We start from the raw sequence: 60948 nt of genomic DNA on the forward strand, positions 1-60948 counted from the left end.
CTAGAAACAAAGCCCTATGAAGAGAGACTGAAAGAACTGGGCATGTTTAGCCTGGAGAAGAGAAGATTGAGGGGAGACATGATAGCACTCTTCAAATACTTAAAAGGTTGTCACACAGAGGAGGGCCAGGATCTCTTCTCGATTCTCCCAGAGTGCAGGACACGGAATAACGGGCTCAAGTTAAAGGAAGCCAGATTCCGGCTGGACATCAGGAAAAACTTCCTGACTGTTAGAGCAGTGCGACAGTGGAATCAGCTACCTAGGGAAGTTGTGGGCTCTCCCACACTAGAGGCATTCAAGAGGCAGCTGGACAACCATCTGTCAGGGATGCTTTAGGGTGGATTCCTGCATTGAGCAGGGGGTTGGACTCGATGGCCTTGTAGGCCCCTTCCAACTCTGCTATTCTATGATCTATGAAGCTTTCAAATGATGTTCAGGGGCAGCCCCACATATAAAGCATTACACTAATCCAGCTGTGAGAACGTCAGAACATGTCCAGGAACTGCCAGAGCTTGTGAACCAGCCAAAGCTGATAAAGGGTACCGCAGGCCACCGAAGCCCAATGGGGCTCCTGTTGGAACAAGGAGTACCCACAAGCTATACACCTTTGCTTTCAGGGGGGAATGCAACCCCACTCAAAACAGGTTGTACACCAGCTTCTGGACCCAAGAACTACCTCCCACTGTGCCTCCATTTTGTAAGGATTCAGTTTTAATTTATTGACCCTCATCCAAACAGAAACCCAAACCCAAACAGAATATCAATAAAAATGTAGCCGTTCAATCAGGGAAGACTTATTGAAATAAGAATGTCTTCAGCAGGGACCAGAGAAAAACCCAAGGTTGGTGCCTGCCTGATATCCACATGCAGGGAGTTGTACAGAGAGGGAGCTACTGGGTGAATTCCAACTGGGCCGTAGGGCCATGTGGAACCACCCAAAGCACCTCATCTGATGACCTTAGTGACCAGGCAGGTTGGTAAGGGAGAAGGCGCTCAACTGCAAACCCTTGGATAACCCCACCCTGCAGCTTCATACACATCAGGGGTAAGTAGGCAATTTGTGGCCCTCCAGATGTTGCAACTCCCTAGCTAGCATAGCCAATAGTGAGAATGATGGGAATTGCAGTTCGACAATGTCTGGAATGGAAGGCCACAAGTTGCCCGAATATGGACGTGAAAGAAAATGAGGGGTAAGATGGAACCCAGCGAAACCCCACAGCTCAAATGCCATGGGGCCAAGGAGAACCTCCCCACTGCTACTTTCTGGAAACAGGTGCTATTTCTTATTAAAGGTGGGGGGGCACTAGTCTCCCACCTGCCAGTGTCCCTCACCAACAACATGTCACCTCTGTTGTTATGCAGCTCAGAATTTCTTCAGCTTGCTGAAACACGGAGTCTCCTCTCTCTCTCTCTCTCTCTCTCTCTCTCTCTCTCTCTCTCTCTCTCTCTCTCTCTCTCTCTCTCCTCTACTGGGGGGCTTCTTTACCTGCCTCACAATCCTGGGCTCTTTTACACTCTGCATGTTCAGGTTTCCATCCCCATATCCATGTAAGCCAGGCAGAACATCCTGGAGGATTGCTCTGCCTGATTCCCCCAGTTATGCCACAGCTTACGTCTACAGGAGTCCTATACTGAGCATTCCCAGTTTGTATCAGAGCCCAGTGTCATGAGGCATCGGAGGCAGGCAAGGACATTTTAGCCACCCCATGGAGAGAAAGCACTGAAGTGGGTTGATGCTGGAACAGAAAAAAATGTGGGTTCAAAGGAGTGCTTTTGTGTTGTTGTATGGGTCAGATCCCCCCAACCCTCTGCTTTACACTCATCATAATGAAGTTACTTGTCTGTTGAAGTTACTCTACCTATTGTGACCTTGGCTTTGCCTACACATGGCTCCACCTACAGTAAATTGACCTGCCAGTCCCAATGGGCACCAGCCGTCACTATCTAGAACCAACTCTGCGGGTCAGTTCTCCTCTTGCAATTTCTCAGGGCTCATGTGCTCACAGATACAAGTGCCAGTCTGAAACGCTCTCATCTTCCATGCTACCTGCATTGTAAAATAATTCCCATTGCATCACCATCATATTATCTAGCAGAGACATTTCTCAGTAACGTCTCCCACTGAGTTCCTCTCCGCTCATCCATAGCAATCAGTGTCTATTGAAGCAGAAAGGTGGCATTTCGAGAAGCCAAATTCTGTGCTCCAGAAATACAATGCAGCATGGGTAGATAAGTGAAATATTTGGACTTATTTCCGGAGGCAATAGGTTCTGGCTGGCTGGCTGCACTTGGGTACAGACTAGTAGACTACCTGGATAGATGTTGGGCTGATACAGCCATTCAATTCTTACCTTCTTATTTCAGGGATTATGACAAAATGGCATGGGGTTGAGGACCCACCGGCTTTGTGAAAGGGTTGCATGACAGATGATTTGCAAGGATACTGGTGCAGAGAGGAAGAATTTGGTCATCTGAAAAACTTGCCCAAAGTAAAATCCTTTTAAGCCCTTCTTTAAAAGGATGGGAACTACTGGTTTTTCTCTTGCATCTTTGTAGATATCTTGGACTAATAAACTAGCATAGAGATGGATTCATTTTGCAATGCTTCATTTCTTAATGTTTTATCTCATTTGATCTCCCTCTCGAACCCCTGATTTATATTCTTTGGAATCAATGTGCTTTCTCTGTTCCATACACAGAAGTCCAGATGTAGCCAGAATTTTTTAAAAAGAAGATAAACAGTGGCACAAATGTCATTCCTTTTAATTCAAAGTGTGTGAGAAGAATGTTACAGTTGCTCAGCGGTGAGAGCTCTAATTACTGCTCAGAGAGGATTTCCCAGCTCAGCATGGAAAGGCAGGCTGTTTAGTCCTCTTCTTCAAACAAGTGCACAGCATTTTTTTTAAAGAAGTGGTTGATTAGTGATGAATACTGTTATCAATGCTCTTTTTTCATAGATAAAGAAATGGAGCCATGATTGACTTCTTGGAGCCGGATCTAGACCATAAATGGGCATGAGACAGAGCCGTCTCCTCCGAAGCTCTGCCTCACTGTCTGCGCATATTAGGATTATGGGGAAACATTTTGAGCATGTGCACCCACCGTGAACACTCAGAATGTTCTCCATTGTGCAATTGGAAGGACATGGAGAGAAGAGAACACACAGCTGGCCTGTCTGGGAGTGGGGCAGGGCATAGAAGGGCAGAATCCTCCATGTCCTGTGCAGCCTCTTGCAGCTATTTCTCTGGCTCATCTGTAAAATGGGGTCAATATCCTCTAGACAGTATTAGAACACGTGTGCTCATGCATACGCCTTGTAAGTATTTGTCTTATAGTGAAGTCTATAACTTGCTGTGCTGCTTCCCACCCACCACATCCATGCACAGGAATCTCTCTATTGTCACCTGTGTAATGTAGGAAGTTATGTAGTCCCCACTCGGCCATGGAAACTCACTGGGTGACTTTGGGCCAGTGACAGACTCTCAGCTCAACCTACCTCACAGGGTTGTTGTTGTGAGGAAAAAATGGAGAGTAGGAGAGTTATTTACACCGTCTTGGGCTCCTTGCAGGAAAAAAGGTGGGATATAAATGCAATAATAAAAAATATTTAGCCTATATAGGGGAGCATTTCAAGTGTTTAAGACACTTCATGAAGATTGCCTCAGTAATCTTTCCTTCAGCCCTGCAGTATTATTGTCCTCCATTGCAGATGAGGGCTTGGGGGAGGGAGGCTGTCTAATTTGCCAATTTGAGTTAATTGCTGAGATGAGACAGAACCAAGGTCTGTCCTAATCAGAGGGTCACAGTCTTAGCCACAGCACTTAATAGTGCCCTGTTGGCATTAAAAAGGGAATTGCAGAAGTATTACACAATAGCTATACTTGTGGAAAACAGCTGCTGACCACTTTGGCTAACTCTCCAAAGGTCTAACTGTAATGATAATGATAATAGATTTCTAGAAATCCTTTGCAGGGTGCTGTTTGCGACATCTAATTAATACAGATGCATATTTTCTATGTACTTTCAGATCCTCAGAGAGCAATCCTATGGTGTCCCAGGGACCATAGGATGGCTCGGGGCCCACTCTGAGGTCAGAGACAGCACTCCATTCTTGGAAGGGGGCATCAGAGATCCAACCCCAGATCCCTCCCCTTTGCAGCCATTGTGGAAAAACTGCATTGGCTGCTTCTCCAAGGTCTGAAAAGCGACTTTGGAGGTGGTGCAGGGAGGGGATGAGATTGGCGAGGTCAGGATATGAGTTATCCTGAGCTTCCTCCAGCCTCTTTCCCTCCCTCCCTGAAGTGCCCTTGCTAGATGGGCTAAAAAGCCCATCTAGCAAAAATACAGGAGATCAGAGGATGGGGAGGCAAAGATTATCTCTGCCTCTTATCCCTCCAGCGCGGCATGGGCCAATGCCATTTCTCCTGCCAGCAGGGCATTATTTATTTTATATTTATTTATTTAAAATATTTTTTTGGGCTGTGTTTCAGGACAGAAGCCTTCCCAGGGCAGCTTACAGCAATAAAATATATAAAAACAGGTATAATGTTAAAAGCGATAAAAACATGAACACATTAAAATGGCAACAAAAACAACCTCTTTCACCAGCCCAGTGTGGCATAGGAATCTTTTAAGCCCTCCAGCTTGGGGGCTTCCATTTGGATCAGGATGACGTGGTACAAGTAACATCGGCCCACTCTGTTGATCTCCATTTGTGGGCAGTGCTGTTTAAAAGTTAATATTTTCTTCTTATTCCCAACGGAAATGGGCTCCGTTATTTTCCCTTTTTAATTTTGTATCCAACTCAAAACTAATCATATGTCCCAACAGATCTATGTGTCTGTAGTATGAAGTGTTCTGACCAAGTATTGGAAGGTGTTAAGTGTGAATAATTGAAAGCTGCTCTTTTTAAAGGTTGACAACCAATCTATGCAATGTAATAAGAGACTAAGGTCTTTGTTAGGCTGTCAGCTAAGCTATTTCTATGCTCTGACTCACAAAGGGGTAAGAGAAGCAGCACTTTGCACACATTGTTCAAGACCCAACCCTGTAGGGGGGAAATGCAACCAGTGTCTTTGCAAATCAGATTAAGCACTTAAAGAGGGTTCTGTGATGGCAAGTCAAGAACCTTTTCTCATTAGGAAGTCCTGGGATACCTTAACTGTATTGCTTTGAAGAACTGAAGGAACACCCCTAACCTTCTTCCATCATTTCTGATTGGCTTAGAAATTGAGAAAGTCATACAGGATTTATACAGTGATAGCTGCTTGAAAATTTAACCACGTGATTGTTGCCCAGTATAGGAATCTGTGCAGACTGTTAAATAAAGGAAACAGGCCCATCTAGGAGGAGTAGCAATGTCAAAACCTACCAATAATTGAAGAGATATAGCCAGTATTGGCTACATCTAGCTTAGTTTGTATGGATTTTTTTTAAAAAAATCAGAGCATCCCAGTATGATATTCTGGCAGGTGTTGGATCAATGGGAAATATCTGTGGCCCATCATGAACTCTTGTTGTCCCTTGAAAATCCAGGGGAGAGGATGTAAATCTCATACCTGGCTATACCATATTCACAGCAGGTCTCCAAGGAAACTGCTTCAGGCATGCTAGAACAATTTAAGTAAGGGAAGTCAGCAAATTGGATTCATCAGGATGGGGTGACACACAACACGATTTTGTCCCTAACATTACCTAATATCTATATAAAGCTGTTGGGAGTAGCCATTAGAATATTTGGGGCAAGGGATCACTGGTATGCCGATAACAACTAGTTTTATTTCTCTGTGACTTTCCAAATTGGAGAGGCCATGCAACCAGTGCCTGGATGCAGTTATGGGTTAGATAAAGGCTAAAAAACTGAAGCCGATTCTCAGTAAGACAGAGACCCTATGGGTGGGCAGTCCCAGGTCAGGGAATTGGGCTATTTGTCTATTCTGGACAGGGTTGCACTCTTCTGAAGAAGCAGGTATGTAGTATGGGGGTGCTCCTGGATCCATCCTTGTCACTGGAGGTCATGGTGATTCATGTACTCGTAATCTCACAATTAGACTACTATAATGCACTCTATGTAGGGCTACTTTTGTGCCTAGTTCAGAAGCTGCAGTTACTACAGATCACAGCAGCTAGAATGCTCAGTGGGGCACCCAGCTTACAAACATCACACCCATATAGAAAAGGACTGCACTGGCTGCCTATTAGCTACCAAGTCATGTTTAATGTTTTGTTGGTGATATTCAAAGCCCTAAACAACTCGGGACCAGGATACCGAGTCGACTGTCTTCCTCTATTTACATCAAATCAACCATGAGATCCTCCAGGGAGTCCTTGGTTGTCCCACAGGAACAGCATCATAACGGCATATTTATTTTTACCTATTTATTTATTGCATTTATATACTGCGCCATAGCTGAAGCTCTCTGGGTGGCTTACAAAGATTATAAATGGCTTACAGAGATTATGGATTGGTCTCCTACATGTGGTTCGAGAGGCCGAAACTATGGCAAGCTTCAACACCTTTTGAAGATGTATCAGTTTACTCAGGCTTTTCCTGACGTGTACTCACACTGCTCTGTTCTACTGTTCTTGTAACTTTTAAAAATGTTTTTTTTAATATTGATTTCACATTGGTTTTTACGTTGTATTTTATTTAATTTTTATGCAAACTGCTTGAAGATCTTAAGATATCAAGCAGTACACATGTAGTTTAAATAAATAAATAAGGGATAACGATTGCCACTGGGGCTGTCACTCTGGGCCATGAACTGGAGCTAAGGTGCGAAGTAGGGCTGATGAAGAAACTTGCTGCCCTGTCAAGCTTGGCTCAAGGTGCCCAGGGAAACCAATCTGAAGCAGTGGCACTTACTAGAATGACAGTGCACATCTGATGAAGCTGTCAAGTCAAATCCAGCTATGCAGGCCAAGTACTGCCTGTCAGGACCCTGGACAGCTCTGTACTAGGTGAAACTCAGTCAGGAAGAGCTGTTGTCTCAGCAACATGTAGAGGTGTGCATGCATGGAGAACTTCCCTGAAATTGAATTTGGCCCTTGGGCTGAAAGAGGATTGACACTCTGTTCTAATGGATCAATGCAGCTATCTGCAATTTTTGTCTACATGTTAAATTAATATATGCACAACATAGTATAAGTCCTCTCCATATTTAGTGATGGAGCAGCTAATTTGGACTTTCTAGAATGTGGGAAAAGTATTTGCAGTATTTGTGCAGCATTTTAGATTAAATGGCCTCTAGTGACACTGTAAAATACTATTTCCATCCATTTCTTAATTTTAATATTCAGCCCTCTCAATACAATTTAGCCAAATTTCAGTCTCTTTTGTATTTCATTCACTGCTAATTCTACAGAGATAAGGTTCTGGAATCAAGAACTTTCCCCAGTGAAATAATTGTGAGAATATAAAATAATACTTAATTTATGGCCTCCTCAGGTGAGGGACTGGAGAATAAAAAAAAATGGTGAGGCTTGTTATCAAGGCAGCTTATTATGTCATGCACATATCTTGGCAATCAGCAATGATGGAAAATGAAATTTAGAGACAGTAGATAGGTGACCTTATGAAGAATAACATTTATCACATCTAGATTAGGTTGCTGGAAGGCAGACAGCTGTGCCTCTGCTTTTATGAGGAAGGTGATTGGTTCATACCCTCTTGATCTGTCTCCATGGTTGCTGCCTGTTGAAATGGGATAAAACAAGGAATAATGACAGGGGTGCAGAAGAAGATGGTGGGGAGGGAAAAGTGGAATACGGGAGTTTGGTGATTGGTAAAGAAGTAGAGATGAATGAGATGTGGAATGATAAAGGAAGGCAGCTCAGGCAGTGCTTGGATTTGCAAAGAAGGATGAAAACATGTAAATTATTCTTTAAAAAATTGGAACACAAAAGGGAAAATAAAATGTACACATTTTAAACTCTGACTTCGTTCTTGTGCAATGTATTGCCATTTCTCCAGCATCTGTCTTGAATACTGAGCAACACTGATGGGAGTGATTCATACCCTGTCAAAGCTCTGCCTTTAAAGGCGGCCTAGAAATAATTTCAGATAGATAGAAGGCTGGCAAAGAGCAATTGACTCAGGGGTTATGACCAGCAGGCAGGCATGGGCTTCTCTTACCACTTCCACACTAGCTCAGTTATTGCTCCAGAAAAGAAAATGAGGGTGTAATGACTAGACCCTAAGCAATCAGAAAGAATTGTTCACAGGCACAACATGAATCTCCTTCCTCATGGGCACCTGGTAAAAATGCTGAAGAAATATAATTCCTAGGTGAAAAGTGAGAATAGGACATTCAGTAGTATAGACACCCTAAATTTTCATACAAAGAAAAGTCTGGCATTCATGTCTTTCTGTTGGAGCAATATTTTCACAAGGGTGGTGTCATACAAACAAACTACTACTTGGCTTTAGTGGTGTCCTGTAAAAACAAAACCTGTTGAAATGCCGTGCTTATGTTTTAGATGAGATATTTTTACAATGAAATTCAGATCTACAGTTTGTTATGAATCACTCCCAAATGCATGATCCAAATACTAAAAAAACAAACAAAAAACACCTCAAGCATTGGAACCTATCAATAATAAGAAGCTGGTTCTTCATATGCATGTTATATACAGCATTGATTCATAGGAAAGGGGAAAGCATTAAGAGGTGCGCCAACGTTTTTCTCAGACCTCTCGCTTTCCCATGTGGAAACACTTTTAGAACATATGAACCTTGCCTAGGAAAATAGGAAAAAAGATAAAGCAGAGTAAAAAAAGAAGAGAGAGAGAGGGAGAGAAATGAATAATAACAGATCAAATGGCAGCAATTAAAATATTAATAAACAGTCAAAAACTGTAAAAACAGCAGATAGCATGAACAGTTTTAAAATAGCAGACCACACAGTAAAAGCTAACTGGAATTACTACCTAAAGACAAGAAAAGAAGGCAGATCTCACCTGGGAGGGATTTCCTCAGTCTCAGACAACACTTATTGAATCCCTTATTGACGACCATATTTCCTAGGTGACCCTCATTGTTAAGGAGATCCTGTTTGAACCTAGTTTAAAACTATTCCTCTTTTCTCTCACTACACTTGCAAGTTCTGATTCTCTGCCTATGCATTCTTGTTTTCCGGATTTACCTGTTACTGCATCTATTTATCATTAGAGACAAGGACATCTTAACTTTTTGAGGCCCTAGTTGCGAATAAAGCATCCTGGCTCATTTTCTTTCCCCTTCCATTATAGCCTAGGGACCAGCATTGAACAGTAGTAACAGCCAATGTGGTAGCGTAGTCAAGGCAATATCAGACAATAAGTACTGGGACTCTGGCTTTAACCAGGCATTTCCTCTCCTCTTCTTTAAGGAGGAACTACAAGCTTCATGCAGACAAAGCCCTGATTTATTATTTGTGGGAGGTAAAGCAGCTTTAAGAGACATATTCAATGGAGGAATGATATGTGTGTCAAATCCCTGTGATGTTAAAGAGGTGTGTGTGTGTTTAGGAACATATGAAGCTGCCTTATATACTGAGCCTGGCCATTGGTCCATCTAGCCCAATATTGTCTACACTGATTGGCAGCAGCTCTACAGGATTACAGGCAGGAATTTTACCTGCCCTACCTGCAGATGCTGGAGATTGAACCTGGGGCCTATTGATTGCAAAGCAGGTGCTCCACCACTGAGCTATAGTCCCATGTGCTCTACCACTGAGCTACGGAGTGTGTGTGTGCAAGCGCATGTGCATTTGAAGTTGGAAAATGGCCAGCAGAGAAGGTGTTAAGCACTCCTTGGCCCCATTCAGACAACACGCTAAACCATGCTGCTTAACCACAAAATGATTCACGGAATTCATTAACCTTAATTTGTCCCAGTAACCATTTTGTGATTAAGCAGCATGGTTTAGCATGTTGTCTGTGTCTCTTTGCTCAAAATGGCCTTCTCCCAAAACTGCTTTTTGGTTTTGTCTTAAATGGCCCTAGAAACTCAAAACAAACACACAGGATGCAAGAGACCTAACAGAATTGCACTAGACTAATAAGATAATTGAATACCATGTTTATAAATAAAGCACTTGATGGTATCCATCAAATTATAAAAGGAGTTATAATTTCCAGTGCCTGTATCCCATTTCTAACTGTCATATCAATGTCATAAAAACCATATCAGTCATAATCATATAACAAATATAAAAATGAATTTCAATTGGTGGTACACATCAAAATGTAAGAGAAATGAATATTTGTATTTATAAACAATCATATCAATGCCATAACAACCATATCAGCATCAGTCATATTCTATGGAACCCAGTTATATTCCAGGTTCAACTGTACATAGTCTTTATCAGGAACTCCTATAGACAATTCTTAACATACAAAACACTCTAATAACAAACTGTAATAACTGATATTGTTGAAAAACTGTTTCACTTCCTAAATAAATCTGAGACTTTATTACACAAATTGGACAACCCATAGAACACTGGGTGGTCCAGTAGAACAGAGTCCACATGGCCAAACCAGCCCTGTTCCATTCACAGAATTCTATAGGGGGTCCAGATGTTGTTGACTTCCATTTGTAAAAAAGTCCCGTGTTTTCCCACTGCTTCTTCCATCTTTTTCTTACAACCCGCCCCCCCCTTCCACCACCCACAGTGTGTTAAGGAAGGAAAGACAGAATAACCACACAGTGCCATTCGATTGGCAGTGCTTGGAGCCATCCATCTAGAAGCACACTAGGTATAATTCATGAGTCTGTTGTTTTTAGAAATCAATAAAAAGAATCTTAGTTATATTTCATTCATTCATTCTTTATACTGCACAATAGCCAAAGCGCTCTGGGAAGTTCTCAGTGTGATAATATTCCATATTAAACTGAGGACTCAGTGTAATGGGTATATTTGATCCCTTGGGAATCAGGAAAAAGGGGACATTGGCAAAGTCTTTAAAATTCCTACATTGCCCGGTCTGCTAGGATGCACCATAAAGATGATTCCAATGGACTCTTAATGGGTGACTCCCTAGTCTGCAAAGGCACAGATTATTGCTCTCTGAAATCTTAACCTTTTTGGCTCTGGGTGGCCTAACAATATAAAAATAGCTATAGCTTTGGAAGGAAATTCACATGTGAATTCCCTTCCCAGCTAATGTCTCTTGGGGGGTATCTTCACGGCACCGAGTTGGTACCACATTCCCCCCAAACCCCGTGCTTTCACTCCTGTGGGGTTGCATCCTATTATCCTCATGCAAAGGACCAAGTGTGGGGTTTTTATGGCTCATGGGATGGGGAAGGCGTTGCTGCCACTGCCGCTGCCACCCCTGCTGCCGCCCCTCCCTGGCTTCCCCCCTTACCTTGGGATTGAAGCAAAAGGGAGACTCTTCTCCCCATGGAGGCAGTGCAGGGGTGTTCCAGCAGCCATTTGACTTCACCTCCTCCTCCCTGCCTGGGCCCCAATCAGGGGTCATCATCTGCCTGGTCACGCCTTCGACAAGACCCTGGAGGAGTGGCAACAGACGTCCTCACTGCACCCCAGACAAAAAAGTTGGGATAAATCTTCAACTTTTTTTGCTTCAGAGCTTTGGGAGAAGCCCCAGGATGTCTCCGCAGTGACTTCTGTGTCATATAATTGACCACACGCCATCGCGCACCCACCCTGGGGCTTTCATCATGTACAGGCAGTTCCTTGGTTGGTGTTATAATAGAGATTTAGAGGTATTCTCTGGTTTCAACCAAGAACAGACTGTGCAGCTTCTTATGAAAGACCTTAAAACTATTGATTTTATCATAAAAACACAAACGAGGCCCAGAGTCTGCAATTATAGTTAGGCATCTTAAACAGAAGTAACAACTAGAGCTTTTCTTCCATGCAACCTGGGAGACAAATGGATCTTCCTCAAAATATTCATTCTCCACTCAACTCAGTACTGTTCACATGCACGTTGAGCTTTATCACACCAGCGTTATACTGTGCAATCACTGCAAATTGCATGCAAAGGACTCTGAAGTTTTCCAGCTTATAATCTGCTTTTATTGTGAAGTACTCCCATGCATCCTGCTTTAATTGTGCTATAAAAGCAAAAGACTTGCCGTATTTTGATGCTAGTTTTCGAGTGTATCATCCCAGCGGCCACTGGGGTGCAGGAGCAGGATTTGAAGAAAAAATAGACAAATGCTTATATCTGCGTAAGCTTTAAAGATAAAGACATCAAAATTGGCAAAGTAGTAGATATTAAGGAGAGCTTTAAGCATACCATATTTGAATTGGATTGGGTCATCTGTTGATATTTTATGATTTTTTTACATTCCTCCCCTTAAACCCACTTCCTGGTATGCAAAGGATCTTGCCGCCCGGTAGCAACAACAACAACGTCGACAGCTTAGCACTGTAGGGATAGTTCAAGGTAAACAGGTACGTGGGATGAAGCTAGTTATCTCAGTTGGTTCCAAGTGTCTATGAGCCGCCCAGAGAGGTTAGGCTATGTGGCGATATATAAATGTAATAAAATAAATAAATAAACCAGGGTATGCCCTACCATTAGGTAAAGTGATGCAGCCAGCTCAGCCAGGTGATTGTAAATATCATGAAAGAGCAGCACTTTGGTAGTTATTTAATTTATATGGTCAGGAAGGAGGAGAGATGCTTGTGGGATTTTCTGCCTGGAGTGCTAAAATACTTTGACCGGCCTTTTATGTGTGACGGGTTTCTTCATCACGCCAGGTAACACTATTGGTGTTGTGCTACAGGTCACTTACACTTACGCAATGTAATTTATGTTAGCGCAAGTGTTGACTTGTATGCTGCCCTATGTGCGTTGACTTGTGGGGGAGGAGTGTTATTTGCCTGAGGCAGCAAAATATCTTGGGCTGGCCTTGCTGTGGATGTCAGGACTTGAGAAGTAGGAGGATTGTGCACATGTATGGGTTATTTTTACACAGTGGAGGCTAGTGTCTCCAATGTCAGTGGGGAGGTAAATCTGCTCCAGGTTTCAGCCAGAACTCTAAAGGAGCTCTCCATGGTGCTTCATCCCTTGAATGACTCCTTTAATATTCTGCCTGGTTCTGACTGATTCACCGACCCATTGACATTGGAGACACCAGCCTCCACTGGGTTTAGCGCCCCATCTCATGTATATGACCCCAGCCCATCCTAAGGGATGTCAAATTGCTATAAAATTTTGAAAGCACTTTGGCACTGGCAATCTGTTTTGCTCAATGAAGACTCGTCTCTGCTTCGAAGCCCTTCACTGCGCAAGCAAAGCAGACAGCACCTAAAGGCATCTGAATAATTCTTTTAATCAGTTCCCAGCTGTAGAAGGTGATAAGGTAACTCAGCTTTGATGTCCAATGTAGCCGGCAGCAGTGCAAACAGAGAATACAAGTGAGGGAAGGTTAAGGCGAGTGTTGTGAAGTGGTCTGGCCATCCCGGTCTGTCGCTTTCTTTTCCAAAATGAAACGAGAAGAGGCACGCTTCACTTCAGCATTTGCTAGCTCAGAATCGGAGGGGTGTGTGTGTGTGTTTAATGGAGCTCTTTTATTGCTGGGGCTTGATTCCCTTATTCAAGAGCAAATCCCATTGATTTCAACTGCCTTTACATCCAAGTCATACTAAAATCCGATGCATGTTTACATTTGAGTAAACCCCATTGAACAGAGAGAGACTTACTTTTGAGTAAACACATATAGAATGGGCTTTTTAAAGTGTGGTTACTCAGAAGTAAGACCTCAGAAGTAAGCACAAGGTTGCAGAGCACTTCTTTCCAGTTTGCTGTTTTAGACGTTAAAAAAAGTTGTTTGTATTAGATTCTCTCACTGTATATTTTTAGATCGTTGTTTACATAGGATCTTGATGATAATTTGCTCCCTGATTGGGAGGCCCTAATATTTAAGTGTCTCTCTCTGTTTGTATAAACATAAGTCTGAATGTTTGTCAACTATCTCACACCTCTCTGATTCTGCCTTAATCCACTCTTGCACAGAATCGGAGGGGTGTGTGTGTGTGTGTGTTAATAGGAAGGAATGGCTTCAGGGGGGGATTAAAAATTCCTTAAAAAATCAAGGGATGAACCGATCTGATTCAAACTTGGCATGCCTAAAGCCCTACTTAAGAGCTCTCACGGTCCCAAGTTTCATCACTTTATCTTTAAAAATGAGGGAGCTGCGGGAAAGGAGGGTGGGGTTGGAGCAGCAAAAGTATGTTAGACCGGCTCAGTACAAGCCTGTTTGTTCAGCACAGTGTGGAGGAGAACTGCTGCACCCTCCTCTTTTTCCAGCAAGCTCTCCCTTCAAAGCACAAGCCCCCAACAAAGGAAATAGCGAGACAACAGCACTACATGGGGGCTGAAGGGCGCTTTAATTCTGCTAAGGGGAAATAATCCAGACGTTCTGTGCTCTAGGAAAATACGAAAAAGGTAGGGGAAGAGGCGGGGTGACTGCAGGACAGGCACAACATCATCTGAGTGCCATGCTGCAAAACCACAAACCAGGCATGACAAAAGTGTGATAAAATACTGGTGTGATGGAGCCCACAGACTCACAAGCCAATATTAGGATACGGAAAAGAACCTTGTGCCAAAGGCTGATCTATGTACTGCAAGTATGGACATAACTCGGCCGGGCATAAATTCAAGAGAAGAAAGGACAGTGAGAGAAAAGTTTGCTATTGCTAGTACTAGTATATCCCCTGTTTTGAAGACAGGACTCTCTCTCTCTCTCTCTCTCTCTCTCTCTCTCTCTCTCTCTCTCTCTCTCTTCTCATAGGGAGCACCCCCTCCCATTTTACCCCATTAGAGCAAATGGTCAGGGAACAGATCTTTATTTTTACAAACTGCAGCAAATCTCTATTTTTATAAATGGAAGGAGATCTCTATTTTTATAAACGGAAGATGCAAAACTGTGCATCAGCAAAGTAAAGGATAAAACTGCCCAGAGAGCTTCGGCTATGGGGCGGTATATTAAATAAATAAATAAATAAATAAATAAATGGTCCTGCGCAGTTTTGGGTGGATGTGTGTATGGGGGTGGGTGTTGAGGTTTTTTTTTAAAAAAAATCCTAAAAATCAAGGGATCTGTTTTAAACTAGGCCCTACTTAAGAGCTATCAGGGTGCCAAGTTCCATCTCTTTATCTTTAAAAAATGATGGAGATGTATGCATTTTTGACGCTAATAGAGCCGTTCTCTGAAAATGGAGTGGTTTTCCTCTGGGTAATCCGGTGGTGCAGGGAGATAGAGCTGCCCTGAAAATTGGGGTGGGGAATCGCTTCATCGGAGCACTGCACCAAATTTTCGGGAGGAGCAAACCCGTTCTGCACATCCCTACCATTTATTGATTGATTTGATCGATGCCCCAACTTTCTACTGAGAGAAATGGCATTCAGGACAGCTCTAGGTAAGGAATAAGCCACATTAGGCGCAGTAAGTTGTAGGAAACTTTTACTTATAGCCTCCCATGTTTTCCCACCACTTCTTCCATCTTGTTTCCTTACTGCAGAAAACAACAACACAATCGCTGCACAATGGCTTCCAATTGGTAGTGCTAGATCTCTAACTTTAATATGTTCATTGAAGAAAGAATGTATAGAGTCTCGGCTGTTTCTAGGGAGGAAATAAAGTACCCCACACTATTTAACAAAGATCTTTTGAACCTCTTTCAGCACAAGGGCCAGATTCCATTTCAGAGAGGTCATCATGGCTGTATTCCAATGGTGGATGGGGGCCAAAGGCAAAAAGGACAGGAGCAAAACTACTAGCATATTTTAGTTTAAAGCTCTTTATGTCTTATGCAATCCACAATTAACCTAGATAATCTAGTATCAGATTCATGGCCAACATTACGGTTGGAACAATGGGATTATGGTGGATATATATTACAGGATTCCTGACAAGGGGGACACACCTAGTTTTGTGGGATCCTTGTCAATGGAGACAGATTCTGCTCCTGCCTCCACTACAAGAATGCTCTCAAGTGTACTGATTCCCCTTTTTCCCCATAGGAGTGAAGAGTGCCAACATTTTGCTGATTGAAGTGGAGCCTAAATGCCCACCACTGTGGCTAGGGGCAATGCTGTAAAAGGTCTTGCTGCACTAACCTGGATCCAGCTCTTCATCTGGAAGCACCCTTAGGCTCTAGCATTTGCTTTATCTGCACTGGCTGCAAATCCTCAAAAGAAGTGGAGGGACAGTTTTTCTCCAATTTTCTCTTATTTTCTCCAAGCATAAAAGGCTACACAGATGGTGCCACTTATAGTCCTCAGAAATCATTGCAGTGAACTTTCTGAATCTTTGCTTGCTTATAAAACTGGCAAAGCTCTCATTTTAGTTTCCAGTGACTCCATTCTAACAAAATGGTAGTCATTAATACTATTCTAACAATAAAGGTAAATTGCCTATTTTTTCTATGCAGATATCTAGAAAGACTGAGCCCCCAAGTATATAAATTTAAATTCTATCTAATATTTTTGGATGATTTTATTTATTTACATGACTGCTGTGTACCTTATCACATAGGGAGTAACTATGATAAATTATGACGTTGTGCTTAAAGAACATTATTTTCTCATGTATGACTTGGTTTTCATTTGGTTTTATTGTGTCCTTTGTTTTTCTATGAAAAAGTATTTTAGGCCGCAATCCTTTGCATGTTTAGACAGATAGAAGTCCTACAATGCCCAGCATCCCACAGATGATCAGTTCATAGCACAATGAACAGGTAGTTGTTACTGATTTTGTTGTGCAAGACCTATATATCTATCCCTCAGGTAGCATCTCACTCTCTCTTTCTCGATATTGCATTTTACAGGTACTCAATAGGCAATACTTTGTCACTGGGAGATTCACTCAAATAGTATATTTACTATATTTTCAAGTGCTGTGAGGAATATTGCAATACGCATCTAGTGAAATAAGCTTTATTACATTATTGCAATTCACACCATCTGCACACATTCTAGAACATGGCTGAAAAACCCTTTTCAGAACAGAAAATTGTAACACAGAGAACATTAATTAAACATCCCTGAAACAATGTGGTACCATCTGTTGGTTGGAGGTGCTATCAGTACAGAAAAAATAGAGCCCTCAGAGCTATAGGCACAACTAGACATGAGAGTGGGAGAGCCATTGGCCTTGGGCTCAATGGCCTTGTAGGCCCCTTCCAACTCTACTGTTCTATGTTTCTATGTCTGGATCTTCTGTGGTCAAATAAACCTCCTGAATAGCAGCTGGGGAAGGTGGGGGTGGATTCAGGTTGGGATCACAGCATTGTGAGAGAGGTTTTGTAGATCTTTCCTGGGCAGGATCTACACTACTGCTTTAAAGCGCTTTATAACAGTTTTGACAACTGTTGGGGCCCAGGACACACTCCATATACAGTTTTCAAAACGTTTTCAAAGTGCTTTAAAGCAGTGGTGTAGATCCCCTCCTTCATATTGTTTTCCCAGTGAAAATCAGCTCAAGTTGCTATTTTCCCTGTGGGAGAAAACCTACAGGCAACATACAGAATATTCCATTTCTTGTAACTATCTGTAAAAGCCCTCAGATTCTGTACTTGACCTCAGCTGTGTATTCCATTATTGTGCATAAGTGTTTCATGAATTGTCTAGATCTGTTTAATCCTTTTGCATATGAAATTCTATTTCCTCTCATAATTTTCCACATTTGAAATAAGGCTATTCCTAACTGGCAGGAATGTAAGAGCAGAAGAAATATTCAGTACTGAAGGGAAGAAATATGAAGGTGTCTCCTTATCTGAATGCATAAAGAAATTTGAACAATGCTTTTACTAAAATTTCTTGAAACAAATTATGCTAGCTTATTATGAAATATGTCTGTGCCTGCCTACTACTGGCCATACTGAGTATGCTAGGGAAAGACATTTGAAGATAATAGACAGGCTGTTGTTTTATTTTCAAAATTTATGATATCCTGGATAGGCAATATAAAAGAAGCTATAACCTCTAGTTGATAAATGGAAATGTTTATGACCCTCTAAGGTTATGAGGGAAGTCAATCCAAGAGTTCTTTAAGTGTATATTATTATTATTATTATTATTATTATTATTAATGAAATGCATAAAGCTTTTGCTGTCTTGGTAAAAAGTTCCTTTTTTGACATAAAAAAGTTCCTCACCTGTTTCACTTACAACAGTAACTCAAATTTTGCATCGGCTTAAAAATAATTTTAATAACATTTATATCAAGCCATTGAAGATTTCATAATTTATATGAAGAGGGAAAATAAGTTCACAATGAGATTTTGAAAGGCAGAATGATTTTTTTAAAAATTGCCTCTTCTCTCTTATATCAGGGCTCATACCTTGGCACCACCAGGTGCAGTGGGGAAAAGGCACATTTAAGTGACTAAGGGCATGTCTACCTGAAGGGTTTGCCTCAGGGTGGCTTTGCAGTAGCAGCACGTCATCTACATGATGCAGCCGTCATTGCAAAGCCACCCGGGGGCAAACCCTGGAAACTCTTCTCCAAAAAAGTTGGGCTCTTAACACGACTTCTTTGGCAGCAGAGCCCATGCACCACCTGATTGGTCGCCATAGGCCACTCTGTGCCTGTAAAAGCAAAATAAAAATAAAAATAGGGGAGGAGAAGAGGAACGGGGCTGTTCCTCCCTCTCTTTTTAAAAAATAAAATAATCAGCTGCGCAGATACAGATAATAAAAATAAAAATAAATGGAGTGGGGAGGAATAGGCAGCCAGAGGGAGCAGAGGTGGTTTGGCCGAAGTCCCTGCTCCCTCTCCTCACATCCTTCTCTGGCAGCCTCATTCCTTCCCCCCAATTTTTATTTTTATTATCTGTATCTGTGCAGGTGCAGAGATACAGATAATAAAAAAGGGGGAAGGAACAACCCTGTTTGTTTCCTCCCTCCCCCATTTTTTTAACTTTTAAAGAGTGGAAAAGTTTGCACTTGTGTTCCTTCCCATGCAGATGCAAAAGGAATGCAAGTGCAGGAGCAAGGCTCCTTGTGGTGCCAAAGTGCCACCGTAAAGACGGGGGCTAAGGAGGCAATGCTTTGCATGTTTAGACAGAAAAAAGTCTGGCAATTCCCAACTTTCCCCACTGTGAGGCTTTTTTTTCTGTCTAAACATGCATAGGATTGTGCCCTAAGGGAAAACCAGAATATTAAAGCGACAAAAGTTGAAGATCAGGACCTAAAGATCAGTTTATATGCTGATGTGATGTTATCATTACAAGACCCTGAAGAATCGCTCGCTCATGTATTACAAATAACAGATCAATACGGCCATGATCATGGATATAAATTAAATAACTTCAAGACAGAACTGATGGGAATAAATGTTCAAGAACAAGGAAAAGAAGAAATAGCCCAACAGTATAACTTAAAATGGCCAAGTAAACCCATCCATTATTTGGGTATTTCTTTATTGACTGATTTGTCAAAACTGAAGGAGATAAATTATTTCACATTATGAGAGAATATAAAAAGGGATATTAACAGATGGAATAACTTAAAGCTTTGTTGGTTTGGTAGGGTTGCCCTGATTAAAATGACAGTACTACCTAGGTTGCTGCTTATTCTGGAAAATGTCTCAAAGAACAAAGATAAAGAACAAAAAACTAGCTTCAGGGGGAAAAAAACATAGTGCAAGATCAGAACCATAGAAAGCCTTTATATGTTAAAGGCCTGTCTCTATATCTACAATTGTATCTATAATAATATTAACTAAAATTAATATATATTTACAGTGTTTGAAATATTGGGGGCAGAGAAAGAGGGGATCGTCTCCTTGCCTTTTTTTTTTACAGCCTCCTTAACTATTGTTTTTAGAAAGCTATGGTAATTGCATGATTTGGCAAAAATTGAGGGGATTCAGGAGGTGGGGCTTGTGGATTTCATTACAGGTCCTCCTACCTTTCTTCCCATAATATGAGCACTGTGCATTTATCTACTCTGAAGATTTTACTGTAATAACTGGATAGGCCAGGGATGGGCATAATGGACATCTCCACATGTTTTGGACTTCAACTTCCAGCATTCCTGACCATTGGCCATGCTGGCAGGGGCTTCTGGGACTTGAAGTCCCAAGCATCTGGAGATCTACCCTCTCCTCATCTGGGGTAGGCTTTTTAGAGCTTACTTTATTACAATGGAAACATTCAGGCATACAAACGGTCAGCACCATGTTGCACATAGGGATTTGCTTGGTTCAAGCATTCAGGTTCTCCACATTATAATGCAAAATGATTTGTGCCAACATGCTAGACTTACCTAATAGCTACTCAGTTCTTGCAATGTACAGCTATTATAAAAACATATCAGATTAGGGTTTAGTTTGAATCTAGTTATGCTTATCCCCTTGATAGTATTCTAGTTTTAAACCAGCATCCAACATTGTTTTGATATTTTGAGGTTCATCAGACGAGCGTTTTATCGCATGCTCGCTACTCCCCCACTTATGGATGTGCTTACATCTTTTAGATGTCATCGTCCACTTCCTGTGCGCCTCCCACTCCTTCTGCTCATTTTTCCATTGCAAAATAGACCTCTTTTAATCCAACTGGTTTTTTTTAACGGAATGTGCCGCTATCTCCTGCTGTGTGCAAGAAAAGAGGCATGATACAAACGCCCCCCTGAATGCACCACATGGTCTTTGTTCACTTCTTCTTTCCCCCTCTAGGCAGAAAGAGGAAGTAATGAGGGACAAAAGCGGGCATGGAGAAGTGAAGGTAAGGAAATGTGATTCCCCCTGTGTAATGACGCTCTTTGTCAACACTGACTTCTTGTATGCACAATCAGTGTACACACTTACCTAGCAGTTCCGGTACCATAGTGGGATTTGCTTCTCAATAAACATGTATGGCATAGAAATATAGGCCTAATAACAAAATTAGTTTGTTGGACAGTCTATTGAAAGCTATGAAAGAATTAGATTCAGCTTGTTTCTGTTCAAATATACACTCTCACTTTGACTAAGAGTGCGGAAATAGCCTGAGTCAGAGTAAATTGACATGACCTCTTTGCAAAGATGTGGTAATAGGATATCAAAATGGGTATAGCTTCCATTAGCTTTTAATGTTACAAATGGCTTTGGTTTATTAGAGTTAATGGGACTACGTCTCTGATCCTAAATACTTTTACTTGGAAGTGAGACCCATGGAAATGAATAGGAGTTCCAAGTAAATGATTGGAATGTTACTCTTTTTGCAGCTGCTCACAGGATGTGACTGCATAAAACTTTGAATGAATACACATACAGTATAAATAATGTGGAACTCTCATAGTTCCACTGAAGAGACATCTTAATCCCAGTTGTCTTGAGCCTTTCCTTCTGGAGACAAGCAGGCTTCTAGAAAAAACACAAGGAACGTTACACAAGGTAACAGTGTTTCCAAATAAGCGCTTTAAAGAAAGGGAGATTCTGACAGATTTTTATCTGAATGCTTTATTTTACCAAACTCTCTACTGCAACAGCTATTCTTCCTCCCCTAAATCTTATGTCATGTATTTCACTAAAATATTGAAAATGTTAGCATTCCTGAAGATACTAATGCTTGTCTTTTGTTAATGCTTCCTAAACACAACAGAATCTGGCAGGAAATAATAACCACCCTGTTTTCACCTATTAATCTGGTGCCATTTTCGAAATAGCCACATCTTGTTATCAGTGCTATTCATTTATCAGACATCATTTTCAGTGCAGCATTGATTACAATTATGAAGAGCTTTTCACAGTGCTACAAAGAAAAGAAATACATACTTTCTGGAGACATTAGAACAGGAAATTGCAAAACTGTATTTGAGGAAATTAAGATTTGGAACTAATTATATCATAGCTACTAAAAGGGAAGCATAAGTCAGGTTGGTCACGAGAGATGTTACCATGCTTCGTAATTCTTTGGCTTCGAATATGAACCTTGGTGACTTATGATACATGCCTCAAATACAATATTGGAGGCTTGCAAGTAGGAGGGAGGACGAGGTTTTCTTTGACATGAATTAAAACCAGAGAAGGAGTGGGGAAGGAAGGGAAAGGACATAGTGAAAGGAATTGGACACACTCCAGGTTGGGGTCCAACACAGTCTGAGTTCACTTGAATAATAAGCAAAGCTATTCCCCCTCAAACTGGGAAATATCTTTGATTTTTCTGAACTAATGATTTTATGAAATAAACGCCTCAAGTCTCCAGTGTGCTCCTTTCTCAGGAAACTGACATCTGAGTAAGTGCTGGAACCCCTGCAACTTCTCACCTCTCAGAAGTGTGGAACAATATTCAGCTTCAAGCTTTTAAGTATCGCTTTAGCAAATATTTTTCTTTCAGTAAAGGCAGCTGGTGCTGCCATCTTTGCTCTAAGCTGTTGGGGCAGTCAGTCTTTAAATAGTAGTACATTCCCGCCTCCTGTTAATTCTGCCATTACAGTAGAAAAGTAATATATCTACTGCTGTGATTATTACACCATGATACTGCTGCATACACGCAGGAGATTCAGGAACTACACACCATTTAGTTGAAGAAACACTATTTCATATGCAACTCAGAATATACAGTATATGTACTCTGGCTATAAAGAAGGGCTGCACTTTCAAGGAGGCGATCAAAAGTGATGTTTTTGCATTCGGTTTCTTTCCTAATTTACAGGTCAACTGGATGAGCTCAATTAGTTTTGTTTGTGAAGCACATGAATACAGGCTACTGTGGATTGGCTATCAGAACTCCCACAGGTGCTATTAAAAACTGCATGGCAAGTAAGTAAGTGGCATAATGCTTGAACACAGAACAGACAGCTTGTCACTAGTTATGGTACATACAGGCTACCTGCTGTGGAACTTTGGCAGACAAAATAACTGACCTCAGATTGAACACTGTCATTTACACTTCATGTTAGAATTCCTGTCGTTCAAGAGTGGCACTTCTTATTTATAGAGACCATGAGAGGAAATTATTTTTGTTATGGTTCTTTTAGTTTTCAAAGTCAACATGAATGATGAGATAGGGTCTGTTTCTCTGACCTGGCACCCTGCAGATGTGCTGGACTACAGTTCCCATCACTCCTAATGGTGATAGGAACTGTAGCACAGCACATCTACAGGGCACCAGGTTGAGGAAAGCTGAAGATATGGAGTTCCAGTATTACAAATAATGCACATAAAGGAATTAATGTGATAATTCCTTTATCCCAAGTCAGAAGTGACATTGATAGCAACTCTGATCATTCTTCCTTATATTTTTTTAATCGACCCAATAACAGACTATCTCTAAACTGGGGGTTTCCATTGATTTCAGTAGGCTATTGTTATGTCCATTCCATCTTTCTGAGCAGTGAGGAGTTCCAGGGATGCAGCGCTTACCTGAATTTGGTTTCCTTTGCAAGATGACTGGAATATTTTGTAGGGTTGAGTAACACCAGAGAAGCAGCTGCCCCCAAATTGCTTGCTCTCACCCTGCCTCTGTGCCTCTCCCTCATAAACTGCTTAGTTACAGCTAGGTGGGGGTAGGGGGAGTAATGAGGATTCCCCAACCATTTCCTAGCCTCCTTGGGTCATTTACGTGTAGTTTCCCTAACAAAACATGGGTCTGGCAACTTTGCCACTGACTGTTAAATGAAATCTCCAGCAGTACTTCTGGCTCTCCTGTCCAGATATCCAATATTATAACACTAACCCTATTCAGCTGCTTGTTAAGAACTTATGGAAGGAGGAATCGTCCTCATCCTTTCTGCTGCAGACTCAAACCATCATGCATTCACCACAAAGACCTGGGGCTTGTCTATACACTTGTTTACACCGATCTAAATGTAGCCGTCCATTCACGCAGCGCTGGGTTTTAGCCGCAATAATGCACATCTTCACATTCGCAATTTACCGCGGCTTTTAGATCACGTCAGAGTTTGCACCGCGTTATGGCTATGTGTCTTTGGGGGGGTTAAATCGGATTTTGACATGTGGGTGGAGCTTTGAGGGTAGGACAACATCATTGGCCGATTTCCCTATTTCGCACCAATCGGCTGCCTCGTTCGTTCCCGCCGATTTTAGTTTGAAGTCTCTCTGCAGAGCTCCGCAGAGAAAGCTTCTTAAAATAAATTTATTTATGTATTTATATATTTAGTGCATTTCTGTACCACCCAATATGTGAAGCTCTCTGGGCAGTTCACAAAAACAAAGAAGGGGAAATGGGCAGCCAGATGAAGGAGACGTGTTCTGCTGCCTTGTTCCTCTAGCCTCGTTCCTTTCCCTGTGCTGCCTCTTTCCTTCCCCCTCCCCACTCTCAGTTTGTCTGTTCTATGAATCTGTGGAGCTCTGCATATAAAATTTATAGCTTTGCTACTCTCTCCTCCGTAGCTTCGTATGTGCAATAATGCTCATGTGTACATTTATAACTCACGATTAAAAAAATTCAGGAAATAAATCACTGTTGCTGCTGTAGTGTGATGCTGTTTACCTACATTTGAATCAATGAAAATTCGGGTTTATATTTAATGAGGAGCAACCCCATTGTCGTACAGATGGGGGCCTGAAGGGGGAATCTTTGCATGTTCAGGGGAAAGTGTTTAGAATCCTCCATGTGATCAGGAACTCTGATCATGCAGGGTTCCATACAATGGATTGTCTATATGAGGGGAAAGCCCGGGGTGGTTCCGAATTAAAGAAGTTGGGGAATTACCCCTACTTTTATCTGTGGAGCAAGGTGACAACGGTGCATCCATGTCTGTCACCTTGCTCCGGTGTTGCAGTGGAGGCGTGGCCAAACGATGGCAACCCCTGATTGGTCGCCATTGTCCAGACAGGAAGGAGGGGGCGGGCCAGCGAGCTGAATGCCCACATCAGCGCCTCCTCTGGTGTGGGGGGAAGGGCTTGGAAAGCCCCACGAGGTAGGAGGGTCGCGCTGAGGCTCAGGGGCGCTCGTGCAACGGAGCAGCCATGGCTCTTCTTCCCCCTCCAATTAATGGCTACAAACCCCCGCGCACACTCCTTAGTGTGGGGACAATCCCCAAGGAGGTCAAGCACGGGGTTGGGGGGGCTCATTGCACCAATGAACCCTCATTAAGACACCCCCAAAGTAGAGAATTCTAAGAGAGCTTAGCTGAATGTGCCAAAACTCCACTTTCAGATTCTATATGTGAAGATCTGAGGCTGCAGCCAGATGTTTGGGATAGGGCTAGTACATGGGCCCCACTCCTCCCTGCATGCAATCTGAGAATGTGTAGAGGTAAACACTAGAGCACAAACTTGCTCTAGAGATGGTAGATGATAAACAAGGTGCACGAGGGCCATTCAGTCCCTCGTTGTGAGCACGCTGCTTCTCCCACACACAGCAGGAGAGAGCAGCAACTTTGGCTTAAAAAATATTTCATAGTTTTTCTGGTTTTTCTTGCGGCGCAAGGAAGACCAGAAGGGGCTGAAGGCACACGAGAGGCAGACGATGTTATGTGAGCTACCTCCAAAGAATCCATGAGTGCCCAGTAATGAGCGTGCAGTAAAACGCTCGTCAGATGGAGCTTTCAGTAGCAGTGCCCATTTATTTATTTTGTACTGGCTCCACTCAGCCTTGCCTCTGCTGCGACTCTAGAGCATGCCTTTGGGGCTCCAGAGAAAAAAGCCAGGGTAAGTCCCCGACTTTTTTTCTCTGCAGCTTTGGTAGAAAGCTGGGTGACTGGTGGGTTGGTGATTGCAGCTGCATTGTACAATCAACATCATGCCTACGTGCACCCACCCCGGGGTTTTCCAAGCATTTTGAAGGCACAGGGGCTGAATGTGGCCATCAGAGACTGCTTGAAGCCTCCCTCTCTCCTTACACTGCAACTGCTTTAAAATCAGCTAAATGTTTTCCAGCTAATGAATGCTTGCTCCCCAGTCAGTGTGTGCTACATAGTGCATTTTAATATGATGAAATGTATGCATTTTGGAATGCAGTGAGTGATGATGACTTTAGAGGAATTGTTATAGTGAGGTATTGGAGTCCGATGGTAATACTGAGGGGGAGTAGTCTCTGAGTGATGTCTTGAATGAGCATGAGAAACAAACAAGTTTTTCCTATTATATTAAAAAAGAATCTGCAACAATAATCCAATTCATTGCATTCCCCCCTGCCCCATTAAACATTTACTACATTTTCAAATTCTCCCTCATCAGTTTCCATATCACTGATCCAAAGCATTGTGTGTAGACAGGCATTTTAAAAACGTGGAACTCTCTCCACAAGCTTACTTGTTTTTGTGCTATTCCTTTATTCCCAGTGTCTTCCAGTCAACAGAGCAGTAGAATCAAGTAGTTCCTGTCAAAAACAGGAACTGTGAGCAAAACTAATATAACCAGTTCATAGAAAAGAAAGCTTTGAGGAAACTGGTCCTTCACAACTTACAGCAGATTTATCATTGGCCCAAAGTGTTATGTAAAACAGGCATTTTGGAAATGTGAAGCTTCCTCCCTTAGTTTACTTGTTTTTAAGGACTTTTGTGCTATTTTGCTTCATTCAATGGACTCCAGTCAACTAGCATTATCTTGTACAGTGTAATAGTATCAAGTGGGTCTTGCCAAAACAGAAACTCTGAAAAAAAAAATTCCACAATGAGCTTTTAGAAAATAATGGATTAAGGGTAAAATTCAATAATGATGTGCTTTTGATTGCGGTTTTATCCTTTCCTAAACGTTACATACTCTGGCCAGAGGTGGTATGGACTAGTTCAGAAGTTTAAACGAAAATATTTAGGTGGTTTACCACAGGATTTCTGGATTCCAGTCATGGGGGCATGTTGTGTTTTAAAAGAAGAATCCCAGTGATGCAAAGACCCTGCAAAGAGAGAGTTTTCATATTACCTCTATGCCAGGGAAGGGCAAGTTGCAGCCCTCCCAATGTTTTGGCAGACAACTCCCATGATCCCTCAACATTGGCTATACTGGCTAGGGATAATGTAAGCTGCAGGTCAAAACATCTGAAGGGCCATAAGTTCCCACCCCTGCCCTATGCCCTCATCAGGAAAGGAACCTCTCATGCAAGCACTGAATCATTACTGACTCTTGGAGGGATGCCAGCTTTTGCTGATATTTTCTTGGCAGGCCTTATAGCGGAGTGGTTTGCCATTGCCTTCCCCGGCCGTGATTGCCTTTCCCCCAGCTAACTGGGTACTCATTTTTAGGGGTGTGCACGGACCCCCCGCTCCGCTTCACTTGCAGATCAGCGATTTTCAGAGCGGGCCGCTTCGCCCCGCCCCCGCTCCGCCCACTTCCGCTCCGCTCCGCTCGGAGCTCCGGATCCGGATCGGAGCTCCGTTTCCCCCCCCCATAGGCTTGCATTGAAAGCTAAAAAATTATACAACTTTTTTTCTGTTCAAGTTAGAAACCTCACGTTTGGCACCATGACACCTCATGGGGGTATACAAACGCACGCCAAGTCTCAAAGCAATCCCATCATCCCCTGATTTTTGGGGAATTTTTGAAAATCGGGCACCCCATTCACACCCCTTTCCATAGCTCCGTCAATTTGCACGTTAGAAACCTCAAACTCGCCACCATGATAGCTAATCCATGTGTCCACATGGACACCCACACTCAAGGCAATCCCATCATCCCCTGATTTTTGGGGAATTTATGAAAATCCAACACCCCTTTCCATAGCTCCGTCAATTTTGCACGTTAAAAAAACCCCTCAAACTCACCACTATGACAGCTTATCCAGGGATACATACGCCGCACGCCGAGACTCAAGGCAGTCCCATCATCCCATGTTTTTTGGCGGGGCTTAAACCTGCAAAATTTGGAACTTCCAAAACTCCAAGTGAGCACAGGAAGGACTTCTCCCCTGAGTCAAAGCCACACACACACAACATCCCTGCGAGGTGGGCAGGGGAGGAGGGAGGGAAGGCAGGCAGGCATGCAGCTGGCATTTCTGGGGGCATAAGGAAGTGAGCCAAGGATAAGCCAGTAATGCATATAAAATGGAATAAATAAACAAATAAACGAAGGAGGGGTGGAATTAAAAGCAGCAGTGTTGCTGAATAAACAAGAAGAACTTTTTAAAAAAGGCTATATCTGTCTTTTACCAGTAATAGGGGGACGTGCCCGGGGGAGAGGGAAGCAGCTGCCAGTTCAACTCAAGACAGCCATTGCTTCACCAAGAGCTCTGAGAAGTAAACGCTCACTTCAACTCATAATAGGCATCGCTCCACCACTAAGAAGTAAACGCTCACTTTGACTCATGATAGGCATTGCTCCACCGGGTTACTCTCTTTGGAAGGCTCTGATGGCCTTCCAGTACAGGAGAGAGTGGGGGCACATCCACAATGAGATGCCCTAGGGGAGCTCATCCCCTTGCACCACATCTTTTCAGTTGTTCCCTAAAGTTAGGGTGGGTAGCAGTGCTGTGTTTCTATCTCTTATTCTTGGCTTAGTATATGATTTCAGGTTGTGTTTGTGCATTTGGTGGGGCTACTGTGTTAAAAAACACGGGGAAAAGTCCGTTCAGATGAAGAAAGAGAAGTTTCCCAGAATCCCAAGTTACCCGTTTTGCCTATGCCCTCCTCTAACTTTGGGATCATGTGATCATGACCGGGAGCTGACTCTGCCCCTCAGCCCTTTGAAAAAGGTATTTTTCCCGCCGATTTTTTAAAAAATTCTAGCGCGCGACCCGCACCACGCAGAGAGGTGATAGTAGTCTCAAAATGACCCCGATCCACGACTCTCTGTGCACAAGAATTTTCAGAACGATAGCTTAAAAATCAACCCAGTTGTCCCTGATTGTTTTCCGCAATGCAATCCTATGGGCGAAAACCTCCGTTTGACCTGTGCTGTCCCTGTTTGTAATGTTTGTTTACCCGATTTTTTAAAAAATATAGCATGCGAACCACATGACACAGAGAGGTGAGAGTAGTCTCAAAATGACCCCCATCCACGACTCTCTGTGCACAAGAATTTTCAGAACGATAGCTTAAAAATCAACCCAGTTATCCCCGATTGTTTTCCGCAATGCAATCCTATGGGCGAAATGTTTTCAAGATGGCGACCGGAGCGCTCCGCCTGAACTAGGAGCTCCGAAAAATGGGCGCTTCTCTTTGCCTTGCTTCTAGGGGTCCGCGGTCCGCTCCTACTCCGCCTCTGAGTAAAGCGGAGCAGGCCAATCCGCTACTGCTTCTACGCTCCTAATCGGAGCGGAGCACATGCCTACTCATTTTACCGACGTCGGGAGGATGGAAGGCTGAGTTGACCCAAGCCGATCGAACTCAGGCCGTGGGGAGAGTTTCAGCTGCAGAAACTGTTGCTTTACCGCTCTGCGCCACACGAGGCTATATATGCCCTCATCAATGAGTATAAATAAGAGGTACAAGATTCACCCAATCTTTGTGTTACTGATTAGGGTGTGGTACTTTAGGGAAACATTCATGCCTCCACCTCACTGCAGCTATCCACTTCCTCACAGTTATTGAAATATTGTACTTCAGAAGAAACTTACAAGGATAGAATCTGGAGTCAGTTGTGCTCACTTTTTATTTATTTATTTATTTATTTATTTATTTATTGCACTTATATACCACTCCCATAGCCAGGGATCTCTGGGTGGTTTACAGAAATTCTAAAATTAGCATTAAAAAGAGTATACAAAATTTAAAATTCTAAAACACAGAACGTACACCCATAAAGCATTAAAAACCGTTAAAAAACTAAACATGTGGGTGATTAAGATGTGCCGCCATATGCCTGGGCAAAGAGGAAAGTCTTAACCTGGCACCGGAAAGTTAGCAGCGTTGCGTTGGCGCCAGGCGAGCCTCGTCAGGGAGATCATTCCATAGTCTGGAGGCCACCACCGAAAAGGCCCTGTCCCTCGTTGAAACTGAGTGTCCATGGAGAAGAGACGGTAGCCAGTGTTAGACAGCGTTTTTTTCCAAGATGTGATGGCATTTTAAAACTCAGTTTTCATAAGCTGATGTATAAAAAGAAAAGAAAAGGCCTCCTCACTTGTACTCTCTTATGCCATTTCCCCAATATTCAGTCCCTGACCTCTTTTGCGTCATAAACACAACATAATACAATGGTACTTTAACATCCATTAGTGTTGACCATCTTGATCTTTGGTGCCATTTTGCAATTGGCTCAAATGTCCCTCTGTTGCCTCACTCTGAGGGCTAAACCACACATGACATTACAAAGACACTTTCATTTTGAATGAAAAGCAGCCAACTAGGTGAGGAGAGATAATGAAATAGGTGACGAGTAACAGTAACTAGCAGCCTCTCTTCCTTTCCTCTGCCCCTTCAGCATCTCCATTGCAATGCTTCCTCTTCTGAGCTCTGCCACATTTGGAGCAGGCAGGGGAATGTGCAAGAAGAGAAGGCAGTGGATGCTCAAACCTCTTCTTTCTTGCTCACCTACCCTGGGCATTGCAGCAGGGAAGATTGGGCCCACAATGCTGCTGAGAGAGAAAGAGGCCCACCTTTGCCCACTTGCTCTCCCTCTCATTCTGGAGACTGTAGCACTGAAGATTGGTCATTGAAGGAGCAACCATCTTATCCTCCCCCTCAGCTGTGCTCACTCTTTGGTTGGGCAAGTGAAGAGGCAGAACTAGAGGGCAAGTGAGCAGGCCACCGGCTCCTTTTGCTATTTTTGGAAGTCCCTGCTAAGCCCAATCCTTTGTGCTGCATTGCCCCCAAAGATGGGATATGCAAGCAGGTAGTGTTGCAGAGGGGCAGGGGAGAAATCAGAGACAGTGGCAACCATCAGTTGCCCACTCCTTGATGCAGAGAGAAAAACAGAGATCATGGCCAGATCTACACCACGCAGGATATGAAACTTCGAAAACTGTGCATGGAGTGTGTCCTGGCCCCCAACAGTTGTCACTACTGTTATAAACTGTTTTAAAGCAGCAGTGTAGATCCTGCTCATGTGATGGCACTGGCTGCTCCAGCCCCTCACTCACCTTCCTCTCTCTCAGGATGGCACAGTGGAGAGGTTTTGGCTCAAGAGGAAGAATCGCTATGCTGCCCAGAGGGTTAATCCAGAGCAGTGACAGGATGAGGTGGCTGCTCCGCCCATGACCAATCCTCTATCCTGCACCACCCAGAGGGTGATTGAGCGGTCAGCAGAGGCAGCACCTTCTCCCTCCCTAGGCAGCGCCATGGGGCCAATCCACCCTGCCATGGGCCCCAGAAAAGCTGAGCAACAGCCAGGATATAGGAGCTGCTGGTGCCTTTTCTTCGCCCACTTGCCCAGAAGTGGCACAACTTAGAGAAGACAGCACTGTGGAAGAACTTCCATGGGGCTTCCTGGCTGGGGGCATCTCCCCCACCCATAAAAACATAGGGACCACTTCTCTTTTCATGCCTCTGTTAGAGAGCAGGGGGAAAGAGAAGGGGTTTACATTGATAAGTCATTCGCTTTTCCTTCAAAATAATAGTGGCAGCGTTAACCACCTTTTCAAAGACGTGTATTCTAACAGCAGGCTCTCATCTAGTTACACTAAAACCACGGAACTCGCTTCTCCCCGCCCCACAGAACTCCATACGACTCTATAGCTCTCCCTCCCTCCTAGATGGGCTCTTGGCTCTCTCTCTCTCCCTCACAGTTATCTTAACTCTATGGTTTTCACTTACGATGGGATCTTCTCTCTCGGCGCTATCACCCGAACGTTCGTAGATGGCGTGACCTAAGGCCACCGGAAGAAGAACTTGTCGAAGCAGAACTTCCGGCACGGTGCCTGGTTTAAGGTACACACTCCCGGCGCAATTACTGGGGCGCCTTCTGTTCTCGGTCGCTATAATTTCCTTGCAAGGCGAGAGCGGGGTGACCTGGCCTTGCTCTTAGGCATGCTCGGGCAGAGGAATTCCTCTCTGCTGGGATATGAGCGTCTCGTCCCGCATCCTCAAGTGAGTCCCGTTCATAGAAACCCGTACAGGGCAAGTCTGGTCTCTTCGGTTCAGTATTGGTTTTAGCAACAGCACCAGGTATTGGGGGTGGTGGGGGTGGGCAGGGGCTAGGTGTTGCACTAACTTAGGAGACGAAGGCGTCAGATATGGGGGGTGGGATAGAAGATAGGGACTCTGGAAGACTCATGCCTCTTTGAAAAATAGTAGGGAGGCTTAAAAAACAAACACCCATGCCCCGAATAAATATGAAGTTTTCCTCTACTTGTACAAAATTTCAGGTTTTTTTTGGGGGGGGGGGTTGTTGCACTGGGCAAACCCCTCTTGATTTAGTGTGGAAGTCCTTTATGTTTAACTCCTATCCATACCTTGGTGCCATTCCCCCCTATATTAATTATTCTTTGACATTAACACTCAGTTATTCATTACATTATGAACAGCTGGCTTAAAGATGTTGTGGTGCAGAAATAAAAACAGAAACTATCAGGGAAGCAGAATAATAGAAGAATTTTGCTTAGCCTTCAAAGCTGTGGTGTGCTGCAGACCATAGGCTTCATGGCAAGTCCCTCTCATTTTGCTGTTGTGTTAATGAATGAGCCACTGTAGTTTTTGTAATGAACATTTCACCATAGCAAACCAATTCAGATCTCTAAGGGCTGCTTCACATGCAGCAATCTTATCTATAGATGTATGTTGTCATGTGAATTGTGTCGTCATATGATGTTTACATCTGTGCCTGTGCTGCTAATCTGCAGCCTAGTGTAGCTTCACAGAATGTGAATGGAATAAGATAGGTGTGTTTGTCATACATTCAGTGTATAAGCTCATATATGTTGCCTCCTGGCACAGAAATGATATCTATGTAGGAAATAATCATATGTGGAATAGTCTTATGTTTGCTTTATTGTATTGTTGTATATAATGTTGTTCCCTGCCTTGATCCAGAAGGAGAGGCAGGTAAGAAATGTTTTTATTACTATTATTATAATAATAATTTTACAAATGCACTCAGGTCTACACCTACTTAGGACTGAATTTAAATTGTCAATTTTAAACTTTTTTTTTAACTTGCAAGTGACATTTTGATCTCATTATTATAGTACCTACTGAACTGGAGGCTGACAGGAGTATATTTACTTTCTGCACTACCTTTTGAAACTAATATCTCAAGCTGTTGTGATATTGAAATATACTGAAACTGGACCTTTGGGCTTTTAAACGTTTTAGAAAGCAAATAAGTCAATGTTTGGTATTTCTAACCCAAGGATTTGGGGAGTGCATAACTTCTTAGGATTTCTGTCTAGAAATGGAGGCTGCATTTGATGGCAGTGAAGTAACTGTAGTAATGGAGGAGATAGAAAGCGCATACACCTACGCCTCTCCAGTGCCATCTAAAAAGAAGAAAAAATATAGAAGTCCCGGAGATCAAGGGGAAAAGGCTAAAAAACCCAGGTGAGTGACTTCCTTCTCTCTAATGAATGTGTATCATATGAGCAGCTCTGTTTGCGGTATTACTGTTCTTTAATGTGCTAACTTTTGCCTAAAACTAATATCTAAGTAAAGTAGGTGTTGTTCATGAAGAGGCAAAAAATAGCCAAGACTATGGTGTTGTGAATAGAAAACATCCTGTCATAGGTCTTAGCAATTTTTTTTAGCTAGGATCATTTCAAATTTACAACTGTGTAGATGTCTCTAATACTCTGAATATCTTTTGCTAGAAACTCAACAGGAAACGTTGAAGTGTTGACCTCTGTTTCCATAATTTAGGCTGTAATCCTATACCCACTTAACTGTGAGCAAGCCTTGTTGAACTCGGTGGGATTTTTGAGTAGACACTCATTGGACTGCACTGTCAGTGTGCAAGTACAGTGGCAAAGTAGTAAGTCTTGTGGGGTTTTGGTGAAACAATGCTTTCCCCCCCAGAGGTAATCCAAATCTCTTGAGTGCCTGAGAGAACTCCTGAAGAATACTCGTGTCCTGTTTATAATAAAAGCTTGTTGTAGCAAGGCAGAGAGTGTGTGTTAGCTGGTATATAATGAAGTGCTTGGATGCCCCTTACATGCTCTCTCTGCACGAAAACAAGAGTGTGTGAATTCAGGACAGGCAGTTCCTTGCCAGCACTCATTCTGTCCCTTACACAGGTTTCCCCCTGTTTGCTCATACTCAGTTTCCCCCTGTTTACTCATCACTCAGCTAAGTGCTAGGCTGGATCATCTTGTAGAAGAAGGGCTTTGGAGCTGAAAGACTGGAACAAATGTGGTTGGGTGGAAAAATGTAAGGCACCAGAATATCAGTGATAAACTCTACAAGGAGTCCATCATGATTAGCTTAGTGAGGATCCTGACAGCTTTTCTGTTCTGTTAAACCTGGAGTTGGGGAAGGGAAAGCATTACATGAGGTATAATTCAACAATGATGCAAGTCTGCAGGTACACATCAGGAAAAAGGTACATAAGGAGAGTCTGCTGGATCAGACCATGAACTCATCTATTCCATCATTCTGTTTCAGACAGTGGCTAGTCAGATCCATTTGGGAAGCTCAGCAGTAGGGCATGAAGGTGATCCCCACTGTTGCCCCCCAAAACTGGTATTTAGGGGCTTTCTGCCCCTGAACATGCTTAATATTAAGGCTTATAGCTGTGATAATCTGGTTCTCCATGAATTTGTCAAAATCTCTTTTAAAGCCATCTAAGCTAGTGACCATCCTCACATCCTGTATTACTGAATTCCATAAATTATCTCTTGTATGAAGACCTACTTTCTTTTAGTCTGTGATCTGAATCTACTGTGATCTCGTTGAGTGTCTGAAAGTATTCTTTGAGAGGGAAAAACATTTTCTAGTACATACTGAAAGAGGAATGGAGACAAGTATTCAAGAGGAAAATAATTTTTATGCTACTTTTACAGCCATTAGAGCAAAAGGGGGAAATAGAAAGCCAAGGAATTTGGGCTAAAGCCTGGCAAATCTGAGGATGTTTTCATGATGTCCGAATAGGAATATTTGTCTTTCTTCCTAGAGTCTAAGTGTTATTTTCTATTTGAGTTATGCCTCATATTCAGTTCTGTGCTTGACTATTGAAAGTTTCATTTAAAAGTTGTGATTACAGTTAAGGTCCTAATATTTTTTGGGACAGCTAGAGACCCATGAGATGTTTTGGCCTGCAATTCCCATCGGCCTTAGCCAGCATAGCTAATGGTGAGGGATGATAGGAATGGTAGACCAAAACATTCGGAGGGCCACAAGTTGCCCAAACCCTGTATGTAAAGTAAGTTGTGTTCAGTAAGTATCAGCTTGCATTGATTTGGTTATGTGCTGATGGGGGAAGCACCTTATAATTATTTGTGTTAATTAATGGTAACGCATTTATTATAGCATACTATGTATTTTCCTTTAGAAAAAATGTTTTTCTTGCTCATGAGCTTACTATTTGCTGATGTGTTTAGTACACTTATATCCTGCTTTTCTTCCATCATGGAACACAAGGTGGCATAAATGGGATTCCCAGGCTGTCTTCCATCTCGGCACTGATCAGACTCAGACCTGCTTAGCTTTGGCATAGTGGCTGCATCATCTGCCCTCAGACATTACATATGCTGGCAACTAACTCACTTAACAAAAGATACTGCTTATTGTGAAGAGATCTGCGTAGTAATATTTTCTTTTTCATTCCTTGGGACAGTTATACCAAAACCAAAATAACCTCAAAAGACAAACAAGCATGCTCTTAACAATCCCATCAGTCAATCAACCAAAGCTTTAGTTGATTTATAGCCTGGTTGTATGCATGTTTAAGAGCCTCGTGTGGCGCAGAGTGGTAAGCGGCAGTGACTGCAGCCGAAACTCTCCCCACAGCCTGAGTTCGATCCCAGCGGAAGCTGGTTCTCAGGCAGCTGGCTCAGGTCGACTCAGCCTTCCATCCTTCTGAGGTCGGTAAAATGAGTACCCAGCTAGCTGGGGGAAAGGTAACCATGACTGGGAAAGGCAATGGCAAACCACCCCGCTACAAAGTCTGCCAAGAAAACGCCAGCGAAAGCAGGCGTCCCTCTAGGAGTCAGTAATGACTCAAGTGCTTGCACGAGAGGTTCCTTTCCTTTCCCTGTATGCATGTTTTACTTGGAAACCAGTCCTTCTGAAATTAATGGGATTTGCTTTTCCAAGTTAAAATGCATAGGATTGCAAACTAAGGCTTCATACTTACTTGGGAGCAAGTCCTGTTGAACTCATTGAATGTGTATAGGAGTGGGGGCTGTGGTTTACTGAATAGAGCTTGCAGTCTTAATCTTCACACAGTTCTTTTAATGAAATACATTTTATTATTCCTGACAACTTATTGAAAAGGAAACCTGTGAATGCTGACCCGGGTTAGTTGCTTCTAGTGCAATTTGTGAATAGGCAGTAACAGTCTGGATTTTGCTTGTTTTTCAGATCTGCGTACCTTCTGTATTATTATGATATATATCTGAAAGTTCAGCAAGAACTCCCACATCTTCCCCAGTCTGAAATTAACAAGAAGATCAGTGAGAGCTGGAGGCTGCTCAGTGTGGCTGAGAAGAGTTATTATCTGGAGAAGGCCAAGTTAGAAAAAGAAGGTCTAGACCCGGTAATTATATAGTTTCTTCTCATGACACTTGCAGCCATGCAAAACCTTATGGTGTGTTCTACTATATATTGAAACACCCAAAAGGTTTTTAATATTTAGGTAAAATATTAAAAACATCATGGCCTTTTCACTTCATTCTAAACTCTTCTGCTGGTCCAGTACTGTTTTTAGAGGTAGACATGATGAGCTTTTCTTAAATAGTGGAGAAATGTTTGGTTTCTTTCAATTTTCTACTATTGGCTTGTGGCTATATTATGACACTGGATGGAAAAATCGAAGTTGCCTGGTAGTCCGGGGGCCTAAAACGTCTGGTACAACAGCAACAAAAGCTTTAAAGGGCAACTAACTAGATGAATATGCTCTGCACTCTACCATTATAGGTCATTAGATTTTTTTGAAATATAACAGATAAATGAGAAGTGTGCATAACAGTCTACAAAAACAGCTGATAAAAAATACCTGTCGGTGTGAAATGGCTACACACTTAACATCTTTCAGTCATATATGTTACAGAAAGAGTACAGTGGTGGATTTTGATGGAGGACCTCTCTCAAGCTTTATGATTTAGAAAGAGCAATAGGAGTTAAAGGGAGGAAATTCATGCCAAGTATTGCCAAGGAAGCCTTGATAGCATTTTGCCTCTTGAAGTAGTTTGGTGTTTCAAGAGTGCATCACGATCACAGCTGAACTGATGTCCCCCTGCCCCATCTGCTTTTTTCCCCATAGAACTCAAAGTTGTCTTCCCTGACTGCTGTAGTTCCAGACATTCCAGGTTTTCGTAAAATCCTTCCTCGTTCAGATTACATAATTATTCCTAAAGGCAGTCTCCAGGAGGAGAGAAACAAGCAGCACTTGGAACTCTGTGTGACCCAAGGCCAAACAGCATCGGAAGGACTAGCAGCTTCTACGAATGTCACGAGCGTTTCCCACGGTACCGTGCATAACATCCTTTCTGTAGACTCCAGCCACATTGGCATTTCTGAGCAGTGCATTGCTATTGAAGGCATTTCGGAAGACCCAGCATCGTTTGTTCAGTCAGACACGATAGAGGAAGTTGTTGCATCAGAGATCTTGTCTCATTATGTCAGGCCTGCTGCGCATAAAGTTGCTGGAGATGTCCTTGTGGATGAGCCCCCTTTGGAAGTAGGGGATAGCTACCCTTATCAAGCAGCCAGTGTGGTCATTGAAGAAACCCTGGTTAACAGCTCAGATGCGTCCAGAGGGGGCATTACTGTGGCACAACCACAGGCGTCCGATGGCCTCTCTGTGGTAACGGTGGTGACCAGACGAGTAAGTAAAGCTTATAGTAGCTTTTCCTCTTGACTCTCTTTTGAGAGGCTTACTTTCTGATCCAGTGCATGTAAATTCCACTGATGGTGGATGGTGCTATATAAATAAATAATAATAATAATAATAATACCTATTGGACTTATTCTCAATGTAATATGCATAGAATTACACCCTTATTCCTGTAGATCAGCCTTCCCCAGCCTGGTTCCCTCCAGCTGTTTTGAACTACAAATCCCAGCATTCCTGACCATTGGCCATGCTGGCTGAGGTGGATGGGAGTTGAATTCCAAAGCCTCTGGAAGGCACTAGGTGGGGGAAGGCTGCTGTAGATGAGCACTATCTTTGATACCTACAAAGTCAAATCTCTCCTGTCCTATAGATAGCTTGGCAGATCAGGGTGGTTGCATCTGTAGATCTTAACTGCTGCTGCCTTGTTGTCTTTGTGTAATATGTTTTCTCAATTTTATATTGATAGTATGTGTCTGTGGGTGAGAGAAATGACTAAAACAGAAAACACAAACAGCTTAATTACCTTGTTCTCTCTTCTTTTTGCAGGATAGAGAAGAAAGTAATTCTTCAACACCTACTGCGCAGTTCATTATGCTACCTCTGCCAGCCCATTCTATACTGGAGAATCCAGCATCAATCAAACTGGTCAGTAAAGGAATTGCTGATGCAATCTCTCTTGGCAATGTGTTACATTACTTATATGTAGAACACGCTAAGGAACTGCCTGATATGAAACAGGCTATTTGTTAGACTGATTACTGCCTGTCCTGACTTGCAGCAGTTCTCCAGGGCTTCAGGCTTTCCCAACAGTGTTATTTGTGAATCCTGAGATGCTGGGATTTGAATCTGGAACTTTTGAGTATATGCAACGTGTGCTTCAACACTGAGCTTTAGCTTGTATCTCTTAGGCATAAGTTCCTACATTGAAATGCATCAACTTTCCAAAGAAGACAGAGGGGGTGGGGGTGGAGGCGGGGAGATAAGCAAATGTTGATCCTCAGTTGGAGGAGTTTTGCAAGGATGTCCTTTCAAATGAGTATTGCAGTGTTGGTGTTGCATTGTGTTCAGTGGAATTCGGATCTAAATCTGAGTGTGGATTCCATAAAAGCTGGCCAAGGCTGGGCAAGACTGCCACCTGTCATAAATGTCTCTTGCCCCATAACCCTGGGGGCCTGGTAGGCCAAAGGATCCAGTGCACTGTACTGGCTGATGCTAAGTGAGCTCTGTAAAAACAACCTAGCTATCGAGTGGTTTACAGGGGCAGTCTGCTTCGTAGCTTAAAGGACCTGGAGGGCTGGTGGTAGGGACTGAGCTGGGACGATGCCTAAAGAAGAGTCCATGTTTATCATAGTTGATTCTTGTCCCAGGAGCAAACATTCATAAATAAAGTAATGGTATTTTTCACGAACAGGCAATCCTACTTTATGGGAAATACTTCATTTATGAAATAATTGGTGCCTTTGTTTAATGCATAAATGATCGGTGTTTGCAAATGGGCAGCACTAATGTCTAGTAGAGCAATCCTAACCACCAGTTCCACTGACTGACGGGTTAGGATGGGGCAGAAGTGCCCCTCTGCTAGTGGTGGGACAACTTCCACCCTGGGGCTCCCAGTTACAGCCATGGAAAATTCCGCAGGCTTGCATTTACTACAGACACTTTCCCTCAAAAGATCCCTGGGGTTGGCATAACTAATTTCCCCCTCCCCCCTTGATTTCAAATTCTGAATAATGAAGATCAAACAGGCTGAAAAGCCTGGTGGAAACACCCCTGCTGCCCTGGCTGGCAGGAGCTGGCTACTCTTTGCATATGGCGAAGAATCTACCCCTTTGCTCAAAGCCTTTGTCCAACTCAGTAAAAGAGGAAAAATCAGTATACCTCAAGTCACTTTATAAATAAGAAAGTAAAAGTAAGCCGTTTACTTCTGTTACAATGCACAGTTCCTGAAAAAAAGCAAATCTAATGCTTTCTTCATGACATAGGAAATATTTTAACCTACTTTATGAAACAAGTAGTAGCATTTACTGTGTAGTCTGTCCTCCCGGTCTTTGGCTGTCTGTATCCCAGTTCCTGCCTGCTCTCTAGGACGTGCTGGCTACTCTTTTCCCCCTAAGCCTTCTAGTTCCACAACAAAGCCAACACAATGTTATGCTTCCTGTTCTCCCATTTCATTCCAGTTTGATTGGGAAGAAGTAGTACTTGCTAATCCAGCATAGACCTACAGTAGTGTCGAGTGACTTACATACTGTAAGCTGGAATTTTAAAATGAAGACTTGTTACTATTTTCAACAATTTGGTAGGATGAAAGTGAAAATGGTGAAGTTACCACATCCTCATTAATAGAACCTGGGAACTGGGTAACGTGAGCTGCATGTGGTCATGCCAAACAGGCATCCAAGTGAAGCAGTGAGTGTGATCCTACACAATTGAGGTGATGCAGTCTCTCCCTCCCCCGCCCTGCCAGTAGCCCTCCAGCGTAACCGGTTTGCATTGAGCAAGCCTATTGCCTATGTTTATTTTCTTACTTTCTTTTCTCATGAGCAAATCCATTTCTTAGTGATACATTTTATAACACATTTACTAGTCTGGATATTATTACGGGGCTAGATATATTGCCTTCTGACACTTCCCTGCCCCTCCTCCCAAATCTTGAATAAAATGCAGATTTCCTATCTCTGAGGACAAGAAAAATACTTGGATTTATAGGAAGTTTTTCAACCATACAGCATGTAGTTATTTGCACTGAGTGATCGTTTTGAAGGCCCATAATGATGTGAGTATATTTTACGACATGAAGGAAACTTCTTATATTGGTGTAATTCTGTAAATTAATTCATATTCTCTTATTAGACTACTACCTATACCCGCAGAGGACATGGAAATTGCTCCAATCCTGGCTGTTCCTTTACTTACGTGACCAGACACAAGCCACCAAAATGCCCAGTGTGTGGGAACTTTCTCGGAGGAAAATGGATCCCAAAGGTATGTTTTAAATTAGTGGAAAATGTGTCACTGCATCTAGCTTTTTTGCTTTTATTCTCAGGTTTTAATCTATAAAGTAAGCATGTATGAGTTATGGAATGATTTATTTGTTGTAATGCCGGAACCTCGGAGCCTTTGTGTTTAGCAGAAAGGATATTGGAAAGGTTGACTCCTTACTTTCACAAGTACTTAAAGCAATTGCTAGTATAATTAGTTTTTTTTTAATCTCCAAATGGAAAATTGCTTTGGGATATGCTCTTTCCACTTCTTGCTGGGTTGGGTGTAATCAATTGAAATTATTGTTTTCTGAGGCTCTAGCTTTATTTTAAAAACTTGTGTTTCCTTCTGGCCTGCTGAAAGGTGGTTTTTTTCCTTAATGTATTTGATACTTGCATGTAGATGACGAATGATATTTCACCATTTACATTACTTATTCATTCAAAGATTTTGTATCCTGTCTTTGGTCTAATATGGTTGCTCACAAAACAGTTAAAATCCATAATACAAATTCAAACTGAGTCACTAGTGCCAGATTGAAGTCGAGATTCACTGCGTGTTTCCTGTGGTCCTGCTTTTTGTTGTTGTAATAAACCCATTTTTAAAACAAGCTGAATTACTACAAATAAATAAGGCCTAAATTTTTACAATGTCTCATTTATTTATTATGAATTGATTTGTATATCACACCTTTGGGGCTAAAAAGCAGCTAACAAAACATAGAACAGATACAGTTGTAATTTATTTTTTCTGGTTTCTGGACTGTGATGTGCTGATGGATGGTATGTGGTGTACTTCCAGTGATTAAGATAAAATAATAAAATAAAATAATGAACTACCTGAGGCCCTGATCAGAAGACACCTTAAACCATGGTTTTAACCACAGTAAATAAGGCAAAAGGCCTTATTCGCCATGGTTAAAGCCATGGTTTAAGGTGACTTCTGAACAGGGCCAGAGTTTTATTTGTTTATTAAATTTATGTCCTGCCTTTCCACCAAAATAGTTTTTTTTGGAGTTTCCTTTGCATTATCATTGTAGAAGTCACATGGATCAGCTGCCCCACAGAATCCTTTTGAATAGCCTTCCATGAGGCAGCTATGGTACAAGAACTGGACCTGAATAGTAGTATCTTGGCTGACTAATGTCAAGGTGACATATACATTTCCAGGGCTGCACATGCTCCATTTGATATCTGAACAATGACTACATTACGGAGCTTTGTGTGCTCATGGAACCAATTACTTAGGGAGGTCGTGGCCTCTCCCACCCTAGAGGCATTCAAGAGGCAGCTGGACAGCCATCTGTCACGTATACTTTAAGGTAGATTCCTGCAAATGAGGAGGGGGTTGGACTTGATGGCCTTGTAGGTACCGTCTAACTACTATTCTATGATTCTATCTGGCAGCTTTGCTCTGCTCGTGTTTTCAGACTGTAAATAAGGAAAAGAAATATGGAAAATGCTCCAAGTCTAGGTGGCATGATGGGGGAAACAGTATGCTTGCTTTGCGATGTTAGTGTTTACTCTTCAGATATTAATAATTAATTTTCCCCTTTCATGTCTGTTAGCCAAACCTGAATATGAAGCATATGTGATGTTGACTTTGGGTGGGTATTTTTTGCATTTCAGGAAAAACAGCCAAAAGGCAAATCTGAGCCAATTTCCTCTGTGCCTATAAAAACACTGGGGCCCAAGCGTAGTCAGCAGCCGTTAGCCTTGGGAAAGGCAGTGGCTCAGGACAGTGCCTCAAAGTCGACACTGGAGAGCTCTGAAGCTGTCACCCAGCTTCTGAACGCAGCAGCCCCTGTTGGAGGGCAGGTGCAGGAGACGGAGTGGGAGGAAGTGATCATCTCTGAGGCTCACATCCTTGCAAACAACGTGCAGCCAGAGGAGCAAGGAAATGTCACTGCGGTCATTCAGCTTCAAGAGGCCATTGCGCAGGTAGACCCTCCCTTGGAACCAAAGGAGAGGGAGAATGAGGGGTTGGAGACACAGCCGTCCGCTGAGATGGCGAATGCAGCCAACTTGCTTTCAAGCCCAACCTCTGCCGTGAAACATCCCACAGGGTAAGTTCTTTTTGTGTGGATGAGAAATGTTCTGTGTCTTGCAGTGCAAATCATAACTCGGATCAAAAAGAAATAAAGGCTTTTCTCAGCGCAGTCCAAGGCTGTTTTGGCCTTCCAGCCTTTTTAGAGTTGTTCCTAACAGATTTGTATCCGGTTTGTCTGTAAGCTCAAGCTAGCTATTTTTCAGTGTCTCAGTTTGACGACTAACATAGTAAGACAAATTTCAAGGCAGCAGCTGTATCCCTCGAGCAGGTTGTAACTGTTGTGGGCATAAATGACATGTGGAATTCTCAACTGCGTTTATTTACCTTTCAGAGGTGATGCTTTTGTCACTGCACCCAAGGGGCAGGAGCAGAGGAGCAAAGCAAGACCCAAGCCTTCCTTGCTGGCTGCGGCAAGACCCATGAGGGCAATTTTGCCTGCCCCTGTCAGCTTGGCGAGAGAAGCCAGTACGGAGCAGCCCTCTTGCAGACAGTCATTTACAAACAACGGTAAAACAAGGGCTGCAGTTTATGCTTGGTGGAGGTGGGGGAACTCTATTTTCTGAATGGTAACAAGTCATGGCCTCTGTCTAGAATTACGTTGGCTGTGTTTGGCTGTTAGTGTTATTTTGGGAAACCTGCTTAAGAGAAGGTTTGGAGTATGCTTTTCCATCCAAAGCAGCTTTACGCGCCGACGGTGTATCGGTTTCACCGACCCTTGTAAGAAAAGAAGGTCTGCAAATCTTGGATTAGTCCCTTGAGATTTAGAGATGGTTTGCTACAATACATGCTGTATTGCATTTGTTCCACCTGTCAGTGCAAAACTCAGCATACTGATATGTATTTTTTAAAACCTGTATTAAACTTTCCATGTTTATGTTTGTTCAAGAACAAAACTCCCCTGTAAGAATCTCAGGACTGAAACCTAGTACTCTGAAGCAGCTGGGTCAGTCTCCCCTGCAGCCGCCCAGTGCTGAAGAACACAAGGTAATGATGGGTTTTGCCTCAATCTTTGCTCTTCAGTTGTTTTGGAATGTAGCTACCCAGCTGTGGTTACAATGGAATGTGCTTGTTAGCACATAATGGGATTCTGTTTTTTAATAGGAAGAGTGAGAGAAATGAGAACCAGTTTACTTAATGGGAATATTTTAGCATGATTTACACTGCAAGCATCAGGTCTCTGTGTTTGGCATTCCTTAAAGGCTAAGAGCATGGTCCTAAAGAACTTGGATATACTTCTCACATATTATTTCATAATCATAAAAATAGCGGAATGTGTGATACCTGGTCTTATTTTTGATTTCACCGTTCATTAGGTATGGACTTTTAGCCCACCCTTCCTCCAAATAGCAGAGGCAGTGTATGTCGTTTCCATCCCTATGGCTCAAGCTCATCCTGTGAGCTTCACGGCTTGGGTCTCTCCAGTCCTAGTCTGAACCTCTAATTTACACACCATATTAGCCATTATATTCTCTAGGGGAAACTTCAGCATATGTTTGAGTGTTCTGGCCTGTACTGTGACTAGTGATTTTCCCCTTCTTTCTATTCTTAAGGCCAGTTCAATATTTGGGGCTGTTCACACAACACACCAACCTACATTCAGTGGTTGAGTATGGATTATTGCAGAAAAGTGGGTGGTTTGTTGGACTGTGGGTTAGAGAAGGTTAAACCTAATTTTGAGGAGATACATTCCCAGGATTAATGGGGGGTCTTCTGTTTGCAAGCTCAAGGCTTGTTATTCCTTGTGCGCGCTCCTTCCTCTATACAGGTTGATGCACAGTGTGAGCTGGCCCTTTGACAACAGCTTCCTGTTCCATGGACCTTGCATAGAGTGTTCATGAATAGTAAAATGCTGCACATTTGAGACCAGAGATTTGGTGATGTGAGAAGGGGAAAAGTCAAATGTCTTTCTGGGGCAGATTGCAGCCTAGCAGAATGTCTCACATTGATATATCTAACTTAATGTTGTTGTTTTCTTGCCGCCTCGCTCTCAATCTAAAGCCCCCTGGCAGCACAAACGGCTCGGCATCTCAGGTCAAAGTGGTAGAGGTCAAACCGGATGTATTCCCCTCTTATAAGTACAGCTGCACTGTAACCTTGGTAAGAATATTTAGTCATAGATATGTCCTAACAATGCAATACATAAGTTACCTTTTGTTTTCTGTGACTAGATACAAAGGGGAGAGAACAACCGTGGGGGTTGTGTGTGTGTGTGCGTGTTTTCAGGAAGAGAGGGAGCCCTTGTTTGTCTAACAAATAGGCAGAGGTGGATTATGGCCTGTCAACATGGATGTTTTCAAAGCCGCCAGACTTTTTTTTTTAAAAAAAAATATTTTTGAAGACCATTTATTTATTTATTGCATTTCTGTGCCTCCCAATAACCAAAACTCTCTTTTAGAAATTGAGCAAGAAGTTGGGTTGGCTCAATTTCTATGAACTACTTAACTGGAGTGGCATGAAAACGCCTCCAGGTCACCACTGAGCTGACTTTGATTCAAAGTGAAAGGTGTCGTTAACCATGATTTGAATTGCGCAGCCCCTTAAGACTTGGTTTCCAGGTCAGCTTCTACCTCCCGCTCCTCTTGGATTACATCTGGGAGTGGTTTCCATCGCTAAGCATTTACAATTTGATTTACCCAGAAACATCACAGCTTCTAGTCAGAGAGCTTGTGTGGTTTTCATTTCTCTCCCGCTGGTGGCTCATAGTAATGCAGTGAAATGGAAAATGTAAAGGTGTTATCTGATTTGACATTAATCCCTTATAAACTTGGTTTTCCTTGGCATCCTAGTGGAGTTCTAGTACTCCCCTGCCTCTATTTTTCCCTTCATTAATATCAGCATCCGGTACCCCTATTGTGTTTGCACGAACATCTTCTAGTTAACTGCTTGTGGTACTTTGAGTTCATGCTGAAACAAACAACTTTAGCTGGGTGGCAGGACAGTGACCAATGCCCTAATTTTATTTTGCTGATTTTTACATATTCTGGTAAAACAAGTAGTGTAGTTGTATCACAAGGCTACTAGACCTAACATACATGTCAAATAAAGCAGAGTAGATAAATATTTGTTCCGTCTCTGTAGGATTTGGGGTTGGCAACATCACGTGGAAGAGGGAAATGTAAGAACCCTTCCTGCAATTATGTATACACTAACCGGCACAAGCCCAGGATCTGCCCCAGCTGTGGCTACAACCTTGCCAAAGACAGAGCTGAGAAAACAGCAAAAGCCCTGGTGAGTTATGCCTCTTTTTGTATTCCTTGGAATTAACCTTATGATATTAGAAATCTATTCCCTATAGGTTTGTGATTTTGAATGCCAGAAGGATTTGTTTCTGAGTAAATAATCTATAGTGTTTGGAAGGAAGACAACAGTGTGTGCACGTAGGCTTCATACTATAGATATCTGTGTTCTTTTTAAAAAACGGCTTTTATCCAGCACAACCAAAAAGGCTCTTGGAGCTGCTTACATGCCATCAGTAAACCAAGGCTGTCCCTGCTCGCAGGCTTGCAATCTAAAAATGCATGACATACCGATTGTTCTTTCTAATGATTAGTACTCTGATATCGTTTCAGTAATGTATAAAGAGAGACAGCTTTAGGCTTAATTGTAGGAAGAGAAGTTCCTAGGTTGTAGCCTTTTTGACTATATGAAAAGTGCTGTTTTTGCCATCGGTACCAGTGGCCTGGTGTATCATAACTGCTTTCTAACATATGCATTTACTGAAATGCAGTCATCTTCGGGTACAAACCTGTGCATGTTTAGACCAAAAGAAAAGGTCTTACAACTCCCAGCATTCCCCAGTTAGCATGGCTGGCTGGGGAATGCTGGGACCTGTAGGACTTTTTCTGGCGAGGGAGATGACCCTCTGAGCCTGAAGCTAAAGAGGAGAGAGGATGAAGCCACCCCTTCCGACTCCTGGGATTTGTTTTAGCTCTGCGCTTTCCAGATGCAAGAGTAGAGCCCTAACAAGCCTCTTCTTCCCATATCCAGCTTGGAGCTGGAAGGGAGAACACATGGGGTTGCCCCTGCAAGCTTAGCGTGTCCATTGGATGCAGAAGCAGAGTGAGCCTCTGCCTTGCTCTCAAGCGCTGAAGCATTGCGGTGGTGGTGGTGGTGGGTGTTTCTTGTTTAGAGCTGGGGAGAAGAGCAGGAGATTTCCTCTTGACTGTAGCCCTGTTCAGGCATTCCAAAAAGGCTGAACAGCAACGTGTGAGCGGAAGGAGTGCTCCAACTCCACCCCTCTCCCTCACTCTGTACTTGCGGAGGTCGTCTGAGAGGAGGGCCTCCTGTATCCTCGGGGCTCTCCACATGTGAGCCAGAACGTGGATTTTTCATACTCCCCCAATACAGGGGGCTTTCCTCTGAGACTGTCAGCCTCCATGATTACAAGGCGGCAAAAGTCTCAGAGGAGAAGGGTGGTGGCTCCTTCTCATGCGTTTATGTTCCTCATGTTCACCCATTTTTTGGAATGCCTTTTCCAGAGTTGTAGCATGAGAATGAGGGTCAAGATTTGCACCTTGGGAGAATGGGGGTCCTGGCGATAAAAACCGCTTTGGTTGGGCAGTAAGGGCAACCAGAATTGGTTAAGCCCTTTGGATGGGCAAGTGGGGAGCATATGGTGGAAGGAGTCCCTGATCCTGTGGCATTTTCCAGGTCAGCGCTAAATCTGTCATCCTGTACTTAGCTTTTAAAGAAAAACTCTTAACTGTTTCTCATTTAATTACATTTTCCTTGTAGCTATCGTTTGGTCTTTCCTCTCTACCCACTCCCTCAACCCTAACTCCTGCTTTAATTTTGTAACTTCTTCGTCAAAATACATCTGTGAACTAAGACAGAAATGCACTTTGAGACGCTAGTAGGATGCCTGATCTTGTCCAAGTAGTGAACTGACATGTTTTTTTCCTGTCCTGAAGAGCCCTCTAGTGTTCAGTTTTCTAATCCTTTCATGCTTCAGTTGCATTGACAGTATAGTAATAAACACATTAAACATAAAGCTGTGTAATGCACCTCTCATACCTTACTTCCTCTTGACTTTCCTTCTCTGTGGTTTCTTGGGCTTGATTCAGTTCAGTTTCTGCTTAGATGTGGAGCAGTAAATGGTGGAATGCTATTCCAGTTGCTTTCCCGGGGCTGAATCCTCTGCTGCTCTAATAATATTTGAATAAAGGAATTGTGTGGGGCAGGCAAATCCCACTGGCAAGTAGCTATGTTAGTGCATTTGCTTCCTTCCCCTCACCACCCTGGCGGAATGCACCGTAGTTAACTGTATCATGAAGCTGTGAATAACTGAAGAGGATTTACACATTTTGTAATTACAGTACACTGTGTATGGACATCTGCACAGCTGATTTTGTTGCAGCTACATATCACTGCTGGCAAAACACTTGCAGCTGTCCACAGACATTTGATGTTTTCGACTGTGAAGCACTGGAGATGTGGAGGCACCGCTGCGATTCTGAATCCTGTAGTTACTCTTTTGTACACCATCCTACTGAAACAGTGTACTCTTGCTACCTGATCTCACTCCATTGAAGTGAGCAGGGCTGTATCTCAGTTCTGACTTTATCAGCCCCAATTCATACATTACGCTGGTGTGGTGCTACAGTAGTGTAGTGGAGTAATGATTTCCTCCCTTCCACCAGACAGAATGCCTGAACACCAGAGGTCCAGTTCACACTTTTTTTTTTAGTGGAAAGATCAGGTTATCAGGCAACCTGCATGGTGGGGGATAATGGATCATGTTGCTGCTCTGCTTTTGCACGACTACTCCTGGCTTGGCTATAGGAACTCTCCTTAAGTATCCTGCCCAATGACTGCTTTAGTCTGGTCATGAGCAAAATGGCAGAAAGGTCACCTTCCAAGTATATCCATTGTGATGCTTCAGATTTGAACCTACAGATGTCATGACGGATAATCGAAATACAACTTTTTTCTGTAGGAGGTCACCTCTAGCCCTGCACAGGTATTGAACACCAGTGAGCCTCTAATCCATTCCCAAAAAGAGATACAGCGTCAGTCTACTTTGCAGCTGCTGCGCAAAGCAATACAGATCCCAGAAAACGAATCGGAGCTGGCGGATGTGTTTGCACTGATACATGAACTCAATAGCTCACGGCTCATCCTGTCCAACATGAATGAGGAGACCGTCACCATCGAGCAGACCTCTTGGTCAAACTATTATGAATTTCCATCATCCCAGTGCCTTCTCTGTAACAGCCCTTTATTCAAAGGAGGACCAAAGTAAGTTAAGAAGTCCATTGATAGCCGTGCTTCTCAAGGCATTTTTTTTGGTAAAATTCTCCTTACTCTCAAGACCAGTCCAAGCTTTTAGAATCTTAGGAAGTGATGGTTGTAGTTTTCACATTTTAGTCATGTGTGCTTCACTAGTGTTGAATGAAACTGTAAATTATACAAGCTAGTCTGCCAGGAATTGCTAAGTGGATATTTGCTGCTATGGTGTTTTCTTTACCCATTGTCCAGGTCCTGAAATCAGAATTATATTTCTTCTTCTCTGTATCTTAAGACAATGATCTGGGTGCCCTGATTTTTACGGACTGTGGTCCAGAAAAAAGATTCAAAGCCCATTTACTCATAGCCATTTACGACAAATGCATTAAAAAAGCAGCTAATTTAGAAAAACTAAATGTGTTTTAGGGTATACGTGGATTCTCCGCAAGGGCTAAGATGGCTACTTTCAAATTTGCCTCGATCCTAATTCGACCTAATGAATCGTTTTAGAATCTTTGTTTTATTTTAATTTAAAAACAAGCAAACATCTTTGACCTCTCCCTCCATTGTTCTAGTTCTCTTGCGGGCCCTCAGGAGTGCTGGTTGTTGACAGCTAACCGGCTGCAGGTGGTCACAGCTCAGCTCAAGGTGTGTGTCAATGTGCAGTGCTTAGCCCTCCACAGCTTCAATGATATCTACACTGGTAAGAATCTGCATTAATAAACTAGTTTTTAAGAGCCCTGAGTTTCAATAGGCAGCGTTCTATAGTGCCGCTGCATCTCCACTAGTTCCGTTGCACCAGCAGAACAGACCACTAACTTGACAGGCGCTGGCAGTTCCTGAAATAACCCTGGAAATGTTCATTTCCAGGACTGGTCAGGAAGCTTCTGAGAGCATCTCTGACCTGCCCCATTCTGGAAATGAGTGTTACTGCTCGTTTCCAATTGTTTCAGGAACTGCTAGTTTTTGTTGCACTGGCAGTCTGTTCTGCTTGCCTGGGGGCAGTGTAGGATACAGCCCAAAGATTGGAATACAAAATTAGGGGTTTCATTTTAAATCCTTCTGTTCTTCCACTGTGGTTTTCCTTCATCTCTCCCATGATGTGTGTCAGTGAACAAATCATCTGCACTTGGTTTTTGAGCTCAACTGCTGATTACTTTATGGTCCATGTCTGTATGTCTAAATCCATATTGAGAGCCATTTTGTTTTTTCAACTCTAGGTTTGTTTAATGTGGGTAACAAGCTTTTGGTGAGCCTGGACCTTTTGTTCACAATCAGAAATCACATTAAACTTGGAGAGGATCCGAAAGTGGCGGTCAGCAGCATCTTGGAATCCGTGCAAGAACAGACCGGTATTGATGTTACCCTAATCTTCTTCCTTTGCAGTTTCTTTGTACACACTTAGTGTGTTCTTGTGATAGAGGATGGTTTTTGCTGTGAGTGGGGTTTAATGGGATTTGCTTTTCTAACTAACTGTTCAAAATTCAGTTTCCCTGCTCATTGTTTGGGCTTGTGACGAACCTGTTCTTTCTTCTTTTAAATGTCTATCCAGCAGTTGTGACTGTCTGATTCCTTTCAGCTGCCATTTAACATTTCTTCTTGAGAGAATGCTATCTCCAGTATTTGAGGCAGTAAGCCTGTGTGCACCAGTTGCTGGGGAACATGGGTGGGAGGGTGCTGTTGCACCATGTCCTGCTTGTTCATCCCTGGCCGATGGCTGGTTGGCCACTGTGTGAACAGAGTGCTGGACTAGATGGACCCTTGGTCTGATCCAATGGCTCTTCTTATGTTCTAATGGCGGCTCAAGGAGTGTAGGACTGCTTTAGCAGCTGACCTGGATATTTTGTTAAATCGGCTGACTAATGAGAAAAGGGGACCTTTGGAAAAGTGGTTGATATTTTAGTTCAATCAAATGAGCATATCGGTATGCAAGAGATCTTGTTGGTGTGATGTGAAAAGCTAGAAGTTTGATATTGAATGCCTTGACTGTTGGGAGGATAAAGTGCTGTAGGCTGTAACTTGAGGTGTGCATGGCTAGAAGAGTCCAAATTATGAAGGAGATCAGATTCTATAGAATTCCTGCCCAGTAACAATATCTGTCATCCTTTGATCGAGATTTGCTGACAGTGTGCCATTGTCTTCACTGGATCCTCTTTTTTTCTGCTATTCTAAGAGTAGGATGTGAAAGTTACTGAATTATGCTGACTCAGCTGTGTCTCAGCCATGGTTTCAAACCTATTCTGATTAGAGCATTTGAAGCTGGTTTTGTCTCTGGGTGGCAGATCCTGGACCTGGATCGGGTGTTCTGTTCATATAGCCTATAGCACCTCAGGAAAAGACAAGTACCTGTTTGCCAGCACACCTTTTGCTGGGTGTCTGTGGGTGGGTGGCTGGTAAACCAGTCACTCAGACTACATAGTGTTCACTGACCCTGTTATCTCTGAGCCTAAATATCCCAGTGCTCTTAGGGCAGCCTTCCCCATCCTGGGGCACTCCAGATGTTTTGGACTTCAGCTCCCATCAGCCCCAGCCAGCATGGCCAAAGGTCAGGAATATAAGGAGTCATAGTCCAGAACATATGGCGTGCTAAAATAGGATGTCTGGGTAAGTTGTAGTTCAAATAGTACTTCTGTGACACTCTGCTGAAGGCACAGAGTTGGAAAATCTACCAAAGTGTGTTCTTTCCAGCAGTATGTTAACAGTGATTGGCTTGTCCTCCCCATAGGCAGTCAGGGAGGAGTGTTGTCTGATGCTTCTTGAATGGTTAAATGGCTTTCTTTTCTTTTTTCCCACAGAGAGAAACCTGAGCACAGAGGAGTTAAGTCAGCTTGAGGAGTTGCTGTGCAATGGCTATTGGGCCTTTGAATGCCTCACTGTCCGGGATTATAATGATATGATCTGTGGAGTCTGTGGCATCGCGCCCAAAGTTGAAATAGCCCAGAGGAATGTGGAAAATGTTTTGTCACTGAAAAATATTGAGGTAGGCTATCCTAGGCATGCATCATAGTCTCTAGCTGCACCTTGACTTGTGCTCCTCATAATGTATGTTTGTAGGACTCTTGGTACTGTGTTCAACTTGTGTCTTTATTTCCTACTTAGAACCAAAAAAGGGGTTGAAGAGAATGTGCAGTTGCCTGAAAAATTAAATGCTGGTTGACACCTTTCTTTCTTTCTTTCTTTCTTTCTTTCTTTCTTTCTTTCTTTCTTTCTTTCTTTCTTTCATGGTAGTTTACCTGGCCAGAATTCTTGTCATCTAGTGAGGTAAATGTGGAAGATTTCTGGTCCACCATGGAGACGGAAGTGATAGAGCAGGTGGCATTCCCCTCCAGCATCCCTATCACAAAGTTTGATGCCTCTATCATAGCTCCCTTCTTCCCACCACTGATGAGGGGCACTGTGGTTGTGAACACGGAGCGAGAGAAGAACCTCGAAGCACATATAATGCCAGGTAGCTTGTTTCTCTTGAAATTCTGGTACTGTTCATCCAGTTGAATAGTGGCTTCGTTAGTGTCCAAAGCAGGGATGTTGAACTCCTTTCAGCCTGAAGGCTGAATTCGATTTTCAGAGAAGTTCTTGGGGGCTATGTTCCAGTAGTGGGTGGGGCATATTTTAGCTTAAAGCTCTTGTAAACAAGTCTTAAGGGAAGCATCTTAACCTTTAAGAATACGGGAGGAAAACTGCACAGAAGCTGGGAAACCAAACAATCAGTCAGGGAAAGAGGGTGGGGTGAGAGGAAAGAGGCATGGCCACCTGGAAAACCCTGGAGAGCTGGATTTGCCCACAAGGCCCAAAGTTCTACAGCCCTGGTCCAAAAGAACGCTAAGATTTGAGAAGACAGTAAGTTTTGCTTTAAGGACATATGCTTGCGCTGGGGTTGTGGAATCTATTCTGGTCTGATTTCAGATGTTAGGCCTGTTTGCATGTGATGATGGCAAATTGGGTAATTAACCCACAATTTTCTGGGTTGCCTGTTATATGCCCACTTCTAATTTGAATATGACCCTCCAATTGGCCCAATAGTAGGTTGCCTTGTGATGTGCAAACCCGGGTATTTGTGGGTTTAGCAATGCAAAGTTACTTTAAGGACTAAGTGTAGTTTAACTTTGGATTGTTTAACCCACAAATAGCCTATAGTGTCCAGGTTTTCCCATCATGAGGCAATCTACGATAGGGTCAATCTGAGGTTGCATATTCAATTTGAAGCGGCTCACACGTGGCAGGCAACCCGACAAATTGTGGATTAATTAACTCACAATTTGCTGCTATTACGTTTGAACGGGTTCACCTTTCCCATGGTGGCATGCTGTATGGAAGTAGTAATATTTATATGCTGCTTATCCCCTGTGTTGCACAATCACATAGAGCTCATGCAAACCAGAACTACCTCTGCCAGGGTTATCTTTGTGTTGGCTTGCACACTGGAGCAACTTAAGGATAAAGGAATATTTTAAAGGCTATAACTTCTCCATGCAGCCCCATGATGGACAAGACCTTTTAGGCAACGCTCTTACGCCCATGATACCATAATGCCAACTTCTGGCGTGTATATTAAGACACTAGGTGTTTCCCACTGAGTTGGTAAAGTGGGTTAGCTATGCCATTATGGTGAGAGACAAGATGCATTTCCTCGTTGGGGAAATTATTCTGGTATTTCTAAGTGCAGCTACTGAAACTTCTCTTTTGCCTTTTAGGTAATGCAAGTGTTCTAGTGAGGCTGATACAAGATGAAACCTGTAAAATGGAGCAAATTGGTTCATACAGTGAGGAAGAACTGCAAAATTTCTTAACTCAGTGCAGCATTCCCTGGGAAGCAGGGGAGTCAAAGGTAATGACAGTTTTTGTAAGCACATAACAATCCCTGGCTGTTGAAGTGAATACTGCTTTCTTGTCTAATTGCTACTCAGTTCCTACTACTACATATTTTTATTTTGCTCAGTATTAATTCATTATATTTGGAAATATTTTATTTATTTATTTATTTTGCTCAGTATCAGTTCATTATATTACGGAAGTGAAACAAACCCTCTTTTTCTATTAAATATATAGTCTGTAATCTAATTTAAGAATACTTACGTTTGTTTAAAAAATTCATAAACTTCTCTTTGACGAAGGGAAGTTGTTGAAAAATAAAACTTGGCTTTTTTCAAGAGGAAATACTTATTTTATTTTTAAACTTCCAAAATATTTTAGATGTGCATTGCCAAGATGAAAACACCTCAGTGTGAAACTGTGGTGAAAATTATATTAAGAAGATTCCATTAAAAATATGGGAGTTTGTCCACCTCAGCACTTATAAATTAATTTTAAAAATCTGAGGATTTGGGTGTTTTCTCCCATTGCAATCTATAGACACATTATAACTGTGCCACATTTTGTTTTCCTAGCTTGTCTGTCTCTATCCTCCTTCTCTGCAAGAATCAGCTAATTACATGCGAATAAAGGGTTTGTTTGTTTGTTTTAGCTCTGCTGACATGCTGATTTCTTTCTCCTTGGTATGTTCCCTAGGAGCAGCTCTGTCTCTCTCTTCTGTCTCTCTATGATTTTGTACAAAATGGGACCCAGATCAGTCAGCCCCCAGCACACTTCACCGGAGGGAAAATTTACAAAGTGTGTCCGCACCAGGTGAGGTAGATTAAAAATGACACTAATCCAGAGTGCTTGCTAAGTGTGTATGACCGGACTGTCCTGCAGTAGCAAATGATACTTTTAAGCTGCAATCTGATATACTCTTACCTGGGAATGACCCATTGAACTCTGTGAGGCTTACTTCTGAGAATTGACCTATATAGGATTGTACCTTTTAGTGAAGAGGATCTTAAAATTATGCTCAAATTTATTTAATTTACATATTATAGGTAAGAATATTAGAAGATCCTGCTGGATCAGATGAAAGACTTGTCTAGTCCAGCATTCTATTCCCCACAGTGGTCGGTCAGATGCCCCAATGGGGAGCCCACAAGCGGGGCGTGAGGACGATAGTACCCTCCCACTGTTTTCCAGCAAGGGCATGCTGCTTCTGATCTTGGGAAGAGCGTATAACCATCATCACTAGTAGCCATTGATAGCCTTACTCTCCATTAATTTATCTAATCACATTTTGTGGTAGTGAATCCCATAGTTCGTCTATGCACTGTGGGATGATGTTCTTCTTTTTGTCTATTCCTTCTTTTAAAATCAAATGCAACTGTGTTGGAGTTCTTTGGCAATTGTCCATTTGCGTACATATTGATTGAGATAGCGCTGTGTTCGCTGTCCAGTCAGTTCAGCAACACATTCATCTCACACCAAGTCCTAGGCACACTTAGGATTAAGTCTAGTCTCCTCTCTGGTCAGTTCTATGACCAACTGTTCCAGGACACAGTCATTTAGGGTATTTAGAAATTTTGTCTCTGTCATAACAGGAACATACATTTACTTGGTCTTCATGAGGGTAATTGAAGCCAGCAATTACTACAAAACTTTCTCCCCTTAAAACCTTCCTTTAATGTGCACTAGACTCTATTATTATTATTATTATTAATAATAATAATAATTTCTTACCCTCTTCTCCATCTGGATTGAGGCGGGGAACAACAAGTATAAAATACATAAAACTGAATTTAAAACATGATATACATTATTAAAACATCTTAAAAACATCCTACCACCCTAAAATTCCACTGGATAGGCCTTCCGGAATAGATCAGTCTTTATAGCTTTTTTAAATGCTAAAAGACTAGAGAGATTTAGGTCAGTTGAGCCCCCTGGAAATGGTGACTTATCAGAGGGGTGCACAATGAGTGATAATTAAAGAGAGGGCCTGGGCAGTTTGAGCCCCTGTGAGAATGTAAAAGGTCTGACTTGCTTCAATGTGTACTTTCCTAAACTTGCAGTCTAGGTTTTAAAATTGAACTAAAAATTGTTCGGATGTCTACATTTACACCTTAGCTTATTACCTCCACTGAGAGCCAAAATTGTACTTACACTAAGCTTGAACTGAAGGCTAAGCCTGAGAGGTTTTGTTTATAAGCTGACTTTCCTACTAGCTAGGTCTGCACTGTAGCCCTTGTCACTATAAAACCCGATTAGTTTATTCCTCCTTTCAAAACTCGGGTTTAGTCTAGGTTTCTGGTTGAGCTTAAGTACAGCCGCTGAAGGCTTCACTGGTGCAGCAGAGCTTAAAATGCCTGGCTTCTACAGGATTACCCCCTTGGGATTTAGCTGCTAGCAGACAATGCCCTTACTGTGCCCTTGTTTTAGCTTCAGGTTATGGTTTAAGGGAAGTAAACAAATGAGCAGTACTTACCTTCTCATCTCACAGGTGCTTACCTCATGGTACTTGCTTGACTGTTTACCTTGATGCTCAGTCACTGGGGCAGAAATACTTCATCAGCGGAGTTCCCCTTGTGCTGGGCCTTCAGTTATATTCCCATATTTTTAGACTGTCCTTCGATCGTATTCCTATTTCATCAAAGAAATATATATATATATATATATATATATATATATATATATAATATTTATTTTGTGTGTATGGGTGTATGTGATAATAATAAATTGATGCTTGCACTGTATTGATATAATTTGATATTTATGGATAGTGTTGTTCTCCTGGGCTTGGGGTAAAGGATCAAATCTGTATGTGGGAGGAGTTTGCTTGATCATGGCATTAAGGCAGTTCATGTTCTTTACTTGACTGATAATGTAGAGGTGTTCAGAAAAAGCATCTTCCTTGATAACTTGCAGTTGGTTTGGGTAAAAGTGTAAGTTGTCAGGATAGTACCTGAGAAGCTTGGAGTAGATGCTGAGTGCACCTTTAATCACTGTGTGCTTCCCTTTTATTTTCTCAGGTCTTGTGCGGCTCCAAATACATTGTCAGGGGGGAAAGCCCCCGAGACCATGTGGACCTTCTAGCCTCCTCGCGCCACTGGCCGCCTGTCTATGTAGCAGATCTGGCCACTTCTGTGGCATTGTGCGCAGATATCTGCTATCCTGACTTGACTGTGCAGATGTGGGGGAGGAACCAGGGTTGCTTCTCTGATCCCATGGAGCCGTTACGGGTCAGTCGTCTTACATTGCTGCACTGTTTTCAAAGCTAGTGAGATCATCAGTGATTGTCGCCTCATGAGACGCCATTAAGGAAGGGGGTGGGGCTGTATGTCTCTCCATGGTCATGGGTTCTGTTTGTTTGATAATCTGAACCACAATTCATTTTTTCCCAAGTTTTGTCTTACCTTTCAAATACTTTTCTTACTTTAACTTTTTTGACATCTAATTTTAAGCAATTTAGGCTACAATCCTATGCACATGCACTTGGAACTCAGCGGGGCTTGCGTACTGCCTCGGAGTTGTATAAATTGGTAAGAATGGGAACTTTAAATACATTGTTCCCGTTTCCTTTCTCCTAGCAGTCTGTGTCTGTATGTGCATGCACACATGCTCACTATATGCAAGTATTATTAATTCAAGTAAAAATGCCTCTAAATCCAAATGCTCAGGATGGGCTTTACTTATGCCTTTAACTATCCTATCCCGACTGTTCGGTCCATGCCACATTAGGTTTCCTGTGGAAATATTCTGCTGCTCTTTCCTACTTTACAAATGTGGAACTGAGAGTGTACAATCTACCAAAAGAATCTTTGACTAAGTAGAGGTTTGAACCCAGGTTCAAATCTGCTGCACTAACCATGGAATCTTGTGACTCTTGTTGTTATTGTTTCTTTCTTATTGCTTAGCTTAGAATCTTCTGGAGGTGGAAAATGCGAAAGATCTTCTGATGCAAATGTCATTTTCCCTTTTTGTTCTTCTTTCCCTTTCGTCAGTATGTATCCTGCCCAGAACTTCTCGACAGGCACTACAGTGTGGATATGACCAGCGCTGAGCCTTCCGTTCAGCACCCAGTCACCAAATCAGCATCCCGCCAGATAGTTCACACTGGGACAGAGCAGAGCGCTCAGAGTGATCCAACAGCTCGGCATCGTTCCCTCTCCCTTTGCCGGGAACTAGAACCATATGATGCTATCATTGCAGCCATCAACGACAGCAAAACCAATAATGCCCGTCAGAGGCCTATAACCTTTGACAGTGCAACCCACTACTATCTCTACAATCGCCTGATGGATTTCCTCTCCAGCCGTGAAATTGTGAACAGGCAGATCCATGAGATTGTTCAGAGCTGCCAGCCTGGTGAAGTCGTGATCCGGGATACTCTGTACCGTCTTGGTGTGGCTCAGATCAAGACAGAAATGGACGAAGAGGAAGAGGTCCAAGGGGAGGATGGTGTTGCATAACTTGCTCTGGGCTTGTCACCATTTTCCCGTAGGGATGAGAGTGAGGCTGCAGATACTCCAGGCTGTTTGTCACGCAGATGAGCTCCAGTCCCGAATAACTTTTGACAGCTTTCGTTGACCAAAGAGTCATGTGCTTCCGTTGAAATCTGGATGGGTTTTTTGATCTGCAGACAACTTGCTATAAAATGACAGGTTTCTTCTCCAGGGGGCTGCTCAAATGCTTAAGCCAGCAGGGATAATGTGCTCTAAGGGGGAAACAGTCAGTTTCCGGTGGCCTAAAATGGCTGGCAAGAGAAAGCAAATAGATTTATAGAAGTTCATCTAACCTGTTTTTCTTTTTTCTTTAAGTGTGTGCATTGCCAGGTGTTGGGACCATAAATGGAAAGAAGAGCATAAACCTGTGTGATGCTTCCCATGTTATATCCTGAAGGGGGTGGCCATAATAGCTTGAAGAACATTTGGAGCCCAGCTGCTGCTAAGTTCTGTTCTGAACAGATTTGAACTTGCAGACTGACTCCCCCCCCCCCCCGCTTCATCAGTATTGAGCGGGTAAGAGCATATCTGCTCCTGTGACCCATACTGCCTCAGCCTGACTCTATACATTTATTTTTATGGTTGAAATCCAGAGTGAGCTGTTTTTAATGGCTATGTGCATTAAAATAAGGATTGGACTGTGGTAGGTTATAATTACCCTGGCTAACATAGGTGTTACAAAGGTTCTTCAGGGATTTGTATGTTTTCAATAAAGCTACCGGACTATTGGTCAGGAGAGGATTTTCAGGCACTTTACTTTATATCCTATCCATGGACTTAACAGATGATTGTCTATACCTATGCCTAGCGGCACTGCTAAACATATTTGTGCAACAGTAGTTGGATTCAATGAACATAATCCAACAAGATATGTTTTTCCAATTATTTCCTCAACTGAAACTTGTTAAGGGAGGCTACATAACACTGTCCGGGCCCTTTGCAAACCACTATATACTCGCCAATTCCAGCATTACAAAACTGACATGGGTGAGTTTCATGTTGTCATATTCCCTCAGCCCTTTCTCCTCAGGATGTGATACATTCAATAATGGTGTGTAAACTGCTTGTGTTGTCCACTGATTTCCATTCACTCTTGCTCATACATAAATCTGAAAAGTGAAATGGATTTCTGCTACAGCTTTCCTGAAATGTGGGAAAGCGTCAGGTTTCCACTATGTTTTATTCAGATTTGTGGTGTGGACTTAAACTCCCTTCTGTGAAGGATTCTAGTGTGTACTGTGCTGTAAAAACGAAAAAGAACCCTATTGAATTTCTGAGCAAAGCTTATGATTTTCTGTTAAAAATGCTAATTTATGGAAGACACTTTTTCAGTCCGTGATAAACTTTAATAAATTATCTCTTCCAGTGTTGGAGGGTGAAGCTATTTTTGTCTAGTGAGTTTCCTTGTTGGCAGCTTCAGGATTTTGAAAGCCAGTGGACAATGCTCCTTGCTTTGATTGCTAAAGATTGTGGTTAATAAGGCATGTATGAGGTGGGAGCAGATCCTTGTGGGGTGGTCCCATAGCTCTGTGCCATTTTAAGATTAGTTTTAAAGGGTTTTCCTAGCACACCTATTGATGATGCTATCCTTCCAATGATTAAGAGCTGCTATTGTCCCAGGTATGGGGCAGGGCAGGGCAGGGCAGAGCATCAGGAGATCTGCACTTATAACTGAATTGTGCCTTCATGCTTACCCTTGGAACACTTAACCCAGTCTTAAGTGATGCAGCTCATAGGACTGGGCAGTTAGGTGCTGCGGTTTTCATGTTCTTGTTTTTCAAACCTGTATTTTCATAGTTCATTTGCAACTACATCATCTGAAGAGTGGTGATATTTACAAGGGCTTGTCAGAGCTACTATCAAGATACACACACACACACACACACACACACACATACGTAGAAGTCATATTTTCACTTAGGAAAGAAATAATGGAGGGAGTAAAGAAATCTGGAATACAAGTTACTTTGCTTCATCAGATGGGTTTATTTTTCATGGCAGTTAAATGTGAATATATTCGTAATTTACATAATGGGGAGAATTGTTACCCTTGGATGCTCAACACATAATAGTTAAACTATTTTAAAAGTGACCCTGAACCAACTGAGTGATAGTACTTTGTGCTAGAAATCGAGCTAGCTAGTTCTTTATTGTCATCCAGTAAAATAGATACATATCCTAATGTCAGTGCAAATGCATTTTGTAACAATCTAGTTGCATAGTCAGTTGTGGCTAAGATTCATGAGCTTCTTCTTTCATGTACGTGAGACTTTGATGGTGACAACTTAGCAAAGCTAGTAATCTTTACATAAAACTAATATAAAAATCAATGGCTTGAAAAATAGCACAGTTCTTTTGAAGCTGTTTGATTCTAGTTTATGATTTTAAAACTACCCTGTAGGAAAAAAACAACATTGAAAATATATACATTAAAACATTTATCATGGCAACTTGGGTCATAGGCAGTATAAACACACTTTTGCTACAGTGCTTGAATGACAAAACCAGTAACACATACTGAGGAAAAAATGAGTTAGCTGCTCTACATGGGTTTACCCATCTTAACTTTGCAGCATGCTTCATACTGGTTTTCTTTTACAACAGTAGCTCAAAAGAAATATCAAATACCAGTAATTCTAACAAAAAGTTGCCTGAAGTTTGCTTACCCGTTTTGAG

At 42.5% G+C, this 60948-nt stretch overlaps 1 protein-coding gene across 1 annotated transcript; it reads left to right on the forward strand.

Moving 5' to 3' along the window:
* The first annotated feature begins 31639 nt into the window (after window positions 1–31639).
* On the forward strand, window positions 31640–59656 carry HMGXB3 (HMG-box containing 3). The gene is made up of 20 exons (XM_063120855.1): window positions 31640–31821; window positions 33123–33270; window positions 36244–36418; window positions 37145–37708; window positions 38264–38362; window positions 40568–40699; window positions 42325–42761; window positions 43077–43252; window positions 43632–43729; window positions 44744–44842; window positions 45824–45973; window positions 48681–48982; window positions 49546–49673; window positions 50191–50322; window positions 51766–51950; window positions 52199–52418; window positions 53662–53795; window positions 54476–54592; window positions 56800–57009; window positions 57772–59656. The coding sequence occupies exons 2-20, from the start codon at window positions 33125–33127 to the stop codon at window positions 58237–58239; spliced, it is 3972 nt and encodes a 1323-aa protein (XP_062976925.1). The 5' UTR covers window positions 31640–31821; window positions 33123–33124; the 3' UTR covers window positions 58240–59656.
* Window positions 59657–60948: the final 1292 nt, after the last annotated feature.

This window comes from Elgaria multicarinata, chromosome 3 (assembly GCF_023053635.1).
Source record: "Elgaria multicarinata webbii isolate HBS135686 ecotype San Diego chromosome 3, rElgMul1.1.pri, whole genome shotgun sequence".
In the NCBI taxonomy this organism is placed as follows: Eukaryota; Metazoa; Chordata; class Lepidosauria; order Squamata; family Anguidae; genus Elgaria; species Elgaria multicarinata.

Excerpts from the sequence above, each read along its gene's own strand:
- HMGXB3 (XM_063120855.1), top strand. The coding sequence starts at position 33,125 with ATGGAGGCTGCATTTGATGGCAGTGAAGTAACTGTAGTAATGGAGGAG. Across the intron at positions 36,419-37,144 it reads AAAAAGAAGGTCTAGACCCG|AACTCAAAGTTGTCTTCCCT; the intron begins GTAATTATATAG and ends TTTTCCCCATAG. Across the intron at positions 43,730-44,743 it reads CCAGTGCTGAAGAACACAAG|CCCCCTGGCAGCACAAACGG; the intron begins GTAATGATGGGT and ends CTCAATCTAAAG.